The sequence below is a fragment of the Oncorhynchus gorbuscha genome, linkage group LG08 (genome assembly GCF_021184085.1).
Source record: "Oncorhynchus gorbuscha isolate QuinsamMale2020 ecotype Even-year linkage group LG08, OgorEven_v1.0, whole genome shotgun sequence".
Classification (NCBI taxonomy): domain Eukaryota; kingdom Metazoa; phylum Chordata; class Actinopteri; order Salmoniformes; family Salmonidae; genus Oncorhynchus; species Oncorhynchus gorbuscha.
Genome location: NC_060180.1, coordinates 26,541,215 through 26,613,303, shown reverse-complemented (window position 1 = coordinate 26,613,303; position 72,089 = coordinate 26,541,215). Strand labels below are relative to the sequence as shown.

The following is a 72,089-nucleotide window of genomic DNA, read 5'->3' as shown; positions in this document are numbered from 1 at the left end:
CACAAAACAACACTGGATTCAAAACAAATAATTTAAATAGAGTTTTTCTATTTCAAATTTCATTAGTCACATGCGCCGATCGGTATAAGGTCTACATAACATAGACCTTACATTGAAATGCTTACTTACGAGCCCCTAACTGACAGCGCAGTTTAAAAAAAATACGGATAAGAATAAGAGATGTAACAAGTAATTAAAGAGGAGCAGTAAAAAACAACAATATATACAGGGGGGTGCCGGTACAGACTCAATGTGCAGGGACACCGGTTAGTTGAGCTAGTATGTACATGTAGGTAGAGTTAATTAAAGTCACTATGCATAGATGACAACAGAGATTGGCAGTGGTGAGGGGAAGGGGGGGGGGCAATGTGAATAGTCTGGGTAGCCATTTGACTAGATGATCAGGAGTCGTATCGTGTGGTAGCAGAGAGAACAGTCTATGACTGGGGTGGCTGGAGTCTTTGACGATTTTCAGGGCATTCCTCTGACATCGCCTGGTATAGAGGTCCTGGATGGGCAGGAAGCTTGGCCCCAGTGATGTACTGGGCCGTTCACACTACCCTCTGTAGTGCCTTGCGGTCGGAGGCCGAGCAGCTGCCATACCAGGCAGTGATGCAACCAGTCAGGATGCTCTCGATGGTGCAGCTGTAGAATCTTTTAAGAATCTGAGGACCCATGCCAAATCTTTTCAGTCTCCTGAGGGTGAATAGGTTTTGTCCTGCCCGCTTCATGACTGTCATGGTGTGCTTGGACCACGATAGTTTGTTGGTGATGTGGACACCAAGGAACTTGAAGCTCTCAACCTGTTCCACTACAGCTCCGTCGATGAGAATGGGGGCATGCTCGGTCCTCTTTTTCCTGTAGTCCACAACCATCTCCTTTGTCTTGATCATGTTGAGGGAGAGGTTGTTGTCCTGGCACCACACGGCCAGGTCTCTGACCTCCTCCCTATAGGCTGTCTCATTGTTGTCAGTGATCAGGCCTACCACTGTGTCATCTGCAAATTTAGTGATGGTGTTGGAGTCGTGCATTGCCATGCAGTCAAGAGTAAACAGGAAGTACAGTAGGGGGCTGAGCACACACCCCTGAGGGGTTGCTGTGTTGAGGATCAGCGTGGTGGATGCATTGTTTCCTATCCTTACCACCTGGGGGCGGCCCGTCAGGAAGTCCAGGATCCAGTTGCAGAGGGAGGTGTTTAGTCCCAGGGTCCTTAGCTTAACTCTCTCGGTAGGTAATGTGGTCTGCCGCTTATCATGAGAAACTCTACCTCTGGCGAGCAATGGCTCGAGACTTCCTTAGATATCGTGCACCAGCTGTTTACAAAATACATTGACCGCCGCCCCTTGTCTTACCAGACGTCGCTGTTCTATCCTGCCTGTACATTGTATAACCAGCCTGCTCTATGTTGATATTGTCGTCGTTCAGCCACGACTCCATGAAGCATAAGATGTTAGTTTTTAAATGTCCCGTTAGTAGTTTAATCTTCCCAATAACTCCTCCATTTTATTGTCCAAAGATTGCATGTTTGCGTGCAGAATTGAGGAAGTGGGGGTTTACTTGATCGCCCCCTACTCCTCAGAAGGCAGCCCGCCCTCCGGCCTCTCTTTCTCCGCCTCTTCACGCAGATCACTGAGGTCGGGGCCTGTTCCCGAGGGAGCCGTATAGCCTCTGCCTCGGGCTCGTCAGAGTCGTGAAAGAAGAAAAAGGATTCTGCTAGTCCGTGGTGAGTAATCGCAGTCCTGATGTCTAGAAGTTATTTTTGTAGAGATGGTAGCGGCAACATTATGTACAAAAATAGTTTCAAAAACAAGTTACAAACAACACAGATAAACGAACAAAAAAAACACACTCGGTTGTGGGCACATAAAATGTCTGCCTTCTGTTCCAGCGCCATTTTAACTATTTAAATGATTATACAAAATTCTTGCAACCAATACTGTATATGGGGGATACAACCATCCCTGCTCTGCAGATTTTGCTGTGAAGAGACAATCATTAGATCATTTGTTTTGGTACTGTACATATATGTAGCTTGTTTTTGGTCTGAGGTTCAGGAATGGCTGAAAGATTTGAACATTTACCTGGAGCTAAATCTACAAATAGCACTGCTGGGTGATTTAAAAAGTCATAGTCAATTGATCAATAATATAATAATACCCTTAGCAATAATGTGTATTTTTAAATTAGAATCTGTAGAAATGATGAGAATAGAAAGGTTCAAAATGTTTGTGAACCATCACAGCACAGTTGAAAAATATATGGCAAATAGATATAGAAAACTGGATGTTCTTCAGAGATAGATGAGAGGGGTTGAGGGTAGCTGAAGGATAGGACTAAAAACAAACAAAAGAGAACCATTGTAAAAAATATACTGTGTCTGTAAAATGTATATAGTAAGTGTTGTCCATTAGTCTACTCCAATTAGGGGAGGGGTGGTGGGGTCAGGGGAACATAATTAAGGAAAATGTATTTAAAAGAATGGGAGATTGGAAATGATGCAGACAATTACATTGATGGAAGCTACAATCTATCTGTAATATTAAAGCTGATCTACCTCCCCTCCCAATTTAAAAAATAAAATCAAGAATAAAGTATATAGAAAACATGACAACCATTGCTACAGGCTTGTACATATATTGATGACTGTCAGTAAACACAGTCGACTGCTGTTACGTGACTTTCACATGTTAACTTTTTGTTCGGGAGAGCAAGGATCGACGATATAAGCCTGTTATACGACATGCACTAGTCTACTAAAACAATGAGTATAGAGCTTCTTGTCTGCGCATGTCAACAACATTTTAGTACTGTGTGTAGGCTGGTGACACAATCTCAACCTGATCCATTTTAAATTCCGGCTGAACCACAACAAAATGTGGAAAAGGTCAAGGGGTAAAAAATACATTCTGAAGGCACTGTTAGTGGAAAGACACAATGTCTATATTTAACCTAAAACTTTACAAAGTTTTTAGACATTACTTTTTACAAGTACATAAGATAAGATCAACTTTTCTTCATCTTAATCATCTATCTTCGAAATGGCAGATGGACATACAGGTAGACAATACAAGATTAACCTATTTCCCATTCAAGATGAGTGGATAAGAACACAGCTTTTCAATAAGTACATGCAATATTGAGGCTCTGACATGCTCTCCAGGACTCATGGGAATAAGGAATTTCATTCTCCTACCTGACAACAGTTCTTTGTTGAGGTTGGCTCTGTCGAGAGACAGGATGTACTGAAAGGAGATCAGGATGTTACTGTAACTCTAAACTAGGCCTACACAGAATAATGTGACACGTTTACACTGACACTACCACTTTTAATACAAAAAGAGTGCATACTTCAGTCAACAAGACATTTCAAATACATTTTTGGAGGCGATGCTCGGGAGTCTAAAAACAGTCAGTGATGGAAATGTGAGCAGGATTTGGGAGTTTGACTATTGTCTAGTAAGAAGAACTGAGATCATAGCATGAGTAAGCCTTTGATTAAAATCACCTTTTGAAGTGTTGCATGCATGGGATAATTGATTTAGTGGAACATCTATCGGAAGTGCCCTTTTTCATCTTGTCCTTACTACTTGAACAACTGGGCAGGATAAAATCCCTCTCTTCCCCCCCCCCCCCCTCCACCCACCACCATTCACTACCAAGCTGGCCTCCCATGATTATTTTCCATCCCTTTGTTCTATGTCTGACTGTGCCTTTTCTCTTTTGTTTCTCACTTCTCTCATCTGCGTTGCCCCCCGACATCCTGTCTTCACCACTTCTCTTAATGAGAGAGGGATTACTGATCGTAGTTTTTTCCTCTTTAAAAGGCAGAAGAAGACAGAGGATAAAACCCTAGACAACATCAGACACATCACAGCTATGTGTACACAATAGGGATTTCCTCCCACCGTCCTCACATTGCAGCGTACCTGTCCTGACCTGCGCATAACCTTTATACTATGGGGCGGAATTACAGCTCATGTCATCAATCATGGATACAGAACTGATCGTGTGACAGTGTTGGGACATTTCAACAACACTGGATCAGACCTGGGGTCAAATACCATCATTTTAAATACTTTAGCTGTGCTTCATTAAGCTTGCTTGTTGAAATTCCCCCCAACTTTGCTAACGCCACCCACCTGGAACTCCGGGCAGGCTAAAGCAAATGCTCAAAGTATTCTAAAGAGTACATAGTATTTGAACCCATGTCTGTACTGGTCACGGTGGGCTTCTGAGGTCAAGGGAGGTGCCATGTACATTGGGGGGACATTATGGGGTATATGGAATTGTTTTAAGAAGGTTATACCAAGGATCATTTTGCTGTTTGATTTTTAATTTTGAAGTATAAAATATATATAAAACAATTATTTGATGAAACCTTAATTTTGTCCTTATTGCTATTAGCCCCTACAAACACATTGAATAACACATTCACTACATGGAACAACAGATAGTCCCCCTCCCCAAAAAAAGAAATGTAAAGGAAGTTTGTTCTGAAGAGAGATGTAAGAAAGATCAGGAAACATTTGTTATTTATTTTTTTCATCTATTTAACTCCTTATTTTTGGCACTAAACTGTATCCATATATGCTTCCATTAATCTTTTCAACTGGTACCAGGGGACATTCAGACAAGTCTTCTGAGGCTTGTCGACATCCTAGAGCAAAACAACCGACATGTATGTGTTTGTAAGAGCCTCGCTTTTCAACAGGGGGGGTCAAATCAGTGTGTAGCCCAAACTGTTCAGACACTCGACCTTAGGTTAAACTATTTATGTGACCAATACAATTTTATTCGATTTATTTGTTTAACTGACTATTCACACTCTTAAGAACCTAAGACAGATGTTCAGTTGAAATATCAAGAATTCTGGGATTGAAATAAAGGCCTGCTTCATTTCAGGCATTTTCAAGATGAAACACACAACTCCCATTCCATTTTCTCCCTGTTGCAAACAAGCGTAATGATTTTCCGAGTACCGTTGGGATGGAAGAGGTCCTGTTGATTCAGATAGTAAATCCGAGGCCAGCGACCCATGCTTGTGTCTCTGTGCATTTTCTATGATGAAAGAGTGCTAAAGTGGCCTGTCTGTCTCTCGAACAACAACGTTTCTGGAATCTGTGCTGAGCGCTGTTATAATTACTGTTGATTATCAGTCATTCTCGAATTTGGGATTGTGGGATTTGCTTCATTGCCTTTTTTCCCAAAATGCCATGCCACAATTCAATAATGAGCCTTATGCTACAGCGACAAAGTGATAACTAAGGGAGAGTGGGAGTGACAAATGTAGCCTCTCATCAAGTCTGCATTTAAGGTACTGTAATTATACATCAGTAATACAAAACGCTGACAGACTGCTGCTTTACAAGATAATGGCCATCCTTTGTCTTGCTTGTCAAATGTATTAATAATCTATCTAATGGGATTTGCATTGTGATGTGTGTAGGCAGTGCAGCAGCAGAATTACCTGGCCTTTCTTGCCATAAGGAATGGGAGACTGTGTCCCATTCAAAGTGTGGATCATTCTGGAATGCATGGGAATTCCTTTGGAGACAACCTGGAGAAGAAATCAAAACGGGTCAGATTTTCCTCGTGAACAGGGACCAAGGTCACTTTTACAGCTGAGGTCCTGAATTACAGATTTGACAGAAAATACAAAATACAAAATGCACATTATTGGTGTATCGACAACAATAACGTGGTGAAGACAAAACCTAGCGAAAAAGGAGTACATCGCTCAGTTTTCTAACAATGATTGGCAAAATGTTCAAAACACATCTTTCTGTTCGGCCATAGTTCAGGAGAGTGTATATTCTTTGCTCTAAATATGGCCTACCTAAGTTCGTTCTGTCCCTCATGACTGGCCTTGAAGTTTTATTTAAAAAGTTGGCGAAGCAAACCTGACCCTGTCATGCTGAAAAGTAATTGAAGTGTAAAACAACCTTCTGACGCAGTGCCTGCTGAGCCATACATAACACCCTAGGTGCACTAAATGCGTGCCCACTAAAATAATATAATAGCTTACTTCAGTTGCCAGAATATAATACTTTAGAGAACTGTAAGTACAGTGGCCCAGCCCAGATGTACCCATGGGGCTTGGGTACAGGCACTTGAAATATTTCATCATTATGAACACATCAAAATAAAATCAAAGAGTGGTTGCCTGCTTCCGTTTTCATCTCTTATATGGTCTTGAGACTAGGAATTCAAATCAAACACATTCATAAAGCCCTTTTAACATCAGCAGATGTCACAAAGTGCTTACACAGAAACAGCCTAAAACCCTAAACAGCAACCAATACAGACGTAGAAGCACGGTGGCCAGGAAAAGGCAGGAGTGGAGAGAGACGGGGAACTGCGCTCTACTCCACCCCTACAGCTGCGCAGAGAGAGAAAGAGAGAAAGAGAGAAAGAGAGAGAGAGAGAGAGACTGTCTTCCATTCCCACGTGCTTCAAAGCCTGACGACCCCTGTGAGACAGAACTAGATTGATGCTTCTTCCTTTGACTAGTTTGGCTTGGCGGATATCTGGTCAGGATCATAGATAGAAAGCAATTAAAGACATTAAAGAATTATGAGACTCAAATCTAACATACACAAGCACCTTCTAATCAGAGTTTATTTGCACGTGCACAGGATGTAAATGGTATAGTGAAATTCTTACTCACAAGCTCTCCTCAAAAGTACAGTACACTTCATCAAAAATGTTCACAAATAAGTCATAAAAATAGTGATGTTGGAAATACATACACAATAAAAATATACAGTATAAACTATAAATTGTGCTAAAGTGAATAGTGACCTGGTTGAGCTGCTTGTCAATCCAAATGTAATATGTCTGCATCTGGTGACTGCTTGTGAAACCAGTGTCATATATATCAAATGGTAATAACTTATTTTGAAACTAAAATGTATGTTTAGATTGCTGTGTGATAGCTACCAAGACAAAGCCATTGTGCTTTGTTGTTAGGAATATTGTAGTGACTGATGACTGCACGCAGTGCATACTTCCCGAAATAAATGCAGACTGCTTTGTAGCTATTCAATATCAGAGAAAGCGCTTAATATGTGGCATAATCAAGTGTTTACCTTCTCGAGATTCAAAGACTTCTACTTGAAAACCTCTTTTTGCAAAGTAGCAGGCATTCAAGTTGCCGACCTGAGAGAAAGAGTTGAATGAGTCTGTTAAAGGCTTACATATTTTTGCATTAGTTCATGGTGGAGGCAGCATCTATTTAAATGGTTACCTCTTGTGATTAAAAATGGAAATTGATTAAAAAATATATAGATATATGGTTACTGCAAAGCGATATCTGAGAAAGAGATCAAGAGTGAAAGATCAAAATTGTCAATTACTGGTAGGATTTACTCCTCTTTACAGGATGTTTGTCTACTGGCCTACTAGGAAAAGTATAACCAGTGATACTACTGGTTGTTAACAACCTCAATTCTGTTAGCCATGTTATTCAGCCATGCATTTTACACCATCTATTAGGAGCGAATCTGCAGTGTAGCAAATTGACAAAGCCAAAAGTTGTCCTATAACCCCAAGAAATGAACGGTCCTGAATGAGTATCACGAAATATAAATAAATAGATTTATTTTAGAAATAGATACATAGTTTGTTGTGCTAAGCTTTTCATAACCGCATATATCAGCAGACTGACAGACCCTTTTGATTTACATTTACATTATCCACTTAAACGTTTACTTCTTACCAAACGACCTCCACTTTTTTCTTGCTGGTTGATTTGCTGTCATTGGTTGAATAATCCATTGTAGTTTACGTCGTTGTGCTGGAGTCTTGCAGAGTCCGTTTAGTCTTTTAGTGTTCTGAAGTGAATTTGTGCATTAGCCAATGAAATTAAAACATTTTTTTTATCGGGGACGGTCAAGGTTTTGAGTGAGGAGCGACCCCGGAACTCGTTGTGGCTTCTCTTTTCCTCACGATGCAAACAAAACACAGAGATAGTTCAGAGTTGAGGAATTTCCCATAAACAGAGAAACAGCTGTCATGTTCTGACCTTTTTATTTCCTTTGTTTTGTCATTATTTAGTATGGTCAGGGCGTGAGTTGGGATGGGCAGTCTGTTTGTTTTTCTACGATTTGGGGATTTCTATGTTTCGGCCTAGTATGGTTCTCAATCAGAGGCAGGTGTCATTAGTTGTCTCTGATTGAGAATCATACTTAGGTAGCCTGGGTTTCACTGTGTGTTTGTTTCCGTGTCTGTGTTTTTCACCACACTGTACTGTTTTGGGTTTTGTTCATTCCACATTTATTGTTTTTGTATTCAGTTGTTCATGTGTACTATTTCTTATTAAAAATAACCAGGGACACTTACCACGCTGCATATTGGTCCTCCGATCCTTTTCGCCTCTCCTCTTCGGAAGAAGAGGAGGAAATCCCTTACAACAGCAAGATAACAAGAGCTGCCGGATTACATACATTTGACTAACGGCTGTGTGAATGATCTGATAGGGGATTATGTTGTCATAAAATCACTTAAATGTAAAAAAAATGACTGTGCTCCAGAATCGCTAATCAAAGTTGTGCAAAAAAAAGTATAGGTCCATACCGATGCCTACGGACATCGGAGGAAATTACACATTTACTCTGAAATTCAACAATTGGATGCTGGTTTACTTTAAATTGCTCATACTGTACCGCTGGGATTGATCAACATGGGTCTCTTGTTCCCTCGACTGGCCATGTAAGCATAAAGCCCCCACCCACACATTTCAAGCAAACATAAGAACAATTTTTTTTTAAACTTCAGGATAAATAAAAATAAAAAACATAATTTACAATAGGCTAGTGGTTTTCAAACCTCTCCTCAGGGACCCTTAGAGCAGGGATGGGCAACTCCAGTCCTAAGGGGCCTGAATGTTGGACAACAACCACCAGAGCCACTGCCTGTTCACACCACTACCATCCAGAAGGCAAGGTTCATCAAAGCTGGGACAGAGAGAACGCTAAACAGCTTCTATCTCAAGGCCATAAGACATAAGGCTGGTAAAACCCTGGATCATTGTTATTCTAACTTCCGCAACGCATATAAGGCCCTTCCCCGCCCTCCTTTTGGAAAAGCTGACCACGACTCCATTTTTTGGCTTCCAGCCTATAGACAGAGACTAAAACAAGAAGCTCCCGCGCTCAAGTCTATTCAACGCTGGCCTGACCAATCTGATTCCACGCTTCAAGACTGCTTTGATCACGTGGATTGGGATATGTTCCTACAACAACATTGACGAATACGCTGATTCGGTGAGCGAGTTCATTAGAAAGTGCATTGATGATGTTATACCCACAGCAACGATTAAAACATTCCCAAACCAGAATCAGTGGATTGATGGCAGTGTTCGCCGAAACTGAAAGCGCAAACCACTGCTTTTAACCAGGGCAAGGTGACCGGAAACATGACCGAATACAAACAGTGTAGCTATTCCCTCCGCAGCAATCAAACAAGCTAAGCGTCAGTTTAGAGACAAAGTATAGTCACAATTCAATGGCTCAGAAACAAGAGGTATGTGGCAGGGTCTACAGTCAATCATGGATTACAAAATGAAAACCAGCTCCGCCGCGGACCAGGATGTCTTGCTCCCAGACAGACTAAATAACTTCTTTGCTCACTTTGAGGACAATACAGTGCCATTGACACGGCACGCTACCAAAACCTGCGACTCTCCTTCACTGCAGCCAACGTGAGTAAAACATTTAAACGTGTTAAACCTCGCAAGGCTGCAGGCCCAGACGGCAACCCCAGCCGCGTCCTCAGAGCATGCGCAGACCAGCTTGCTGGTGTGTTTACGGACATATTCAATCCATCCTTATCCCAGTCTGCTGTTCCCACATGCTTCAAGAGGGACACCATTGTTCCTGTTCCCAAGAAAGCTATGGTAACTGAGCTAAACGACTACCTAACTGAGTAGCACTCACTTCCGTCATCATGAAGTGCTTTGAGAGACTAGTCAAGGACCATATCACCTCCACCCTACCTGACACCCTAGACCCACTTCAATTTGCTTACTGCCCAAATAGGTCCACAGACGACGCAATCGCAACCACACTGCACACTGCCCTAACCCATCTGTGTGAGAATGCTGTTCATCGATTACAGCTCAGCATTTAACACCATAGTACCCTCCAAACTCGTCATCAAGCTCGAGACCCTGGGTCTCGACCCCGCCCTGTGTAACTGGGTACTGGACTTCCTTACGGGCCGCCCCCAGGTGGTGAGGGTAGGTAACAACATCATCATTTATTTTCTACCAGAATTTGCAAGTAAATTCATTAAAATCCTACAATGTGATTTTTCTGGATTTTTTTTCTCCTAATTTTGTCTGTCATAGTTGAAGTGTACCTATGATGAAAATTACGGGGCTCATCTTTTTAAGTGGGAGAACTTGCACAATTGGTGGCTGACTAAATACTTTTTTGCCCCACTGTATATACTGTACTCTATCATTTTCTGCATCTTTATGTAATACATGTATCACTAGCCACTTTAAACTATGCCACTTTGTTTACATACCCTACATTACTCATCTCATATGTATACACTGTACTCGATACCATTACTGCATCTTGCCTATGCCGTTCTGTACCATCACTCATTCATATCTCTATGTACACATTCTTTATCCCTTTACACTAGTGTGTATAAGGTAGTAGTTGTGGAATTGTTAGGTTAGATTACTCGTTGGTTATTACTGCATTGTCGGAACTAGAAGCACAAGCATTTCGCTACACTCGCATTAACATCTGCTAACCATGTGTATGTGACATAAAATTTGATTTGAATGGTGTCACTTTCTCCCCAGCCCCAGCTAAGACGCCTGATTCCAATAATAAACTATTTATGATCTTCCATTTTCAATGCAATTAGTGTAGTTTAATCGGCTGTGCTAGGAATGGGGAAAAAGTGTGACACCACTCTGGCCCTACAGAACGACTTAATTTAGCTTTATTCCACAGTAGGTTTTTCAGACCACTAAACTGAAATGAGATTCTATTTCTATGATTCAGACTTACAGTAGTAGCCTAGCCTACTGACTTCACTGGAAAAGATTACCTGGCTGCTCTACTGTTAAATTCTACTATAGCCTATTTTTTTAAACCTCAATCCGGGTTAAATCACATAGCCCAAAATCCTTTAAATAGCTTTTGTATTTACTTAAAACTGCTTCCTGAAATAGCTTATCAAAATACGTGAAATGATCTATTTACTAATGTGGTACAGTCTGCGGCCATTTAGTAAGGTGGCTACCAATGCCCCCAGGGACCAAATCTAGCTGCCGGTTTTCAAAGAGCGGTACACTAACCCAGACGCTTATAATAAATCCCGCTATGCGCTCAGGCGAAACACAAAACAGGCAAAACGTCAGTACAGGACTAAGATTGAATCCTACTACATCTGCTTTGACGTTTGTCGGATGTGGCTGGGCTTTCAAACTATCAAGGATTACAAAGGGAAACCCAGTCATGAGCTTCCCAGTGACGCAAGCCTACCAGACGAGCTAAATGCCTGCTATGCTCGCTTCGAGGCAAGCAACACTGAACCATGCGTAAGACCACCAGCTTTTCCAGATGGCTGTGATCATGCTCTCCATAACTGATGTAAGTAATGCCTTTAAGCAGGTTAACATTCACAAGGCCACAGCGCCAGATGGACTACCAGGACACGTACTTGGAGCATGCGCCGACCAGCTGGCAAGTGTCTTCACTGACATTTTCGACCTCCCTGACCTGTAATACCTACATGCTTCAAGCAGACCACCATAGTCCATGTGCCCAAGAAAGCCAAGGTAACCTGTGTATATGAGTAGCGTCCCGTAGCACTCACATCTGTAGCCATGAAATGCTTTGAAAGGCTGGTCATGGCTTACATCAACATCATCATCCCAGACACAGTTGACCCACTCCAATTCGCATGCCGCCCCAATAGATCCACAGATGACGCAATCCCTATTATTCCACACTACCCTTTCCCACTTGGACAAAAGGAACACCTACGTGAGAATGCTGTTCATTGACTATTTGTCAGGACCGACGCTGGAGAAGAGAAGCAGGTACTGGAGTCACACATTTAATTGGAACAGACATGGAACAAGACAGGAACAGCGTCAGCGGGTATACACAGACATAAGACAATCAATGCTGATGCGGGGAACAGAGTAGGGGGAACAGACAGATATAGGGTAGGTAATGACAGGTGATTGAGTCCAATAATCGCTGATAAGCGTGACGGGGGAAGGCAGGTCTGCGTAATGATGGTGGCAGGAGTTTGTAATGCTGGGGACCATCATTGCGTGCACCTGGCATTCATCATTACACGCACCTGCGCTTCATCATTAAGCACACCTGGACTCCATTACCTCACTCATTACCTCCCCTTTATCTGGCACTCCCTTAGAAACAATACTGCCTGGGGAAAGAACCTGTTTGTCATGTCTAGACGCTACTCCTATGTTGTATTGAAATGGAATTTTAATACTTGTGTTTTTTTATGACTAATTTCTTTGTTCTATTCATTTGCTGTTCTATAAACCAATTTCCGTGTTCGTGCAAGTGGCTGGCTGTACAAATCCTCACTATCAGTAGCTGCAACTTGGCAGTACGCCCAGACCTTGTTTTGAAAACGAACAAAAGATATCTCAGTTTCAAGGTCTCAGCTCAAAGAGAAGAAGCCTTGCGAGGTGTTGATCTGTCACATGCTATGAAACCGTATTGGTTGATGACATGAATAAAACAAAACAGTAAGGATTAATGAATTATGCTAAATCATGCAAATATAACTTGTCTGTGTTGTAGCCATATATAAGGCAACTACTGGGTCTGCTCAAGCAGAGCTCCTGATTGACATGTGCACTATGGTGCATTGAGTTTGTTGGAACCTCTCGAGCGTGCTGACAATGAACAATGATTTATTTAAGATTGTCTTTGAGTGTCACCGTGTAAGAATTTCCATGACAGTGTCGTTCCATGTTATTTATTATATTAAACAAACCACCTGCACCTGCTTATCGACTCCCAGCGTCTACGTTATATGATTAATCATATTTTATTATATTTTAAATCTGTGGGGCTACATATCTAAATCTTTTCAGGGTACCTAACTCCACCTTAATGCTACATTTGGTGTGCTCATCTCTAAAAGGTTTGACCCTCAAGGAACCAGAGGGCAATCAGACCCGGCCTGAATGGCCCAGATCTTTACAAACAGTGGTTCCCAAACTTTTTATAGTCCCGTACCCTTTCAAACATTCAACTTCCAGCTGCGTACCGCTCTAGCACCAGGGTAAGCATACTCTCAAATATTGTTTTTTACCATCATTGTAAGCCTGCCACACACACACTATACGATAAACATAAGAATGAGTGTGAGTTCTTGTCACAACCTGGCTCATGGGAAGTGACAAAGAGCTCTTATAGGACCAGGGCATAAATAATAACATAACCAGTAACCAATTTTGCTCTTTATTTAGCCATCTTACATATAAACACCTCCATCTGCAACTGGATCCTGGACTTCCTGATGGGCCGCCCCCAGGTGGTGAGGGTAGGTAGCAACACATCTGGAGCCCTCCAGGGGTGCGTGCTCAGTCCCCTCCTGTACTCTCTGTTCACCCACGACTGCATGGCCAGGCACCATCATTAAGTTTGCAGACGACACAACAGTGGTAGGCCTGATCACCGTCAATGATGAGACAGCCTATAGGGAGGAAGTCAGAGACCTGGCCGGGTGGTGCCAGAATAACAACCTATCCCTCAATGTAACCAAGACTAAGGAGATTATTGTGGACTACAGGAAAAGTAGGACTGAGCACGCCCCCATTCTGTTCCAAATTCTAAAGTGACAGTTCAGTGTGCTAAGGATATTGAAAATTCATCAATAACTGCATTGGGAATGACTTAGCTAGTCTCTTTGCATACAAGCACAACTGCTCCACTGAATGGAGAGTCTTTACTCTAGCTACCACTGTATACCGGTATATGTAATATTTATTATTTGTTTTAGTGTCATTTATGTGTGATGAACTGATGGTAGATGGGCACATTTGGAAAGAAGTGGATTCATCCAAACAGGCTGATTAATCGACTTTCTGATCTAAACATGACACATCCATGAAAACCATACTTGTCCACATGTTGTATGTGTTGACCTTTAAATTAATAGTGTTGCATTTTAGTAAATACCCCTGATATTAAATAAATGACACAATTCATTACCGATTACGTTAATCTCTGGCGTCGATGGCATTTGTCAAAACAACATGCTGCCGTGACGGCAAAGACAGTACAGTAGGAACACAGAACAATGAGACAGATATTTCACCGGGTTTATAAATGTGAAGCATCCACGTAGCGTTTCCCCTCACTACCAAATATGGTAGTGAGAGGAAGCCCACTGCCCGGCAGTGGGAGAAGATGGAACTAGATGGATTTTGGTCAACATTCTGCAATTTTTCTCATCGATGAAACATTTGATCTCAATACCGTTTTCTCTTCCCAAAACTAAAATCTTTTATGAACCGAGTGGATTACATTTTGTAGACTTTACCCTTTGCAAACGTTTTGAAATGTGCGTTTCTTACGTACTTACTCACTTCACAGAGGAGGTGTTCTCTAACGGAAATATGCAGACGCATGCTGGAACACGCCAATAGGATCTCGCTAGCTCGTGCTTGGCTCTGCCCACCACCTTGCTTGTTCTGCCCACTATGACTCATTTGTTCCCATTGGCAACGACAGGCTGTGGTCTATCTTGGTTTAGTTGTACAAATCATTGGTAGAAAGACACTAAAACAGCTTCTCCAATAGAAATCCCCGATTACCCCTGTAGGCAATATCATGGCGATGTTGGCTAGCAAAGCTTATGCGTAGAAACCAGACAAAGTGATATTAGGATATATAAGTTATCCTGTACGAGCTTTGTGCTGAATACATTACATTGTTGCAGGTGTCAAGCTTATAGGCATGTGGCAGCAGTGTGTATGAGTGAGGTTCCGAGATGTGAGAAGTGTGCAGAAGGGCATGAGACAAAGGAATGTGTAGCATTGGGGAAAGTTGTGGTATGTGTTAATTGTTGGGGTGCCCAAGTGGCAGGGGATCAGAAATGTCCAGTGCGAGAGAGGCAGGTTGTGGTTTCCAGGGTTAGAGTAGTGCAGAAGTTCTCATGTGTTGAGTTAGTGAAGAAAGTAGAGGAAGATGGGTCAAGGGGGAATGATCCTGCGAGGAGTGGTGTGAGTAGCAGATCTGTACCAGTACAGAGGGATAGGCCAACAAGTGATATGTTTTAGTAAGATTGGAGTTTTAGCATTTATAGCAAACTGTACTGCAGGGAAGTAATGTAAGTAGCATAAAATGTAGGTTGTGGTGGCAGCTGCAGAGAGGTATTTGTGTGTGGGAGACTTGACATCAGAAGGGTTACATTGTCTTAAGTGGCAATGTCCCTTCCTTTCAGGTTGTTGGCCTGAGGCAGGACTAAATAGATTTAAATAATGGAGGAGGGTGCTGTTATTTTAGATTTTTTTGTGAGTGTTGTGTTAGATTATGGTAGTGTATTTGTTTATTTATGGGTTATCTTTCAAGCAAAGTACTCCAGTCTAGTAGGTGGCAGTAATGAAACATTTCTTGGATGCCAACCACCGTTAAAACCTATAGAAGAAGTTCTCTCTGATTTTGTCTATCTGAAGTATGCCGCAATGTTTTAGCCGACCGGCCCAGTTATTAACGAGACAGCTTCTGGTTGCGGGGAATAGTTTGTACTTTAATCAACATTTTAAGTGAGTGTTAAATGTCAGATACTATTCACTTTAAAATCTCTCATGAAATTAGCAAATAATGAACCAGCTAACCGTAACGTTACTTAGCCACACAATGACAGGAGTAGCTAGCTTTGGTACCTAGCTAGCGCGGGCTGACTAAGCATTAGTAGGATAGCATTTATAGCTAGCTCCGTAACACAAGGCAGCAAATTCTCTTTAATAGCTAGCTAACCAATGACATATATATTTATAACCAGCCAGTGTAGCTACCTCGCCTGGGTGTACCAGATACGCACAAATTCTAGCTTGCCTAGGAATCATGCTAGCCAGTTGATGAGATTAATCTCTGCTGGCGTCACCCGGCTATCCCAGTGCGGCTAATTTGCAAACTCAAGCCAGCCTAGGAAAAATACACTCGTGCTTTGAACAAAGTGTTTGAGCTTGTAGTAAACCAGTAGCTAGCTATTATAACTCATATGAGTTGTTTACTTGGTGTACAGAGCTGTTTAACGGTAAATTGTTAATGTGTTGAGGAGTGTGGTTAGTAACGTTAATCCATGTGTTTGCTGTTGTTTTCATAGTGGACTGGTTGATACCCAGATATTTTAAAACTTATTTCCAGGTCAACCTAGTCAATTCTGCATATCTGCCTGTTGAATTAATTGTTTATTTTCAATGTATTTGTGAAAATCACCGACGCGCTCGTGTGCACAGTACTATCGGTCCGCTGTTGACTGAATGCTGGCGCCTGCTCAGCCTATGAAGGGCAGTCAATCCTCCACCTTGATTCTTGATTGAGGGCACTGCCAATTTGGGATTTAAATATGGCACTTAAGTTTGGGAAGTCCATCCACATTGCTTCACTCAGAATGCTCGCCAATATACCCCCCCCCCCATGTTAAAAAATAAAAATCATTGTAATGTCCACCTGTCTCTAGATTGCTTGTATAGTCAAATTCTAAATAGTGGGTAGAATAAGATTATACCCTGTGCTGTACAGGCTTGTCTCTGCCCCTCAGAATGACAGACCCTGCCATGAAGAGGGTGGTCAGTGAGATCGTCCGCTCTCCAGAAGACAAACGGGTCTACAGGGGTCTAGAGTTCAACAATGGCCTGAAGGCCGTGCTCATCAGTGACCCCACCACAGATAAGTCCTCAGCAGGGCTGGACGTCAACATAGGTGCAGTATTCACCACCTCTAGCCTAGCCTTCAGGCAGTCTCCCAGCCATATTCTTACTGGTCTCCCTCTTTCATTAGTTTTCTACAGGTGTCTCCACCCCTCTATACTCCTCCCATAGCAAACCCAATCTCTACTTAAATGCTACCTCTCTTTCTGTGTCTTTATTTATTTGTTTCAACCACTGTTAACATTGTCACCTCAACTTTTGGCTCGTGTGCTACTTTCAGAACTACTGGTTAAAAATTATACAAAAGTACCACAATCTCTTTAACAGGATTTGAACTATGCCAGCCTGAAAGCTTGAAGGTTCTTTGTCGGACCCAGGGAACATATCAGGCATTGCCCACTTCTGCGAACACATGCTGTTCTTGGGCACAGAGAAGTACCCCAAGGAGAATGAGTACAGCCAGTTTCTCAGTGAGCATGCTGGCAGCTCCAATGCCTTCACCAGCGGCGAGCACACCAACTACTACTTTGACGTATCCCATGAGCACCTGGAGGGAGCACTAGACAGGTGGGTTCATTAGGGCACAATGTAGACATGGACTTTTTGCAACATGGACTTTACTTATTGGACAACAAGCGTTTCTTATTGGAGAAGTTCAGTTAGCCCTTCCCCTTTTGTTTCCTTTCTTCCGTCAGGTGCTTTTTGAATATGACCCAGGTTATGGCATAGAAATTCTCCCATGACTCCCATTTTGACAACTTGGATGTGCCACTGTAACCCGATTAGGCTGTCTGTGTGAAATATTATGCTTTTCCTTATGACTATAACAATTTATGTTGCTGTAAAATCCCTCCCAAACTGGACTGGCCTCTAGTTGGCAGAGAAGTGTTATAAAATAAGTTCTTTACATACTCAACTGAGCCGTCTGATGTTTTTCGATGTTGAATAATGAACTACTCAGGTTCTATAGAGCCACATGATGTGTGTAGACTAAGTGGGTGTTCTCTAAATATTAATATGGGATCCATCCCCTGGGTCTACCTGAGGTGCGTTCAGTTTTTTTGAACTTGTGCAATGTTACGCAACAGTTTGTACCGAACAACACGTTTCCCCAATAACGTTCTTGAACCGACTTTGAGGTATGTTTGCGTGTGTGGCGAGGTGTGGCTGTAGCAACGAGTGACAACGTATTTAAATGTCCGAGGTAATGCTGTCAGCGTTCTACAACCCAACCCCCTCCCAGTTTTTCAATTGGTTGTTCAGTGCAGCACCGTTTCCGTTCAATTGAACGTTCCAGAACGTTTAAAAAACGTACTGAACACAGCACAGGCGTTAATCCCAGAGAGCCACCAGGATACGAGTCTCCAGTTACCAGTGTCAATTTCACCCCTACCAGTACCTGAGACCTCAAGGGTGGAATTGGTTTCTTTAGCTCTCACATCTTAACTAGGTGTTGGTAAGTTGGAAGGGTTACTGTCAGAATACAAACCATTGGATGGGGAAGCTTCAGGTTTACTAAGGGTCCCCGTCTTGAATGATGAGGCCTTTTTTAGAACACGCGCCTTTCCTCAGTCCATAAAGACAACTGTGTTACCTAAATTATGTGTTTTGGATAGAGTACTAGTGTATCCTCTAGCTGTCGATTTGGGTTAAGCTTACCCACTTTGTAATAATATTGCTTAGGAAGCACCTGTTAAAGCCTCATAGTTTCTCATCCTAATAGTTCCACAGTGCTGCTGGTAATGCATGAAAACCATCTGGACAGCAATTCATTTTATTATTTATTAGGCTTTCTCTTTTCAAACGCTCATGAACGTAATGGAACACTGGAGTCTGTGATCTGGGTTTTTGAAGCCATTTTTCAATCCATATCATGAACCTTCAGAGAATAGTGCTACAAATGAAGGATGGTTGTTGAAAATGCGTGTATGGGGCTACCATAATAGTTTTTACAGGTGGAGGATGCCATTTGAATATATAATTGGACAACTTGCTTGTGTGACATCTCAGATTTATGCTTCATCCAGCTACGTATGTTGACGATCTGTAGCTGCAGGCTGTACAAAGCCTAGCTGCGGATGGCATTTACTTTGGCCAATTCACTTAATTGCAGTCATTCTGATCTGCATGGCAGTTGATCTTGCTCAGTGGCATTCAAATAGCTTTGCATACAGGTCTGTCAAATGTCACTGCTGTCTATTGAGTCTGCAGACGAAAGTATACATCTGAATTCAGACAGTGGGATTTTCCACATTTTACTGTAGTCAAAAACTTCTGGTCTGGAACCATAAATAGCGCACACACACACCTAATACACCTTTTGCACAGTCATCACCTGAAGGCCTTCACCAGAACAATCAAGTTCATTTTCAAAAGAAATTAATCCAATGACCCCAATGTTCTAATCTAAATAGCCTATTCTGTTTTTGCTTAGTATACATGTTAACTTGTTAAATTAATGTATTGTCCTGTATGTATCTAGGTTTGCTCAGTTCTTCCTGTGCCCGTTGTTTGACGAGAGCTGTAAGGACCGTGAGGTAAACGCTGTGGACTCCGAGCATGAGAAGAACCTGATGAATGATGCCTGGAGGCTGTTCCAGCTGGAGAAGGCCACTGGCAACCCCAACCACCCGTTCAGCAAATTTGGGACCGGTAAAAACTTCACGCCACCTTACATACTGTAGACAGGGTTCAACCCAACCCAGCTAGTATCAACCCACGGTCATGTTCGTTAGGCACAAAATGGAATACAACAAACTGAAACAGGACTGAAAATGGAGGAACTACCAGGACTTTCTCTTCCGTTGCAAAACATTTCGGTACAGTTTTCCCGTTATGAACATGACCCGGCAGTCCTGATTAAAACAACTAAATTCCTCTCTGCCTTTAATGTGCTGACTCTTTCTCTCTCTGATTGTGTTCTCATATGATTAGACTTAGAGTTGCTCCCAGGCAAGAAGAGCCAGCTGGTGGCAGTGTTGAGTTATATAAGCTTTATTTTCAGCTTATAACGGAAACTGGACCAGCTCGGGCCAAAACACTCAATAATAAGCGAATGTCGGAGACAAACACAGCCATGACAGCCTTCACAAAAACATCAATTTCTTAGAAATGCCTAAAGGGACACTTCAACACAAATACATTTTCACATGTATAAACCATGGTGCTGGAGATTATTAATATTTTGACCATGAAGTGGTGAAGGATCCCTTTCACAGTTTCAATCTCTCCAGATGTTCTAGATGTTGTGTGGCTCTGTTATTTGTTTTAGCATAGGGAAATGCCCACCAGCTAGCCTTCCACAGATGAAGTGCTAGATTTGGGCTGTGGTTGTGTAGGCTAATTAGTAAAGTGCTAGCCCATAGAGGACAGAAAAGTGGTCAGTCTGTCACTGAGGGCCTTACTCAAAATTGAAATTTCATCACTGTTGGGATTCATTTCGTTCACTCATTGGTTTTCTTAGAACAAGCTGGTTTTCCTTATAAGTGGATGTATTCTCCCTCCCACTGTGGACTGTTTCATAAAGTCCTCTTTGATGATGACATTCTGGCATTTTACAAATTGATTTGATGCTTTGATGTCCTCATTTTTGCCACTGACCTTTTTCTTTTTTTCTTCCATACATCATATGACAATAAAGACCCTAGTCTTTTGTCCAGTTAGATCAAGCACTCACTGCATTGTACATATATTACAAAAACATTAATGGATGCATTGACTAGCTGTTTAAGAATTATATCTGGTTGATTCTTCAGGTAACAAGTTGACTCTGGAGACCAGGCCATCCAAGGATGGGATCAACATCCGCCAGGAGCTCCTGAAGTTCCATTCCACCTACTACTCCTCCAATCTCATGGGACTGTGTGTGCTCGGAAGAGGTAAGGGTGTGTTGTGTGTATGGTGTTAGCCGGTGTGTTCGTGTACGCGCCAACGTCCACATATGTAACAAAGTACTTTGGTAAAAATACTTGAATGTACTACTTAAGTGTTTTTTGGGGTGGGGTATCTGTACTTTACTTTACTATTTATATTTTTGACAACTTTTACTTTTACTTCACTACATTCCTAAAGAAAATGTACTTTCTACTCCATACTTTTCCCCTGACACCCAAAAGTACTCGTTACATTTTGAATGCTTAGCAGGACAGGTAAATTGTTCAATTCACACATATATCAAGAGAATATCCCTAGTCATCCCTACTACCTCTGATCTGGCGGACTCACTAAACACATGCTTAATTTGTAAATTATGTTTGCGTGTTGGAGCGTACACCTAGCTATCCGTAAATAGAAAATGGTGCCGTCTGGTTTGCTTAATATAAGGAATTTGAAACTTAACTTTCGATACTTAAGTTTATTTTTGAAATTATATTTACTTTTCTTAACCTGTTGCGACGAGCAATCCCGTATCCGGGATCCTATTTATAGCCTCATGCTCATTACCATAACGCAACGTTAACTATTCATGAAAATCGCAAATGAAATGAAATAAATATATTTGCTCTCAAGCTTAGCCTTTTAACAACACTGTCATCTCAGATTTTCAAAATATGCTTTTGAACCATAGCTAAACAAGCATTTGTGTAAGAGTATTGATAGCCTAGCATAGCATTAAGCCTGGCATTCAGCATGCAACATTTTCACAAAAACAAGAAAAGCATTCAAATAAAATAATTTACCTTGGAAGAACTTCAGATGTTTTCAATGAGGAGACTCTCAGTTAGATAGCAAATGTTCAGTTTTTCCAAAAATATTATTTGTGTAGGACAAATCGCTCCGTTTTGTTCATCACGTTTGGCTACGAAAAAACCTGTATCCAGGAGTGTAATAATCTCCGCAAGCTCATTAGCAAATCAAATCAAATCAAATTTTATTTGTCACATACACATGGTTAGCAGATGTTAATGCGAGTGTAGCGAAATGCTTGTGCTTCTAGTTCCGACAATGCAGTGATAACCAACAAGTAATCTAACTAACAATTCCAAAACTACTGTCTTATACACAGTGTAAGGGGATAAGGAACATGTACATAAGGATATATGAATGAGTGATGGTACAGAGCAGCATACAGTAGATGGTATCGAGTACAGTATATACATATGAGATGAGTGTGTAGACAAAGTAAACAAAGTGGCATAGTTAAAGTGGCTAGTGATACATGTGTTACATAAGGATGCAGTCGATGATGTAGAGTACAGTATATACATATGCATATGAGATGAATAATGTAGGGTAAGTAACATTATATAAGGTAGCATTGTTTAAAGTGGCTAGTGATATATTTACATCATTTCCCATCAATTCCCATTATTAGCATAACGCAACGTTAACTATTAATGAAAATCGCAAATGAAATAAATATATTAGCTCTCAAGCTTAGCCTTTTGTTAACAACACTGTCATCTCAGATTTTCAAAATATCCTTTTGAACCATAGCTAAACAAGCATTTGTGTAAGAGTATTGATAGCCTAGCATAGCATTAAGCCTGGCATTCAGCATGCAACATTTTCACAAACAAGAAAAGCATTCAAATAAAATCATTTACCTTTGAAGATCTTCAGATGTTTTCAATGAGGAGACTCTCAGTTAGATAGCAAATGTTCAGTTTTTCCAAAAAGATTATTTGTGAAGGACAAATCGCTCCGTTTTGTTCATCACGTTTAGGTAAGAAAACCCGAAAATTAAGTCATTACAACGCAAACTTTTTTCCAAATTAACTCCATAATATCGACAGAAACATGGCAAACGTGGTTTAGAATCAATCCTCAAGGTGTTTTTCACATCTATCGATGATAAATCATTCGTGGCAGTTTGGTTTCCCCTCTGAAGAAATGGAACGCTCATGGACCTGGAGATTACGCAATAATTTTGAAGCAGGACACCGGGCGGACACCTGGTAAATGTAGGCTCTTATGGTCAATCTTCCAATGATATGCCTACAAATACGTCACAATGCTGCAGACACCTTGGGGAAATGACAGAAAGTGCAGGCTCATTCCTGGCGCATTCACAGCCATATAAGGAGACATTGGAACACAGCACCTTCAGAATCTGGGGCATTTCCTGTATGAAATTTCATCTTGGTTTCGCCTGTAGCATTAGTTCTGGGGCACTCACAGATAATATCTTCGCAGTTTTGGAAACGTCAGTTTTTTCTTTCCAAAGCTGTCAATTACATGCATAGTCGAGCATCTTTTCGTTATAAAATATATCTTGTTTAAAATAGGAACGTTTTTTATCCAAAAATTAAGAGCGCCCCCTATCTCGAAGAAGTTAAGTATATTTAAAACCAAATACTTTTAGACTTACTCAAGTAGAATTTTACTGGATGACTTTTACTTGAGTCCTTTTCTATTAGGGTATCTTTAATTTTACTCAAGTATTACAATTGTCAGTGGTGGAAAAAGTATCCAATCAGAGTTGCTGCTTGGATCAGAGATCTTAAGCTGGTTTATATGGAGGAAATAACCTGTCAGCTATACAGAGCTAAAAGCTCTCACATCCTCTTTTAGGTCACACTAAAGGCTAGGAAGTGCTTTTCTAAACACTCCTCTCCTGTAACTGTCTGGGACTGAGCCCCAAAACATTCAGCCAAGTCCTGCAGTCATCTGTTTGCTCAGCTGTTTGAACTAAAACTCCCAACTAAAAGTATGGGTCTTATATCAAATATTATTGTGGGGGCTATAGTGCCTACCTAGCTCAAAATCTAGATGTATGATTAAAACGAGACTATAGTAAAGGCAGTATTGTACGAATATTATTTATTTTATTTCACCTTTAATTAACCAGGTAGGCTAGTTGTTCTCATTTACAACTGCGACCTGGCCAAGAATAAATGTAACAGTATAGCTTCCGTCCCTCTCCTCGCCCCTACCTGGGCTCGAACCAGGGACCCTCTGCACACATCGACAACGGCAACCCTCGAAGCATCGTTGCCCATCGCTCCACAAAAGCCGCGGCCCTTGCAGAGCAAGGGGAACAACTACTTCAAGGTCTGTGTGAGTGATGTCACCGATTTGAAATGCTATTAGCGCACACACCGCTAACTAGCTAGCCATTTCACATCGGTTACATAAAGCAAAGCAGTTCGACACATACAACACAGAGTTACACATGGAATAAACAGTCAATAATACAGTAGAAAAAAATCAATATACAGTGTGTGCAAATGAGGTAAGATAAGGGAGGTAAGGCAATAAATAGGCCATGGTGGCGAAGTAATTACAATATACAAATTAAACACTGGAGTGATTGATGGGCAGAAACTGCTTCTCCAATGGAAATCCCAGATCATGCTTGTAGGCAATGTCATGGTGATGTTGGCTAGCTAAGCTCATGGGCAGAAACACCTCATCGGATCTTAGTCTTCTCGCAGCGAACTGTGCATGTGCCACCGTCAAATCAAAAGCACTCCTTCGATATGAAGTTGGTTTTGTCAAATGAAAACGTCTCTTTCAGAAGGATGTAGAAATAACATGTTAATTTACTTAAGTCATTGGCTCGACTCTAGGTTGTGTCTTTACATTTGAAGAAAATTAACTCAGGAAGAGTGTTTCACTTCTCATTCCGGACCAGACCAAATCTGAACCACTTATAGGCTGGACCGGAGTTAGCTGTTCTACGAGTGGTCTGAGGCAGCCCGTAAATCTTTTTTTTTTTCAAGTGCAACTTTAGCTTAGTAACAATGGTTTTGTGGAAACGGCTCTGAGATTTAACGAAGCACCTATGAAGGTTCTAACGATGAACTTAGCCTTAAGATGATTTTGGGAAACCAGGCCCTGGACAATAAATTGTGACAAAACACATCCATTTAAAAAAATATATATTTTTAAGTGAAAATAAAAATTTGAGGACACTTTTTGCATGTGGAAATGTTGTATAATCACCTTCCGGTGAGAGGTAGGCATTGGTCTGAAACCGGAAAGCATTCAAACAGCCTAATTTATATTCTTTAGAGGAATAATGGACTTTACAGTGTCCTGCTATTAAAATAATGTGTTTGTATGTGTGTGTGTATATATATATATTACTGCTCAAAAAATAAAGGGAACACTAAAATAACACATCCTAGATCTGAACGAATGAAATATTCTTATTAAATACTTTTTTTCTTTACATAGTTGAATGTGCTGACCACAAAATCACACATTATCAATGGAAATCAAATTTATCAACCCATGGTGGTCTGGATTTGGAGTCACACTCAAAGTTAAAGTGGAAACCACACTCTACAGGCTGATCCAACTTTGATGTAATGTCCTTAAACAAGTCAAAATGAAGCTCAGTAGTGTGTGTGGCCTCCACGTGCCTGTATGACCTCCCTACAACGCCTGGGCATGCTCCTGATGAGGTGGTGGATGGTCTCCTGAGGCATATCCTCTCAGACCTGGACTAAAGCATCCACCAACTCCTAGCGGTCCTCCTGCTGGGTTGTTGCCCTCCTACGGCCTCCTCCACGTCTCCTGATGTACTGGCCTGTCTCCTGGTAGCGCCTCCATGCTCTGGACACTACGCTGACAGACACAGCAAACCTTCTTGCCACAGCTCGCATTGATGTGCCATCCTGGATGCTCATGCTACCACTTGAGTGAAAGCACCGCCAGCATTCAAGTGACCAAAACATCAGTCAGGAAGCATAGGAACTGAGAAGTAGTCTGTGGTTACCACCTGCAGAACCACTCCTTTATTGGGGGTGTCTTGTTAATTGCATATAATTTCCACCTGTTGTCTATTCCATTTGCACAACAGCATGTGAAATTTGTCAGTGTTGCTTCCTAAGTGGACAGTTTGATTTCACAGAAGTGTGATTGACTTGGAGTAACATTGTGTTGTTTAAGTGTTCCCTTTATTTTTTTGAGCAGTGTATTTGTTTTTAGATATAGGTCAATTGTAAATGTGTATTGTAGCGTCACCTTTATTGCAAAAATAATTAGAAATACACACAACTTAAGCTACATATTCATTTGAGTGAGGTAATGAACTGCCCATTGATCAGCACAGCAATTGATAAAACAGGATCATGTTTGCAAAACGTGTTTCTGAGCTTGTGTCAATATTATACAGGTTAGCTAACGATTACAGAAATGAGGAATGGAGGGAGACAGGCTCTATATATGTGTGACTGTCCAACACACCACCACCTGTTATTATGTTGGGCACCTACTGACCCAAAAAATATGTTATGAAATAGTTTTTTCTCAATGACATGGATTGCTAAAAAGATTTAAGTACAGGCAGGCACCACATTACAACAAGACAAAATGCCTCAATCATTCATGATGGTCTTATAAAGTATAAAAGCAAAGCTTGCTTTCATATCATTTAAAAACAGCTTGAAAAAGGTAGTCGAATGGGACTAGTGTGGCATTTGTGTGAGGAATCCAATACTTTAACTTGTATGCTGTACAAATCACATTTATTGTGGAAGCACCTCTAAGAATATGAATTAGGTTGTTTGAGAAGGTTTAAATCCTAAGCAACCTGCCTACACATTGTTTCAAGTACAATACCAACATAGCTACTGTAGTAGGTCAACGCTGTGTGCTGGAAAACCTTGGTAGAGCATGGGTGGAGTAGGCGTTGTGGAGCTCATGTTAATTTCCTTTATTGTTCGGCATCAGACCACTGCCTACTTCTTCCAAACAAAAATCTTTGGTTCCCCCTGGGTGCACTTTTAGTTTTTCTCCCCTAGTACTACACATCTGATTCAAATAATCAAAGCTTGGTGATTTGAATCAGCTGTGTAGTGCTAGGCCAAAAAACAAAATGAGTTTGAGTTTCAGTCGAAGCAGGGATCAGGACCAAAGAGAATAATTGAAATAAGATGTCTACTTTCACAGTTGCAGTTATTTCCCCTTTAATACTGTGTCCCCACCAGCCCCAGTAAAAAAATCCAGAATAACCCTTGTTCACCTTTCCAATTCTGTGAGCCACAGACGAGCCATGATCCAACGAGTCACTGGGGATACAGTAGGCTGTGTCACTGGTGTGTCCATTACCAGTTGAAATGGTCCATTTAGTGACACCATGTCCTCTATAGTGAAATTAAATGGGCTTGCACTTGGCAGCTGGGTTTACAATGGCATGACTTCATTAATGGCTTTCACAGCTACACGGTTGATAGTGCCTGGGCACATTTTGCTAGCATTATTGACCGCTCTTGTTACTGTACAAAATTCCAAACCTAACTTACAGGATGGAAACAGCGCTTCATCTACATGCAATTAAATGCTACATAACAGTTACAGTATACTGTTGAAGTCGGAAGTTTACATGCACTTAGGTTGGCGTTATTAACTCGTTTTTCAACTACTCCAAAAATGTCTTGTTAACAAACTATAGTTTTGGCAAGTTGATTAGGACATCTATTTTGTGCGTGACACAAGGAATTTTTCCCAACAATTGTTTACAGACAGATTATTTCACTTATTCACTGTATCACAATTCCAGTGGGTCAGAAGTTTACATACACTAAGTTGACTGTGCATTTAAACAGCTTGGAAAATTCCAGAAAATGATAGGCTTCTGATAGGCTAATTGACATAATTTGAGTCAATTGGAAGTGTACCTGTGGATGTATTTTTTAAATTTATTTGACCCCCTTTTTCTCCCCAATTACGTGGTATCCAATTGTTAGTCGTTATTGTCTTGTCTCATCGCTACAACTCCTGTACGGGCTCAGGAGAGACTAAGGTCGAGAGCCATACGTCCTCCGAAACACAACCCAAGACCTCAGAAAAACAAATCTAGGCCTCCACAAGTCTGGTTCATCCTTGGGAGCAATTTCCTAACGCCTGAAAGTACCACCTTCATCTGTACAAACAATAGTACGCAAGTATAAACACCATGGGTGTCACGCCCTGACCGTAGTCATCTATGTTTTCTGTATTATTTTGGTCAGGTCGGTGTGACGAGGGTGGGTATATGTGTTTTTGTTCTGTCTAGGGTTTTTGTATGTTTTTTTTTCTATTCTAGGGGTTTATATGTCTATGGTTGCCAAGATTGGTTCTCAATCAGAGGCAGCTGTTTATCGTCGTCTCTGATTGGGGACCATATATCGGGAGCCATATTCATTGGGTATTTTGTGGGATATTGTCTGTGTAGTTGCCTGTGTCTAGACTTGGTTTATACAGCGTCACATTCGTTTTGTTATTTTGTAAGTTTGTTTAGTGTTTCTTCGTTTAATTAAAGAGTATGTATTCGTATCACGCTGCGCCTTGGTCTCCTCCTTACGTTGAACGTGACAGTGGGATCACACAGCAGTCATACCGCTCAGGAAGGAGACGCGTTCTGTCTCCTAGAGATGAACGTACTTTGGTGCGAAAAGTGTAAATCAATCCCAAGACAACAGCAAAGGACCTGGGGAAGATGCTGGAGGAAACGGGTACAAATGTATCTATATACACAGTAAAACGAGTCCTATATCGACATAATCTGAAAGGCCGCTCAGCAAGGAAGAAGCCACTGCTCCAAAACCGCCATTCGAAAAAGCCACACTGGTTTGCAACAGCACATGGGGATAAAGATCATACTTTTTGGAGAAATGTCCTCTGGTCTGATGAAACAAAAATAGAACTGTTTGGCCATAATGACCATCGTTATGTTTGGAGGAAAAAGGGGGAGGCTTGCTAGCCGAAGAACATCATCCCAACCGTGAAGCACTGGGGTGGAGCATTATGTTGTGGGGGTGCTTTGCTGCAGGAGGGACTAGTGCACTTCACAAAATAGATGGCATCATGAGGAAGGAAAATGATGTGGATATATTGAAGCAACATCTCAAGACATCAGTTTGGAAGTTAAAGCTTGGTCGCAAATGGGTCTTCCAAATAGACAATGACCCCAAGCATACTTCCAAAGTTGTGGCAAAACGGCTTAAGGACAACAAAGTCAAGGTCAATGGCCGTCACAAAGCCCTGACCTCAATCCTATAGAAAATTTGTGGGCAGAACTGAAAATGCGTGTGCGAGCAAGGAGGACTACAAACCTGACTCAGTTACACCAGCTCTGTCAGGAGGAATGGGCCAAAATTCACCCAACTTATTGTGGGAAGCTTGTGGAAGGCTACCTGTAACGTTTGACCCAAGCTAAACAATTTAAAGGCAATGCTACCAAATACTAATTTAGTGTATGTAATCTTCTGACCCATTGGGAATGTGACGAAATAATGAAAAGCTGAAATAAATCCTTCTCTTATTCTGACATTTCACATTCTTAAAATAAAGTGGTAATCCTATGTAGTGGTCGACCGATTATGATTTTTCAACGCCGATACCGATTATTGGAAGACCTAAAAAAAAGTCAATGCTGACTAATCGGCCAATTGTATTTTTTATTTATTTAAAAATGTACATTTATTTGTAATAATGACAATTACAACAATACTGAATGAACACTTTAACTTAGTATTATACATCAATAAAATCAATTTAGCCTCAAGTAAATAATGAAACATGTTCAATTTGGTTTAAATAATGCAAAAACAAAGTGTTGCGGTAGAAAGTAGAAGTGCAACTGTAGCTCAGTTGGTAGAGCATGGCGCTTGTAACGCCAGGGTCAGTGGGTTCGATCCCGGGAACATGAGAAATGTATGCACACATGACTGTGGTTCCTTTGGATAAAATGCGTTTTCAAATGGCATATATTATTATTATTATTATTATTATTATTATTATATTATATTATTATTATTATTATTATTATTATTATTATTATTATTATTATTATATTATTATTATTATTATATTATATTATTATTATATTATTATTATTATTATTATTATATTATTATTATATTATTATATTATTATTATTAAGTGCAATATATGCCATGTAAGAAAGCTAACGTTTTTAAGTTCCTTGCTCAGAACATGAGAACATATGAAAGCTGGTGGTTCCTTTTAACATGAGTTTTCAATATTCCCAGGTAAGAAGTTTTAGGTTGTAGGACTATTTCTCTCTCTACCGCTTTGTATTTCATATAACTTTGACTTTTGGATGTTCTTATAGGTACTTTAGTATTGCCAGTGTAACAGTATAGCTTCCGTCCCTCTCCTCGACCCTACCTGGGCTCGAACCAGGAACACATCTACAACAGCCACCCTCGAAGCAGCTAGCCATTTCACATCGGTTACACAAGCCTAATCTCGGGAGTAGATAGGCTTGAAGTCATAAACAGCGCAATGCTTGACGCACAATGAAGAGCTGCTGGCAAAACGCACGAAAGTGCTGTTTGAATGAATGTTTACACGCCTGCTTCTGCCCACCACCACTGCTCTATCAAATCATAGACTTAGTTATAACATGATAACACACAGAAATACAAGCCTTAGGTCATTAATATGGTCGAATCAGGAAACTATCATCTTGAAAACTCCCCCTTATTACTTCAGTGAAATACGGAACCGTTCCGTATTTTATCTAACAGGTGGCATCCATAAGTCTAAATATTCCTGTTACATTGGACAACCTTCAATGTTATGTCATAATTACGTTAAATTCTGGCACATTAGGCAGGCCAAACTGTTGCATATAGACAGACTCTGCGTGCAATGAACACAAGACAATTTCACCTGGTTAATATTGCCTGCTAACCTGGATTTCTTTTAGCTAAATATGCAGGTTTAAAAATATATACTTCTGTGTGTTGATTTTAAGAAAGGCATTGATGTTCATGGTTAGGTACACATTGGAGCAACGATACGCACCGCATCGATTATATGCAACGCAGGACACGCTAGATAAACTAGTAATATCATCAACCGTGTGTAGTTAACTAGTGATTATGATTGATTGTTTTTTATAAGATAAGTTTAATGCTAGCTAGCAACTTACCTTGGCTTACTGCATTCGCGTAACAGCCAGTCTCCTCGTGGAGTGCAATGAGCGGCAGGTGGTTAGAGCGTTGAACTAGTTAACTGTAGTGTTGTCAGCTCGGGGGATTCAATCTTGCAAGGTAAAAATATGTTGTTCTGCCCCTGAACAAGGCAGTTAACCTACCGTTCCTAGGCAGTCATTGAAAATAAGAATGTGTTCTTAACGGACTTGCCTAGTTAAATAAAGATGAAATAAAGGTGTAAAAAAAAAAATAATAATATCTGCCAAATCAGTGTCCAAAAATACAGATTTCCGATTGTTATGAAAACTTGAAATCGGCCCTAATTAATCGGCCATTCCGATTAATCAGTCAACCTGTAATTCTAACTGACCTAAGACAGGGAATTGTGAAAAACTGAGTTTAAATGTGTTTGGCTAAGGTGTATGTAAACTTCCGACTTCAATTGTATTTGAAGTGTTTTGTCATTTGAATTGTTTGAGTATGAATCCAGGAAGATTGAGTATCTTAATAAATTAAACTAATCTCGCCCTTTTTCTCATTCACAGAGTCATTAGATGAGCTCACCACCATGGTGGTCAAGCTGTTTGGCGAAGTGGAGAACAAGAATGTGCCTATCCCCGAGTTCCCCAACCACCCCTTCCAGGAGGAGCATCTCAAGGTGAGGTCCTTAGTTTCTCCCTCCAAGACACAAATAATTATATGGATACACAATCAAATACATCATCCCATGGAAAAGTATTGCTTCTGAGGTACTTTTTGTTTTCTCAATTCAAATATCTCATCCCTAATTTTCCTTCATAGCAATTCTACAAAGTGGTGCCTATCAAGGACATTAGGAACCTGTATGTGACGTTCCCTATCCCAGACCTGCAGAAGTACTACAAGTCCAACCCAGGCCACTATCTGGGCCACCTGATAGGCCATGAGGGCCCAGGGAGCCTGCTGTCTGAGCTCAAATCCAAAGGTAGGCCAGAGGGCTATGATTAAGAGAATCTCCGTTTTAATATTTAGGGCTTGATAGAATGGTAGAAACTCTTCTGCAAACTGAGTACTCAGTTCTGCCATCTCTGGTCTCTTGGACCTCCCACTACGGGAGGGTAGCTCCCGCTCAGCCCAGTCAAAGCTCTTCTCGGTCCTGGAACCCAATGTTGGAACCAGCTTCCTTCTGAAGCAAGGACAGAAGAGTCCCTTCCTATCTTCTGAAAATGGTTGAAACCTTACTTTTTCTTAAATAATCCCACAGCAACCCCCCCTTTTTGTGAACTATACTCCAACTTGATTTTTATTAGAACATGTGTACTTGTTCTGACTTGGCTGATAGGTACTATTTTTTTTGGGGGGGGGGGGTTGTACTTACTATGACAGATATGTGGTTGTTGCACTTAGAGATCTTAAGATGAATGCAGTAACTATTAAGTTGCTATGGATAAGACTCTTTGCTAAATGAATAAAATGTAGAAATATGTAAGTCTTAATTATTCAAGGGTTTATACTGGCCGTACATGCTGTAGAAGTGTTTGTATTTGAATTGATCATGAGAGCTTTGCCCTTTATTCTTGTGCAGGCTGGGTAAACACGCTGGTCGGAGGCCAGAAAGAGGGAGCTAAAGGCTTCATGTTCTTCATCATCAATGTGGACCTGACAGAGGAGGGACTCTGTAAGCATTAGGATCTCAGGGATTGTGTTTTGTTCATGTGTTTGTGCCCACACCCTGATGTCATAAAGCTGTCTGTGTGTGGCATATAGTGCATTCGGAAAGTATTCAGATCTCTTGACCTTTTCCACATTTTGCTACATTACAGCCTTATTCTGAAATGGATTAAATAAATGAATCTACACACAATACCCCATAATGACAAAGCGAAAACAGGTTTTTAGACATTTATGCAAACCTTATTTACATATGTATTCAGACCCTTTGCTATGAGACTCGAAATTGAGCTCAGGTGCATCCTTTTCTATTGATCATCTTTGAGATGTTTCTACAATTTGATTGGAGTCCACCTGTGGTAAATTTGATTTATTGGACATGATTTGGAAAGGCACACGCCTGTCCCACAGGTCCCACAGTTGACAGTGCATATCAGAGCAGAAGAGATGAGATTGAAGGAATTGTCGGTAGAGATCTGAGATGACAGGATTGTCGAGGCACAACTGTGTTCCCAAGAACACAGTTTGGAACCACCAAGACGCTTCCTAGAGCTGGCTGCTTGGCCAAACTGAGCAGTCGGGGGAGAAGGGTCTTGGTCATCATCTCTACGGTGAAGCATGGTGGTGGCAACATCAGGTTGTGGGAATGTTTTTCAGCGGCAGGTACTGGGAGACTAGTCAGGATCGAGGGAAAGCTGAACGGAGGAAAGTACGGAGATCCTCAAAGAAAACCTGCCCCTGATCACTCAGGACCTCAGACTGGGGCAAAGTTTCAACTTCCAACAGGACAATGACCCTATGCACAGAGCCAAGACAGCGCAGGAGTGGCTTCAGAACAAGTCTCAATGTCCTCGAGTGGCTCAGCCGGTGCCTGGACTTGAACCCGATAGAACATTTCTGAAGAGACCTGAAAATAGCTGTGCAACAACATTCCTGTCCAACCTGACAGAGCTTGAGAGTATCTGCAGAGAAGAATGGGAGAAACTCCCCAAATACAAGTATGTTGCGTCATACCCACGAAGACTCGGCTGTAATCACTGCCAAAGGCGCTTCAACAAAGTACTGAGTAAAGGGTCTGAATACTTATGTGATATTTCATTTGTTTATTTTTTAGACATTTGCTAAAATTTCTAAACCTGTTTTTGCTTTGTCATTATGGGGTATTGTGTGTAGATTGAGGGAATTTTTTTGTATATTTTAGAAAAATTAATGTAACAATATGGGAAAGGTCGAGGGGTCGAGGGGTCTGAATACTTTCCGAATGCACTGTATGTCCAACCTTGTGCGCTGAAGTGTAATTTATTTCTGTAGTGCACGTGGATGACATCATCTTCCACATGTTCCAGTACATCCAGAAGCTGCGCATGAAGGGGCCTCAGGAGTGGGTCTTCCAGGAGTGCAAGGTAAGTACAGCACCGAAGTACCACTCACTTTGAGTTTCTGAGCTCTGGCTAGTTTCAGAGTGGCAGGTAGCGTAGGGGTTAAGAGCTTTGTGCCATAACCTTAATTGCTCCTGTAAGTCACTCTGGATAAGAGCATCTGCTAAAATGACTAACATCTTCTCACTGTTTTAGGATTGAGGGTTGTGCTGTCAGAAAACAATCAGTCAACTATTTATGCATAGTCCTTTTCACAAAACCAAAATTAAGTCAGGACCAAGACTGAGAAACAGACTAAAATCGTCTTTGTGGTGGCCTCATAGTTAAACCTCTGGTGTATTTAACAGTACACATGGATTACATCTGAATTGTTTCATTGTGTTGCTCAATTCTCTGTTGTATGTAATATGCTTTATTTTCATGTGATTGACATGTGACTTGTCTCTCCACCGCAGGACCTAAACACAGTGGCCTTCAGGTTCAAGGACAAGGAGCGGCCCCGTGGCTACACCTCCAAAGTGTCTGGATTACTGCACGTAGGTGGTGCTCTCTCCATTTCTTAAGGTCATCTCCACGGTGATGCACTGCAGCTCCGTGGCTCTTTTTGATGATGATGTCATCAGACTGCCTTGTCTACCAGCCTCTTATTTTGTGGGTAAAGACTCAGCAGACTCAGCCCCAGTCTAAATTAAACTGACATTCCTGCTAAAGTCAAAATATTACTGTTAGCAAGGCAGTCATAGAGGGTAGGATGTCCAGTGTATTTTGGTCTGTTGATTTTCTTTACCTGTGTGTGCGTATCTTTTGAATTTTTGTGAACTAAGCAGAGCACCAGTTCTTTATTACTGTGTTCCAGTGAACCGTGTTCCCCTGCAAGTGATACAGTAAAATGCATCCCCCATTGTTAGCACCTAAACCTGTTTTTCTTTTGTCCTTTGTTTTGCAGTACTACCCTCTGGAGGAGATCCTAGCAGCAGAGTACCTACTGGAGGACTTCAGGCCAGACCTGATAGAGATGGTGCTGGACAAGCTGAGGCCAGAATACGTCAGGTTAGTTCGGCTTGTTTTATTCTGTTTTCACATTAGTCTTTCCAGCATGGTTTCAGCGACTGTGGCGAATGCATTATCAAACCAGCGCAGTCCAGATTGGTTCAGCTCAGTTAGTTTGGCTCAGCTCGGTCAGTTTTGCTCAGTAGTGTTGCAAGGATACCAGCGCTCCACTCAACTAAGAGTACACGCCTATGACACTTCTGTTTTGAAGTGCATTTTGATAAACATATTTGTAATGTCCTATATAATTTTTTTACCTTTTAATTATTTAACCTGGCAGGTCAGTTAAGAAGAAATTCTTATTTACAATGATGGCCTACACCGGCCAAACCCGGATTACGCTGGGCCAATTGTGCGCCGCCCTATGGGCCGGCTGTGATTCAGCCTGAAATCGAACCATGGGGTTTATAGTGACACCTATAGCAATGAGATGCAGTGCCTTAGGGTCTCCCGAGTGGCACAGCAGTCCATCTCCACTATATATGCAAAAGTATGTGGACAACCCTTCAAATGATTGGATTAGGCAATTTCAGCCACACCCGTTGCTGACAGGTATATAAAATTGAGCACACAGCCATTCAATCTCCATAGGCTAATCTGGGTTTGGTTACATTTACATGCCGAATGCACAGTGCCAACAGTGAAGTTTGGTAGAGGAGGTATAATGGTCATGGGCTGTTTTTCATGGTTCGGTCTAGGCCCCTTAGTTCCTGTTAAGGGAAATCTTAATCGTACAGCATACAATGAGATTCTAGACCAGGGGTCCACAAACTTTTTCCTGTGAGGGCCACATAACTTTTCCCTTCTCTGATGGGGGGCCGGTGTCAGTTTGTAACAGAAAAAGTGTGACGATCGTAGGGGAGCTTAATAAATTTATTGTTTTCCAGAAAGCCACACATAACCAAATAACCCTTTCCAGGTTCTTTACAGAAAAAAAGTCAGGAAACAAATAATAACACTATTAATGAAATAAATAATAACTAAATAACCCTCTCTGAGTTCTTCACAGATAAAACAGGAAATAAATAATAACTAAATAACTCTCTCTGGGTTCTTCATAGAAAAAAAAGCCATGGAACATTAACTTTCTGTCGTGCCATGCACAATCTTAACAGATAAAAGTTCAGCTCAGTTGTCAGAGCAGAATCTCTCTGACACATATGAGCAGTCTCTTAAAGTTCTTGTGTTCCTTCCTTATAATCGTTTTGTGGGTTCCAGTAGGCTTGTAGACACCGCTGTTTGCAGCTCTCTCTCATCAACTTCCCTGTGAAAACCACAAAAGAAGCAGGTTGAGAAACTGAACTAAGTGATACAGCACCTACACAGCACAATACATTTCACTACCAGTATGGTTGTAAAGATGGATTTTATCCCAGTAGATTTTATTATGATTATATTTGTTTATGCTCAGAATGACTCATTCAAGTCAGAAAAGTGAGCTTACCTATGTATGTTCATCAGTGTGAACTGTGGGCCTGCATCTGGCTGGTGAGAAGTTGAATATCAGGTTCCATTCTAGTTACAGCCAGTCTCAAGCACTGATGCAAATGTTCATCTGTCAATCTTGATCTCATCGGGGTTTTCAGCAGTTTCATGCGAGAAAAGGTTTTCTCGCAGATATACGTGCTGCCAAAAACTGTGGACATTTTCATTGCGTGTTTTTTGATGTTTGGATATGTGTCGTTTGGGAGGGCGGCATAGAAGTCAATGAGACTGTTGGGCTTGAATGCGTCTTTCAGAACATCACAGTTCTGTAACTCAGCCAACTCAAACTGATATGAAGGCTGGGCTTCATCAATGTCGGCAACAAAGGGGTTCTGAAAAAGATGGATTTCTTTTGCATGAACATGTAGTTCACTGAATCGCACACCGAACTCCGCCTTCAGCATTTCCAGTGCTTCCACGCACTTTTCAGCTGGGAACGGGACCGCTGGGTTCTCTGTCAACAGGTTTTGGGTAGCAGGAAGATGGACGAAGTTGCGCTTTTCACTTGTTCCAAAAGCAGCGCTAATTTCACCTCAAATGCTTTTATGTGTGAATACATGTCGCAAATGAGTTTCCCCTCGCCTTGTAGCTGCAAGTTAAGGCTGTTAAGTATTTCTGTCACGTCTGTTAAAATTGCGAGGTGCCATTTCCATTCTGGGTCGATCAGCTCTGGGACCGTTTTGTCTTTTAAATGAAGAAATGCATTAATTTCGTGTAGCAGCTCGTAAAAACGCCTCAAAACTCTGCCCTGGCTCAGCCATCGGACCTCTGTGTAGTACAGCACATCTCCGTGCGTAGACTCCAGTTCAGACAGGAATTCTTGGAACTGCCTGTGTTTAAGTCCCTTTGCTCTGATGAAGTTTATGCACGACACCACAACCTTCATTACAGAATCCCACGTCAACACTTTGCAGCACAGTGCTTGCTGGTGAATTAGGCAGTGGACTCGTAGCGGGGCGGTGAGACCCCTTTTTCCAACTCCCGGTTCATGCGTCCTATTAGACCGCGAGTTTCGCCCACCATGCTAGGAGCCCCGTCAGTCGTGATGCTAGCTAGCTTTGACCAGTCCAGGTCCAACTTCTCCATGGTTTGGTACACTTTGTCAAAAATATCCTCTCCCGTTGTAGTCCCTTTGAGACTTTGGAGGGCTGCCAGCTCCTCGCATATCTCAAAGTTTGCGCTAACTCCACGAATAAAAATGAGCAGTTGCGCTGTGTCTTGCACGTCCGTGCTCTCATCCAGTGCTAATGAAAAAAAGTCAAATTCTTTCGTCTTCTGCTGCAGCTGGGCATATACATTACTCCCGATTTCTTCAACGCGTCTGGTGATTGTACTCGCCGACAGACTTACGGCATTAAATGCATCTTTCTTCTCGGGACACACCTCCTCCGCGACAGCATCCATACATTTCTTAACAAACTCTCCGTCAGTGAAAGGCTTACCGCTTCTTGCTATCAGTTTAGCAACCCGAAAGCTGGCCCGAACGGATGCCTGGTTCAGCTGAGCTTGGCGTACAAATGTATTCTGCTGAGATAGTAGTCCACTTTTTAGCTTTGAGAGTTTGTCTGCTCGTATTTGGCCTTGCAAGCTATCGTACTTGTCTTTGTGACGGGATTCATAGTGTCGGCGAAGATTGTATTCTTTGAATACCGCCACCGTCTCTTGACAGATGAGACAAACAGCCTTTTCTTTGCACTGAACAAAAAAATAATCGTTTGTCCACTGCAGGTGGACCCTGCATTCTGAATCAATTTTTCTCTTACCTAACCTTTTCGCCATTATTCCGTTCTCTCTTTGACAGGGCCGGGCCTAGGATTTTTTTTCTGGAGGCCAAATAGGAAAAGAATTCGATAGCGTCTCTGGTATTGTTCAGAGGGCCGGGCCAAATGTGCTGACGGGCCGTATCCGGCCCGCGGGCCGTAGTTTGGTGACCACTGTTCTAGACGATTCTTTGCTTCCAACTTTGTGGCAACAGTTTGGGGAAGGCCCTTTCCTGTTTCAGCATTACAATGCCCTCGTGCACATAGCGAGGTCCATACAGAAATGGTTTGTCGATCAGTATGGAAGAACTTGACTGGCCTGCACAGAGCCCCGACCTCGACCCCATCGAACACCTTTGGGATGAATTGGAACGCCTACTACGAGTCAGGCCTAATTGCCCAAAATCAGTGCCCAACCTCACTAGTGCTCATGTGGCTGAATGGAAGTCCCCACAGAAATGGTCCAACATTGCATTCGGAAAGTATTCAGACCACTTGACTTTTTCCACATTTTGTTACGGTACAGCCTTATTTTTAAAAAGTGTCTCAATCTACACACAATACCCCATAATGACAAAGGAAAAATGTATTTAAAAAAAGATCTCTACTCAGCCCACTCCCAGACAGTCTAAGCTAAATTCTTGCTTGAGAAATTGCTCTTTGCTAAGATTTTTATTTATTTTTGACCATTGTTAAATCAAAATCACAGTAAGGTACTTAATTGTTACCCTGTAATGATTTAATATTGAGAATGAAATCGCTGCATTGGACTTTTAACATTCACTTAAACCTCGCACTGTTTAATTAAGAGAACTTCAAGAAACTGTTGAACCTGAATCAATAGGGAGCTCAATAATAATATATTAATAATAATAATATATATGCCATTTAGCAGACGCTTTTATCCAAAGCGACTTACAGTCATGTGTGCATACATTCTACGTATGGGTGGTCCTGGGGATCGAACCCACTACCCTGGCGTTACAATCGCCATGCTCTAGCAACTGAGCTACAGAACCCACAGTATTACTACCACTACAGTCACTACTACTCTACTTCAGTCACTACTATTGGCATCCTACAAATAGAACACTGCTATGGAAGGCACTCGAGCTGATGTCATAAGGGCGAAACAAATCTTCCGTAGGCAGCTCAGGGAAAATGGAGTATGTCTGACTCTAAAACGATCTGACAAGGGGGTTTATAAATGCTAATAATGAGACCTGTTTCTGTCCGTCCTCTCACTGCAGAGTCGCAGTTGTCTCAAAGTCGTTTGAAGGGCAGACAGACAAGACTGAGGAATGGTATGGGACCCACTACAAACAGGAGCCCATCTCTGAGGAAGTCATCAAGGTGAGACTGAAATGCGTTCAAACTCGACAGATTTTCCATATTCTCATCACACTATGGGTGAATCTCAGAAATATTTGACTCCTCACGTCCTCTCCTTGCCTTATCCTCAAAACATATTGTAGAAGATTGGATTTTATTCTTCTGACATTTTCATTCAATGCATTTTCAGTAAGAGGAGCGGAAACAAGGACACAAGGAATAGAGGGCCGATTTGAGATTCACCCTGATCTGACTGGGTGTCTTTTTAAATCGTCAATTGGCAATGCTTAAATTGGCACTCTGCAATTACTACACCAATTTTTTTATTAATAATATACAGTACCAGTCAAAAGATTGGACATATCTACTCATTTAAGGATTTTTCTTTATTTTTACTCTTTTCTACATTGTAGAACTATGAAATAACATATGGAATCATGTAGTAATCAAAATATATTTTAGGTTCTTCAAAATAGCCTTGATGACAGCTTTGCACACTCTTGGCATTCTCAACTAGCTTCATGAGGAATTATTTTCCAACAGTCTTGAAGGAGTTCCCACATATGCTGAGCACTTGTTGGCTGCTTTTCCTTCACTCTGCGGTCCGACTCATCCCAAAACATCTCAATTGGGTTGAGTAAGGCTGATTGTGAAGGCCAGGTCATCTGATGCAGCACTCATCACTCCTTCTTGGTCAAATAGCCCTTACACAGCCTGGAGGTGTGTTGGGTCATTGAACTGTTGAAAAAACAAATGATAGTCCCACTAAGTGCAAACCACATGGGATGGTGTGTCGCTGCAGAATGCTGTGGTAGCCATGCTGGTTAAGTGTCACCAGCAAAGCACCATCACACCACCACCTCCGTGCTTCACGGTGGGAACCACACATGCGGAGATCATCCGTTCACTTACTCTGCGTCTCAAAGACACGGCGGTTGGAACCAAAAATTACACTTTTGGACTCATCAGACACATGGACAGATTTCCACCAGTCTAATGTCCATTGCTTGTGTTTCTTGGCCCAAACAAGTCTCTTCTTATTGGTGGGTTTTAGTAGTGGTTCATCTGCAGCAATTCAACCATGAAGGCCTGATTCACGCAGTCTCCTCTGAACAGTTGATGTTGAAATTTGTCTGTTACTTGATACTGTGAAGCATTTATTTGGGCTGCAATCTGAGGCTGGTAACTCTAATGAACTTATCCTCTGCAGTAGAGGGAACTCTTGCTCTTCCTTTCCAGTGGCGGTCCTCATGATAGCCAGTTTCATCATACAGCTTGATGGTTTTTGCAACTGCACTTGAAGCAACTTTCAAAGTTATTGATATTTTCCAGATTGACTGACTTTCATGTCTTAAAGTAATGATGGACTGTGGTTTCTTTTTGCTTTTTTGAGCTGTTCTTGCAATAATATGGACTTGGGCTTTTAGCCCTATTTGATATCTTCAGAATACCACCCCTACCTTGTCACAACACAACTGATTGGCTCAAACGCATTAAGGAAATAAATTGTTAATTGAAATGAATTTCAGGTGACTACCTCATAAAGCTGGTTGAGAGAATGCCAAGAGTGTGTCCAAACTTTTGACTGCTACTGTATACCCACTGATTCTTGATGAACATCTTATAAATGCCTTGTGAGCTTAATTCAACTTGTGTTCCCCTTCAGAAACCAACAAATAAGCCTGTTTTACTCCATTGTTTGTAAACAATGTAATTGTGAATGCACTCTGTATAGTTTTGAGGCTATGTTGATATTATGGATTGTCAGTCCTTGCATCCATAGCTCTGTATAAATTTGAGTGGTTACATTTTTCCAGCCACATACCGAAACAATTGGCGTTGTCTGCTTCTTTGTTGTTTGAACGGCAGATTCTCCAGGAATAGTCAGTCTATCCAATTGCTGTCACACATTCCCTAAATGATCTAAGGTTTATCATACCATTACCCACAAGCCATTTATTTTATTAGTAAGGCACTGATGATCCGCTGTCAACACCCCAGTAGTGAATGATGTGTAAAGCCACAGGTTGCTCAATAATGTGCAGACTTTTTTTCTATTCAGTGTAGAATCGGGGTTCAAATGTGTGACGGTTTAGCAATAGTGAAGTTTTGATAGTAATTTTGCAGTAAGACTGACACTAGCAATGTGAATGTTCTCAATTCACCTTTCTGAAATAAAGCCTTGGGCCACTAACTCGACAGAGCTTATGATGTTAAAAAAGCTTTTGTGGAAGGCTTTAATAGGTCCTGGGCACTCTGGAGCGGGTTTTCATTATGATCTCTCTGTACTTTGCTCTTCATCTTTCCGGCGCCGACAGAGATGGCCGCCTCGCTTCGCGTTTCTAGGAAACGATGCAGTTTTTTTTTTTATGTGGGTTTTTTCTTACATTGGTACCCCAGGTCATCTTAGGTTTCATTACATACAGTCGAGAAGAACTACTGAATATAAGAGCAGCGTCAACTCACCATCAGTACGACCAAGAATATGACTTTCGCGAAGCGGATCCTGTGTTCTGCCTTTCACCCAGGACAACGGAATGGATACCAGCCGGCGACCCCAAAAAGCGACTTCGTAAAAGAGGGAAAAGAAGCGGTCTTCTGGTCAGACTCCGGAGACGGGCACATCGCTCACCACTCCCTAGCATACTTCTCGCCAATGTCCAGTCTCTTGACAACAAGGTTGATGAAATCCGAGCAAGGGTAGCATTCCAGAGGGACATCAGAGACTGTAACGTTCTTTGCTTCACGGAAACATGGCTCACTCGAGAGTATCGGAGTTGGTGCAGCCAGCTGGTTTCTCCACGCATCGTGCCGGCAGAAACAAACATCATTCTGGTAAGGAGAGGGGCAGGGGGACATATGCGTTATGGTTAACGAGACGTGGTGTGGTCACACTAACTTTATTTGACTCTTTGCAAACTGGAATCCACATATCCTGAGGCTGCATTCATTGTAGCTGGGGATTTTAACATGGCTAATCTGAAAACAAGACTCCCTAAATTATATCAGCATATCGATTGCGCAACCAGGGCTGGCAAAATCTTGGATCATTGCTATTCTAACTTCCGCGATGCATATAAGGCCCTCCCCCGCTCTCCTTTCGGAAAAGCTGAACACGACTCCATTTTGTTGCTCCCTGCCTACAGACAGAAGCTAAAACAAGAAGCTCTGTTCAATGCTGGTCCGACCAATCTGATTCCACGCTCCAAGACTGCTTCCATCACATGGACTGGGATATGTTTCGTATTGCGTCAAACAACAACATTGACGAATACGCTGATTCGGTGAGCGAGTTCGTGTGTTGAACGTGTGTTGAAGATGTCGTTCCCATAGCAACGATTAAAACATTCCCAAACCAGAAACCGTGGATTGATGGCAGCATTTTAGTGAAACTGAAAGTGCGAACCACTGCTTTTAATCAGGGCAAGGTGACCAGAAACATGACCGAATACAAACAGTGTAGCTATTCCCTCCGCAAGGCAATCAAACAAGCTAAGCGTCAGTATAGAGACAAAGTAGAGTCGCAATTCAATGGCTCAGACACGAGGTATGTGGCAGGGTCTACAGTCAATCACGGATTACAAAAAGAAAACCAGCCCAGTCACGGACCAGGATGTCTTGCTCCCAGGCAGACTAAATAAGGCTGTAACGTAACAAAATGTGAAAAATGTCAAAGGGTCTGAATACGTTCTGAGGGCACTGTATCTACAGCCAACAACAGTCTGTGTATGTTTTAATAAAATAAAATAAAAAATAATAATCTGGATTTCTTTTTTTAAAGAATCAGCCTTGTTATTGAGATTTCCATGCCTTTTCAGGATCAAAAAAGGGCTTATGTGGTGGTTATGGCAGGGGTTGTGGCAATGGATGTGGTCGTCCCTTCGGCACGGCTGAATTTTAAAGGCCCCCATCTTGACATTGTGGACACATTTTTGCGTTTTTCAGCTAATTTCCTTTAATTCTACAGTTTGCCATTGAGCTGAGATTTTGCATTTTCAAAGCTAATTTCCTGAATTTTTCCCATGGCTAATGCAGTGCTCGTTTGCTCAAACATAATGACAAAATCAATACTGATAAATTCCAAAACAATGAATTTTCAATTCTCCATGACTGTCTTATCTTTTATTTTGGTGATTGTTATTTCTCAAAGATTATATTATAAAACAAATATAAAGGCCCATTGTCTCTTCTACATACTTTATATCTGGTTTTAGCCATAAAGTTTACACTGATTGTTTTTCCATCCTTGAATATATATATATATATAACATTTTATTTTTGTATATATTTTTTTACACTTTGGACATGGGTGACCCGGAAAGAATTTCAATGGCAGAAAAATCCCCGCTTTTATACCGCCCTTGTACCGTATCACGGTAGACTGCATTAATTGCATAGCACACAGAGGGGTGCTATTTTTTTATACCCCTAAAAGCCCAATGTGTGTCTTACCAAAATACTAACAAAGTACTAGAGAATTCCTAAAGCGGATTCTAGCTAAATGCTGAAGACCGCAAGCGAACAAGCTAATAATAAAGACAAGACAATCCAGCTCATTTTAAGTTAGTTATACAAGTATCTCAGAAGGCTACTCAGTTTGCTGCACATACAAAACAAATATTACATTTTGAGTATTAGACATGCACAAAACAAATTCTGATTCAGGACAGATAATATTCTCTGCTGTTCAAATCTATTGATCTTGATATCTAGCCAACCAAATGCACAGCTGTAGAGTATGTAGCACATTTTAGAACAGGGATAATGAACTAGATTCAGCCTCGGGATGATTTTATCTAATGTCTAAAATGTCCATGTATTACATTTTTTTGCTTAACATTTAGTAGTGAATTATATAACTTGATCACCTCATGTATGCTGTACAACAGTGAATCATGAAAGTTGCTCCATTTGTGCTCTTTGTAAACAAAACATGTGACTGGGTCAATCCAATGTTTCAGCAAGCTTTATTAATCCATTTTGAATTCAATCACTTTTTGAATGCACCCCTTTTGATTTGAACAAAACCTTCAATACATTTTTTTTCTCCCATTGTAGAGGTTCTCAGAAAGTGACTTCTTGGACCAGAATGCCAAACTATTCAAGATATAAAATGTATAAAAGATTCTCAAAGTTGACCTGTATTTTGCACACCATACCATGACACATCCATGTCTTCATCACTGGTGAAGTTAAACAGTTGAAATATAATTTAAAAGCTTACAAACAGGGTTGTCAAACTATTTTGTTTACACCTTAAACGGAAATGATCAAAAATCACGTCAAGTCAAGATTTTTTTTCTCCATATTTGCATGTTGTAGTTTAGACCCTGTTCAACATCATGAGGTTTTTGTTGTGCCCGACCATCAGTTGAGACACATGCTCTTGAATACAGGGTGGGTGTCATGTTTTGGCTGATTAAATGTACTCTAATTGAAATTTCAACTTTCAAATGGTACCACAAAGATGGTTGAAGGTCCACACATCATTGGATGTTGACTTAAATGGGAATACGTTTGAAATTGGTGTCAATCCTCCATAGGAAACCTATTGAAATAATATAGACAAAATACACATGTACACCATCTTTGTGTTAGTAATTAGAAGTTAAAATGTCAATTTCAATGGTATACCAGCTAAACTGAAGTTGTCTGAAGGGATAGGTCCATTCTATACGTTCTATTTCTATGATTTGAAATGACACCCCCACCCTGTATTCAAGAGCATGTTGTTTCTCAACCGATAGCGGGCATAACACACAACCCTGTAAGCTTTTTAAAGATATCGAACTCAACCTAACTATTTTCAAGTGATGAAGATGTGGATGTCTCATGGTATAGTGGGGTATCCAAAATGGGTCAACTTTGAGCACTTTTATCACCTGAATGTTTTGGTATTCAGGTTAAAAAATATCACTTTCTGAACACTTCTTCCATGGCCAGACATGTATGAACATGTCTATTTAAATCAAAGGGGATGCTGTCAAAAACGGATTAAATTCAAACAGATTTACCCTACAATGAAAAATAATGTGACTTTTTAAATGAAGAATGCAATCTGCTTTCTTGTAACCTGTAGCTATTCACTTAAAAGTAGCTAAGTAAAAAAAGTTTCATAAATGGTTTTGACAGTATTGAAAATCATGCTATGGGTATTTCAAAATCTGGTATACTGCCAAACCCTAGTGTGTAGTTGGTTGCCACTGGACATAGTTGATCCTGCGTCATGTAGAATCTGCCTGGGACAGTTCGTCTGAGTTGCATCATCTATAGTTTATTGGCTATAGTTGGATAGATGTGTAGAAGCCTTTAGTCATGCTTCAATAAATTCCCAACCCTTAACTTAGCAAGGAGGACTAGCTAAATTGTCTGTGTTTCAGAAATGGGGAAACGCTGACCTCAATGGCAAGTTCAAGCTGCCCATGAAGAACGAGTTCATTCCCACCAGCTTTGAGATCTACCCTCTGGAGAAGGACTCTCCCTCCGCTCCCACTCTAATCAAGGTAAGCCTCGCTCTGGATAAGAGCATCTGCTAATTGACTAAAATGTGAAATGTCAGGGTGTTGCATTTATCAAACTATTTTTACTTCATTCACCAAGCAGCTAGACTGAACTGAAAGCGTAGCTGCATGTTTCAGGTGTCTGAATTTGTTCATAAACTTTCATATGATAATGAGGAAATGGTGTCAGGATTGAGAAGTATTTAGTACTGTTGTTGTCAAGGTGTTCTGATCAGAGGATGTATGTGGTAACTACTGCTGACAGGTTGGAATCTCTTTTGAGCTATTAGCTTCAGTATTACAGTACATTGTTGACTGCGGTTCACAACCCAACAAAGTTCAAAAGCAGTTGTAGAGATTTGATCTACCTCCTTAAAAACAAGTACTACAGGCTGATATCTTCATATACTTTTTGCATGCCCTTTTACCCTCGTTGGAATCTGTTGCTAATGTAATCATGCTTTTTCTCCCTCTTTTTCCTAGGACACCGCTATGAGCAAGGTGTGGTTCAAGCAGGATGACAAGTTTTTCCTACCAAAGGCATGCCTGAACTTTGAGTTCTTCAGGTTGGTAGACAAACCACAGCCCATGTATCACATCGTCATCTTAGAAACTTGGAACATCTTTTGTATTTTCCTCATACAAACAATTGTAGTTATAGGACTCAAATACTGCTATTTGAAATCGTATTAGGAAGGACCACATGGAATACCACGTGTCCTGCTGATCCCTTCCCTTGAATTAATCAATGAATGTATAAGCAACATGGCTACTTTTTGTTTTTCAGTGACAGTGATTTAGAGAGAGATGTCTAGCTGTGTTGTAGCTAAGAGTTGATTCATCACTGCCATTTTTTTCTACAGCCCGTTTGCGTATGTGGACCCAATACATTGTAACATGGCCTATTTGTACCTGGAGCTCCTCAAGGACTCCCTCAACGAGTATGCATATGCAGCCGAGCTCGCCGGCTTGAACTATGACCTCCAAAATACCATCTATGGGATGTATGTAAGTATTCAAATTCCCCATCGCCCTCACGCCACCGTGATCCCAAACCCATCTGTTCCTCCCTCATGCATTCTCAACCTGGGCCTTCATATCAGCCCTGGCTGCATCCTCCTCTTCATCCTTTCTTCTTCTTTGAAACCGCCTCGTCAGAAATGCTAGACTTGACAGTTGTTCGTTTCCCATTCGTGGTGGCACTGTTTGGGTATGAACTTTAAAAAGTAATTTGGTACAGTCCTCTGTCAGAGACAGTTATTATTATTTTTTAATCTGATACAAAGGAATGGGAGATAGACACTAAGTAGTAGTGGTTGTAGCCATAGCATTAACCTACCATTTAGTGGCAAAGTACTCCATCCCTCGTTGGTGGACAGAAAAGCCGGTTGCGAGGCTGCATATACATACTCTTCTTAATCAATCTTCTCACGCTGCTCTGTCTTTTTGACCACGTTATCCCACCTCCCCTACCAACAATCATGTTTATTACATTTTTTGGGGTCACTACCTATACTCAGACCCCCTGCACTGCAACATGACTGATCTGTTTCTCAGGTTATTGAAGGATGATTGCAGAGTATACATATGCAGCCAGCCTTGCCGGGCTGGTCTATGGCAGCCTCAGGGAAGAATGCCATCCCCGTAAGTACAGTGTCCGTCTGACAGTCCCCCTAATAGCTAGGGGAAAAGAGGGACGGCCCATCTTTTTGAAATGTTTATTTAACTTGGTGCAAGTCCAGTTATTACAAATTCTTATTTATCCATCTTAAGGTTCTGAGTGTGGAAGACTGTCTTCCGTCTATCTACGCTATTTGTTTCTGTGTGTTAGTCTGTCTGTAGGAAGATGGGGAGGTCCTAGAAGGTCCCCTTTCCTATGTTCTCTCCGTTTATGTAGGGACTTGTGGTTTCACTGCAAGGATGGCCAAATGTAGTCTTCAAGGAATGCCGTTTAAGTGATATGAAGTTGAACATCAACTATGAATTTATCCAATACTTATCTGACAACAGAGTAAGTTCAACTGATCAGTTCTGGGTCAAAATATGAACTATAATATCAGCAGACTGCCTGTCTTGAAGGATACGTTTGGCCCCGTTGATTTCACTGAATCACTCCGAAAACACATCCCATCTAATACACCTAGATAGAACTTCATACATTCTCTCAAATTTTGTTGTTTTAATTTATCTTTGGCATCCATTTCAAAATTCTCTGTGCGGTCAATGTCAGCCAGATAGTAGAACAGTAAGTGTCTCCTTCATATGTCCTAAAGGAATAAAGCTGAAAATACTGCTTATCCTCTGAAAAATGTGTAGGTACTATAAGTTCTGCAGACTCATGATTCCAATAGCAGGTTCCAGACTGGAGCTGGCATTGTACATATAGCTAATAGTGTTTGCAAGCTCCTTTGAATTGGTCCTTGAAACTATCTTCATATATCGCTTAGTATTGGAATGAGGTTTTTCTATGTTTTTGCTTAAATGGAGAATCGAGATGCCCATTTGCCCAATGATGCTCGTCTTCTCTCTCACACTCTCTGCTCCTTTCGAACTTTGGTTTGTGGTGGTTTGGCTTCACTCTTTAAATGGACCTCCTCTCACATTTGGTTAACATCCAAACTAGGCCTACCTCTGTGAAACAGTAGCTTGTTGTGTACAGAAGGAAGCATAGTACTAGTCATGAGGATATTTTGCCTGTTTGTTATTTACCACTTATGTGATACCAAGGTCAAAAATAAGAGACTACCTAAGACATGGATTATACATTTTAAAGGCTAATCCCTCATGGGTTGATGCTCATGTGGAAATGATGCTTTGGTTTCTCTAGTCCGGTCAATCACACATACCGAGCTAACTTTATGATGGGGTGTTTATCTTTGTATTAAGGTTTTCAGAGCTTCACCAGTAATACAGTTGCGTCGGCACAAACTAACTGGGGACTCATCAAGGGTAATGATGTTGGAAGAGATTTACAGTTAACTGGTGTCAGTATGTGTGTGTCAGCGAGAACGAGAAAGGGGAGGTAGAGGGTGATTGCAAGAGCGAAACGCTGTAGCCTGAGGGTATTTCAGATTCATGAAGGGGCCTGAATGTTTGGATGATATTGTAAAGCAGAGCTTCATATAACCTTGACCGGGCTCTGCCTATGCATGGTGGTGTTGGTTTGGTAAATTTACACGCATACACACCACTCACTGCATCACTTATTGTTAGTTGGTCACAGAACTCGATGAATAAGGGGAATGCATTTGCAGTTGATGGTAATGAGCAATGCTTGCTTTGTAGAGTTGAGTAGTTGGCTACAGACCCATAATATGGTCATTGCAGTGGCAGCAATGCAGGGTTGGAACTCTGTGCTTACGGGCTAGTGTGTGATGCCACAGTCATTAGCGTGGATGCTAGCGCGGTCAGTGAAAGTCACAGCAGAGGAACCTTCATGGCCCAGCCTGCCTCCCTCTGCTGTGTGTGTGAGGGGCCATTTCACAGACTGTACTCAGGACTCAGCCAGCACTCCGTGTCCTCTGACAGATAGTGGTTGGCATTATGCTGAGTGGAGTCATTGTCCTAGAGGAAGGGCCAGTGCAGGAGGAGAGGTTTGAGAGGTTGGTCTAAAACACTACTACCTTTAGTTTCCCTAACCGATAGGGCTGTTTATTCATCTGTACACAAATTTTACTGTTCTTTCCTACAGGCTCTATGCCATATCGTTATGCTCACCCTTTTTTCTTTTCCTCTTCCTTCCATCTCCTTCCCACAGCTCTCAGTGAAGGGCTACAATGACAAGCAGCACATCCTGCTGAAGAAGATCATTGAGAAGATGGCCGCGTTTGAGATTGATGAGAAACGCTTTGACATCATCAAGGAAGCGGTAAGCTGAGCCCCGCCGCCCAGTTTAAAACTACTCTGGCTATGAAATCATAACGGATCGAAGCTGATGTTGGTTTTTGACTGTTTGATTCTGCTATTGTGTTTGACCCCATGGCACACACAAACTACCCTTGTATTGTGTTTAACTCCTGATATGATTTGGCTGAACGTTGACCCCTATTGCCCTTTGACCGCTCTTCCAGTATATGAGGTCACTGAACAACTTCAGAGCAGAGCAACCCCATCAACATGCCATGTACTACCTGCGTCTGCTGATGACAGAGGTGGCCTGGACCAAAGACGAGCTCAAGGAGGCTCTAGACGGTGAGCCGTTCTCACTCATCTCCACACACCCACCCACACACACACGGGCACGTGTACATACGCACATACTCTTCTCTCCCTATCTCTCCCCTGCTCTCATTTGAATGCTGAGCCAGTTTGAGCTCCTCCATGAGCTGCAGTCATTTCTCTGCAGTGAAAATCTCACTGTAGGAAGAGGAGCAGATGTATTGTCTGTACGTTCAGTACATTATGCGTTCGCAATGTCCTGTGTAACACTTGAGACCGAGTTCACCTTGGGGAAAAGACTGCATTTCTGTCTTTTCATTATTACCTCAAACTTGCCCCTATTTCACCTGCCTAGTGCTAGGGCTGTGACAATATCAGTATCGCTATATAATTTCCAAAAATAAATACACGAAGCAGACCAAACTCTTTGCTTCTTTAAAAAAAAACCTGCCCTAGGTAGAATATTGTGTGTGCTGGATGGCTTGGAAAATGTGACTCTGGGTGACAAAATAACTGGTCACTTTAATAATGGAACACTGGTCACTTTAATAATGTTTACATACTGTTTTACCCATTTCATATGTATATACTGTATTGTAGCCACGTCCATCCTACTCAACTATTGCTGTACATGTACTATTCTATCCATGTATTCTTCAGATATACTATATATTCAATCCACATACTGTCCATGGTGTCTATACATCACATATAATACCAATCAAAAGTTTGGAAATACCTACTCTTCAAGGGTTTTTCTTTATTTTTACTATTTTCTACATTGTAGAATAATAGTGAAGACATCGCAACTATGAAATAACACATATGGAATTATGTAGTAACCAAAAGATTGTTAAACAAATCAAAATATATTTTATATTCTTGAAAGTAGCCACCGTTGATAACAGCTTTGCACACTCCTGGCATTCTCTCAACCAGCTTCATGAGGAATTATTTTCCACATAGTTCCCACATATGCTGAGCACTTGTTGGCTGTTTTTCCTAAACTCTGCGGTCCAACTCATCCCAAACCATCCCAATTGGGTTGAGGTTGGGTGACTGTGGAGGCCAGGTCATCTGATGCAGCACTCATCACTCCTTCTTGGTCAAATAGCCCTTACACAGCCTGGAGGTGTGATGGGTGATTGTCCTGTTGAAAAACAAATGACAGTTCCACTAAGCGCAAACCAGATTATTTATCTTTTGCCAAGATCATCAAGTTTTGAGGGAGCGCACAATTGGCATTCTGACTGCAGGAATGCCCACCAGAGCTGTTGCCAGAGAATGTAATGTTCATTTCTCTGCCATAGAATTTGGCAGTACGTCCAACCGGCTTCACAACCGCAGACCATATGTAACCACACCAGACCAGGACCTCCATATCTGGCTTCGGGATTGTCTGAAACCAGCCACCCGGACAGCTGATGAAACTGAGGATTATTTCTGTCTGTAATAAAGCCCTTTTGTGGGGGAAAACTCTCAGCCGTTCTGATTGGCTGGGCCTGGCTCCCCAGTGAGTGGGCCATTGCCCACCCATGGCTGTACCCCTGCCCAGTCATGTGAAATCCATAGATTAGGGCCTAAAGCATTTATTTTAATTGACAGATTTCCTTTATATGAACAATAACGCTGTAAATTATTGCATGTTGCGTTTATACACTGCTCAAAAAAATAAAGGGAACACTTAAACAACACAACGTAACTCCAAGTCAATCACACTGTCTGTCCACTTAGGAAGCAACACTGATTGACAATCAATTTCACATGCTGTTGTGCAAATGGAATAGACAACAGGTGGAAATTATAGGCAATTAGCAAGACACCCCCAATAAAGGAGTGGTTCTGCAGGTGATAACCACAGACCACTTCTCAGTTCCTATGCTTCCTGGCTGATGTTTTGGTCACTTTTGAATTCTGGTGGTACTTTCACTCTAGTGGTAGCATGAGACGGAGTCTACAACCCACACAAGTGGCTCAGGTAGTGCAGCTCATCCAGGATGGCACATCAATGCGAGCTGTGGCAAGAAGGTTTTCTGTGTCTGTCAGCGTAGTGTCCAGAGCATGGAGGCGCTACCAGGAGACAGGCCAGTACATCAGGAGACGTGGAGGAGGCCGTAGGAGGGCAACAACCCAGCAGCAGGACCGCTACCTCTGCCTTTGTGCAAGGAGGAGCAGGTTGAGCACTGCCAGAGCCCTGCAAAATTACATCCAGCAGGCCACAAATGTGCATGTGTCTGCTCAAACGGTTGTGCTTACAGCCCAACACCGTGCAGAGAACACCAAGATTGGCAAATTCGCCACTGGCGCCCTGTGTTCTTCACAGATGAAAGCAGGTTCACACTGAGCACATGTGACAGTCTGGAGACAGCGTGGAGAACGTTCTGCTGCCTGCAACATCCTCCATCATGACCGGTTTGGCGGTGGGTCAGTCATGGTGTGGGAATTCTTTGGGGGGCCGCACAGCCCTCCATGTGCTTGCCAGAGGTAGCCTGACTGCCATTAGGTACTGAGATGAGATCCTCAGACCCCTTGTGAGACCATATGCTGGTGTGGTTGGCCCTGGGTTCCTCCTAATGCAAGACCATGCTAGACCTCATGTGGCTGGAGTGTGTCAGCAGTTCCTGCAAGAGGAAGGCATTGATGCTATGGACTGGCCCGCCCGTTCCCCAGACCTAAATCGAATTGAGCACATCTGGGACATCATGTCTCGCTCCATCCACCAACGCCACGTTGCACCACAGACTGTCCAGGAGTTGGCGGATGCTTTAGTACAGGTCTGGGAGGAGATCCCTCAGGAGACCATCCGCCACCTCATCAGGAGCATGCCCAGGCGTTGTAGGGAGGTCATACAGGCATGTGGAGGCCACACACACTACTGAGCCTCATTTTGACTTGTTTTAAGGACATTACATCAAATTTGATTTCCATTGATAATTTTTGTGTGATTTTGTTGTCAGCACATTCAACTATGTAAAGAAAAAAGTAGTTAATAAGAATATTTCATTCATTCAGATCTAGGATGTGTTATTTTAGTGTTCCCTTTATTTTTTTGCGCAGTGTATTTTTGGTCACTATGTATTTATATTCTGGACTTGGCTATTATTTCTATATTTCGTATTTTTAATTTATTTTTACTTTTTAAATTTGTGTGTATTAGATATTATGGCACTGTTGGAGCAAGGAACACAAGGATTTCGCTACACCCACAATATCTGCTGAACATGTGTATGTGACAAATAAAATCTGATGTTTGTTTCTAACATTAGGGCTGTTTTCCTAAAGAAGTTAAATCCGCGTAGTGTTTTGTTTCCCAACCACGATACTAACAAGTATCGCGGTACTGTTATCTTCCCAGCTCTACCTAGTGCCTATGTGTTTAGTTTAGTGCCCTTGTTGCCCTTCTCTGGGTCTCCAGTCTTTCACAGATCTCTGTACCTGGTTTTTACAGACCAGATACTGCTGTGTGTACCCCCTTCCCTACTATTCTCCCATCCTTCCCAGTCACTCATCCCTGGCTGCTCATCCACCACCTCTCACCACTATCTGAATGAATCTGGGTCAGACACTGTGAATTCAGATTGACCAACCTACGCGAAGTGGAAATGTGTTGTGTTTGTATCTGCATGTCTCCACGTTTGGGCGAGTGTGTTTGTGTACGTACATTTCTGCCCGCGCTGGCGACAGGAATGATATGCGGTGGCAGCAACAGCCTGCATGACTGATGCTTTTGCTTCTGTCCCGATTTGTATAGATTTAGAATGATAGCTCTGTGATTGATTCCTCCAGTCTGAATCTGTCTTCCAGATGTCACTCTCCCCCGCCTCAAGGCCTTCATACCTCAACTATTGTCACGGTTACACATCGAGACCCTTCTCCATGGCAACATCACCAAGGAGGTGAGTTTGAAGTTACCTTCCAGTGGACTGACTTCATTTGTAAATGGCAGACACACACACACACAGCAAGACGTTTGATGTATGGAATGTGGATATGTTCTATAACTGCTTATACGGTTAGCCGCTCCTCTCCCATATAGGTTTTAAGTGGAATGCTTTTCTGTCCACTAGCAGTGTCACAGAAGGTGAACACACTGTCGAACTCTGATAAGATCCTCCGATCAAATGACACTTTATAAAAGATCCCAGCCATCGACGAACAGTCTCCCTTATGTCTGGTAATGACGCCCAGTAGAGGGATGTCAGTCTAGTGGAGAGGGAATTAGATGCACCAGCGGGGGCAATGGTCCATTTCATCACCATAGAGACTCACCGTTCACTGCAGGACTCCTATTACCTTAGATGGAGCTTTTACTGCGTGGACAGAATTATTATAGCAGTGTTCCGATTCAGTCGAACGAACCTATAGATATGTATCTGCTATGGAAAGGAGGTATATTGACACATTTTAAAAGGTGGATTACAACACTGATCTATGTCATTTGCACCTCTCACTTTGCTCTCTCGATCTCTCTTTCTCCAGTCTGCTCTAGACATGATGCAGATGGTCGAGGACACGCTTATGAATCAAGCCCACACCAAGCCCCTCCTACCAAGCCAGTTGATTCGCTACAGGGAGGTGCAGGTGCCAGATGGTAGGCCAAGTGCACTGCCTATCATTCCCTTCACCTCCATGTAACTTCGTCATGCCTGTCCCCATTGTGACCATGCTGAAGGTTTCTTACCCAAGTCTGGCCTGTGCTTGTGTAACACCTCAGTGTTAATACCCCTCCAATGTCCAAGGGAGAAAGTCTCACCTACAAAGGGGAAACAGACATCACTAGGCAATACAATACACACACTTTTCCTTAACCACTTACACAAACTCACACAGCACCACAGCACAACAATACACATACACACACACACACACACAGTGCCTGTGCACTTTTTAAGTAACTTGAGCACATTAAGTAACTTGAGCACATTAAGTAACTTGAGGACATTAAGTAACTTGAGGACATTAAGTAACTTGAGGACATTAAGTAACTTGAGGACAGAGAAGAGGAAAATCATGGCTGTCTGGGCCTCCTGGAAACATCCTGGATCCAGTCGGCCAGCCAGCCTCAAACTGAACAAACACAAACACAAACTGAACTAACCTTTGAACGGAGCAGGATTTGGAGATGGCGGTGTCTGAGGGTAGGGCTGCCGTCTTATCGGCTCTTCATCAACGATGCTAGTTTGTTTTTTCATGTTGTTCGTAACTTGTTTTGTACATAATGTTGCTGCTACTGTCTCTTATGACTGAAAAGAGCTTCTGGACATCAGAACTGAGATTACTCACCTCAAACTGGACGAGGAGTTCGTCTTCAATGAGTCGGACACGAGGGATATACTATCTACACCTGACCAGGTCCGGATCCCCGTGATTCGCTGGAAAATGAAACGTAGGTTTCGCGGAAAGAGATCAGGATATCTTGCGAGGATCAGGCGACGAGTGGCCAATCTGCCCTTGCCTTCCGTTCTGCTAGCTAACGTTCAATCACTGGAAAATAAATGGGACGAACTGAAAGCACTTATATCCTACCAACGGAACATTAAAAACTGTAATATCTAATGTTTCACGAGTCGTGGCAGAATGATGACATTAAGAACATACAGCTGGCGGGTACACACTATCGGCAGGACAGAACAGGACAGAACAGCAGCCTCTGGTAAGACACGGGCCGATGCATTTATGTAAACAACAGCTGGTGCACGATATCTAAGGAAGTCTCAAGGTTTAGCTCACCTTAAATCGGTTTTTACCACATTTCTATCGGCATGTTAAATGTGCAACCAAAGGGAAAACATTTCTAGACCACCTTTAATCCACACACAGAGATGTGTACAAAGTTCTCCCTTGCCCTCCATTTGGCAAATCTGATTCCTGCTTATAAGCAAAAAATAATGCAGGAAGCACCAGTGACTCGGTCTATAAGAAAGTGGTCAGTTAAAGCAGATGCTAAGCTACAGGACTGTTTTGCTAGGACAGACTGGAATATGTTCCGGGATTCTTCCGTTGGCATTGAGGAGTACACCACATCAGTCACTGGCTTTATCAATAAGTGCATCGAGGACGTCGTCCCCACAGTGACTGTATGTACATACCCCAACCAGAAGCCATGGATTACAGGCAACATACGCACTGAGCTAAAGGGTAGAGCTGCCACTTTCAAGGAGTGGAACTCTAACCCGGAAGCTAATAAGAAATCTCGCTATGCCCTCCGAAGCATCAAACAGGCAAAGCGTCAATACAAGACAGAATTGTACTACACCGGCTCTGATGCTCGTCGGATGTGGCAGGGCTTGCAAACTATTACAGACTACAAAGGGAAGCACAGCTGAGAGCTGCCCAGTGACACAAGCCTACCAGACAAGCTAAATAAATTATATGCTGGCTTCGGGGCAAGTAACACTGAAACATGCATGAGAGCATCAGCTGTTCCGGACGACTGTGTGATCACGCTCTCCACAGCCGATGTTAGGACGTGTACTCCGAGCATGCACTGACCAACTGGCAAGTGTCTTTACTGACATTTTCAACCTCTTCCTGTCTGAATCTGTAATACCAACATATTTCAAGCAGAACACCATAGTCCCTGTGCCCAAGAACACTAGGGTATCCTGCCTAAATGACTACCGACCCATAGCACTCACGTTTGTAGCCATGAAGTGCTTTGAAAGGCTGCTCATGGCTCACATCAAATCAAAATGTATTTATATAGCCCTTCGTACATCAGCTGATATCTCAAAGTGCTGTACAGAAACCCAGCATAAAACCCCAAACAGCAAGCAATGCAGGTGTAGAAGCACTGGCTAGGAAAAACTCCCTAGAAATGCCAAAACCTAGGAAGAAACCTAGAGAGGAACCAGGCTATGTGCGGTGGCCAGTCCTCTTCTGGCTCTGCCGGGTGGAGATTGTAACAGAACATGGCCAAGATGTTCAAATGTTCATAAATGACCAGCATGGTCAAATAATAATAATCACAGGCAGAACAGTTCAAACTGGAGCAGCAGCACGGCTAGGTGGATTGGGGACAGCAATCATGTCGTCATGTCAGGAAGTCCTGAGGCATGGTCCTTGGGCTCAGGTCCTCCGAAAGAGAAAATTAGAGAGAGCATACTTAAATTCACACAGGACACCGGATAGGACAGGAGAAGTACTCCAGATATAACGAGCTGAACAAACATCAACATCCCAGAAACGCTAGACCTACTCCAATTTGCATACCACCCCAACAGATCCACAGACGATGCAATCTCTATTGCACTCTACACTGCCCTTTCCCACCTGGACAAAAGGAACACCTATCTGAGAACACTATTCACAACAGCTCAGCGTTTAACACCATTGTTCCCTCAAAGCTCATCACTAAGCTAAGGACCCTGGGATTAAGCACCTCTCTCTACAACTGGATCTTGGACGTCTTGATGGGCCTCCCCCATGTGGTAAGGGTAGGCGACAACACATCCGCCACGCTAATCCTCAATACGGGGGCCCCCCCAGGGGTAGGTGCTCAGTCCCCTCCTGTACTCCCTGTTCACTCAGGACTGCTCGGCCAGGCACGACTCCAACACCATCATTATGTTGGCCGATGACACAACAGTGGTAGGCCTGATCACCGACAACGATGAGACAGCCTATAGGGAGGAGGTCGGAGACCTGACCGTGTGGTTCAAGGACAACAACCTCTCCCTCAATGTGATCAAGACAAAGGAGATGAATGTGGACTACAGGAAAGGAGGACCAAGCACGCCCCCATTCTCATCGAGTGGGGCTGTAGTGGAGCACGTTGAGAGCTTCCAAGTTCCTTGGCGTCCACATCACCAACAACTAACATGGTCCAAGCACACCAAGACAGTCGTGAGGCAGGCACAACAAAACCTATTCCCCCTCAGGAGACTGAAAATATTTGTCATGAGTACTCAGATCCTCAAAAGGTTCTACAGCTGCACCGTCGACAGCATCCTGACGGGTTGCAATCACTGCCTGGTATGGCAACTGCTCGGCCTCCGACTGCAAGACACTACAGAGGGTAGTGCATATTGCCCAGTACATCACCGGGGCCAAGCTTCCTGCCATCCAGGACCTCTATACCAGGCGGTGTCAGAGGAAGGCCCTAAAAAGACTCCAGCCACCCTAGTCATAGACGGTTCTCTCTGCTACTGCACGGCAAGCGGTACCGGAGCGCCAAGTCTAGGTCCAAGAGGCTTCTAAACGGCTTCTATCCCCAAGTCATAAGACTCCTGAACAGCTAGTCAAATGGCTACCCAAACTTTTGCATTGCCCCCCCCGTCCCTTTTGCAATTCACTGTCTAATACACCTGTTGTATTCAGCGCATGTGACAAATCAATTTGGTTTGATTTATAGCTTCCCAACAAAAAAGCTTATAACATACACTTTTACAAACACATACTTAAACGGCTTACTTCCATTCATCTTCACTCGCACACTTTTTGCATTCTGAGGAGAACTGTTGACACATCATTCATCATTGAAAAGGATATGCATAAGTAACCTGCTGCATCTTTCCTCATTCAAAGTCTACTTGATCATTTAGGACTCAAATATAGGTGAGTCGATATCCAAATGAACTCAGCACATCCCGGGGGGTTTTTACGCATCCTCCCCCAAAAAATGAAAGTTCCAATGAAAAGCTTTTAACATGCCTATTCACAGCCACTCAGCAAAAAGTGTGATGTTTGCGTGTCTGGAGACTGGAGAGTGTCACCACTGTCCTCTAGCTGAACTCTATATATAACGGTCCTGTATTATGCTTTTTAAATCTATTCAAACACGTTCTTTAGTAATTGTATATTTACAGTTAAGCCGGGGGTGCATCAACTGGCTAGGTTGTTTAGGGCTTGTTACCTATTCCTAAATTCATTTTTTAAGTCTCAATGTTTGCGGAGTTGCGCCTGCAGCATTATACAGTATTTGGATAAGCTGTATTGCATGGTTAGTACATGTGTGTGTGTGTTGAAGATTGTGATGCTACAGTATGTGAATAAACCCTGGGACATGTACACTGTGGCCAGTTTATTTGGTACACCAATCTGTACCGGGTCTGACACCCCACCCCCCTCCATGCCTCCATAACAGTCTGAATTCTTCGGGGCACGGCCACATTGCTCAATTGGCCTGACGTGTGCCAGGAAAACATTCCCTACACCATTACGCCACCAGCCTGTACAGTTGACACCAGGCAGGATGGGCCATGGACTCATGCTGTTTATGCCAAATTCTGACTGCCATCAGCATAACTCGAGGAACTGGGATTTGTTCGCCTAGGCGACACTCAGTTAATTGTGTTGGTGATTGCATGCCTGCTGGACCCACTTCCTCTTGTTTTTAGCTGATAGGAGTGGAACCTGGTGTGGTCGTCTGCTGCAATAGCCCATCCGTGACAAGGACGGATTAGTTATACATTCCGAGATGCCGTGCTGCACACCACTGTTGTACTGCATCTTAATTAGTCTGTGGTCGCTGACTGAATGTTTTTTTGTTTGACGCACCATTCTTGGTAAACCCTAGACTGTCATGCGTGAAAAGCCCAGGAAGGAGGCCGGTCGTTTCTGAGATACTGGACCCGGCGCGCCTGGCACCGTCAACCATACCACGCTCAAAGTCTCTTAGATCACATGTTTTTCCCATTCTAACATTCAATCATACAGTAACTGGATGCCTGTCTGCATGCTTTATATAGCACGCCATGGTCACGTGACTTACTCTCCGCAGGAGAACTATTTTCGTGAACGGGGTGGTGTACCTAATGAACTGTCCACTGAGTGTTTGTTAGGCACAAAATGGACTGAAACAGGGATGTACTACCTGGACTTGTCCAATAAGAAACTCTTGTTCCCCCCCACTTGCAAAACATTTTGAAACCTTTTCCATTATGTGCCCTAATGACTATGACCCTGCTGTCTGTGCCTTCCAGGTGGCTGGTATGTGTACCAGCAGAGGAACGAAGTGCACAACAACTGTGGCATAGAGATCTACTACCAGACAGACATGCAGACAACCCACGACAACATGCTGCTGGAGCTCTTCTGCCAGATCATCTCTGAGCCTTGCTTCAACACACTGCGCACCAAGGAACAGTTGGGTAAGACCACGCACACACACTCAAGTGGAGACTGGTATCTTGTAAAGTACTCAAATACAGTTGAACTCAACACCCTGCAGTGAAAAGGGGACAGTAGACTGTGTGCAGTTAAACATAAACACTTTCCAGAATTTACAGTGAATTGTTTGACTTTCACTCTCCTCAGGGTACATAGTGTTTAGCGGTCCGCGGCGCGCTAACGGGGTCCAGGGCCTGCGCTTCATCATCCAGTCGGAGAAGGCCCCCCACTACCTGGAGAGCCGGGTGGAGGCGTTCCTAAAAGCCATGGAGATGTCTGTGGAGGAAATGAACGACGAGGCCTTCCAGAAACACATCCAGGCCCTGGCAATCCGCCGCCTTGACAAGCCCAAGAAGCTGGCCGCTGAGTGCGCCAAGTACTGGGGGGAGATCATCTCTCAGCAGTACAACTTCGACAGGGGTGAGCATGTGCAGACACAATGAGCAACACGCACATACACACCCCTTCCTTTACCTGGTCTGGAGGCATAAGAGCTTTTTCCATGTGATATCTGTGGGGAGTTTGCGTAGTTAGTGTCGACTAAATGGTTATTCCTCCTGATCCTCATATTATAACTGCTAGGAGGCCTTTTTATATGGATAGGTGTTTTGAATGAAATATGCATTTATTTATATTGACATTTTTATATTGACATTCTGGAGGATCCCCGAGGGAAAGGAAGGTTGTTTTCTCAGCAGAAATTGGCAACAATTAGGCCCCAGAATAAACTCCTGGAGGACACCTCGCCCAAGCAGCATCTCATGCATCTCCTGAGTGCTATTATGGATTGTAATGGGCTGATTTGCTGGTAATCTGCCGTAAACCTCGATCCAGAACTCTTAGTAGGGAGAAGTGATGAAAACCATGTTCTCATTGTTAGAGGGAAGGAGGATGGGAGAAGACAGGGCAGCAACTGTCACCACTAATGTCATGATAGAAAGTGGAGCCTTGCCAATAAAGGGACATTGTACAGTAGGGGTGGCTGGTGACCCTGTAGGGCCTTGGTCACCAACCGGTCGATCACTGTCAACTGGTCAATCTTCAAGGCATTTCTAGTCACAACATGTCTGTAGAAAAGCCAACGATAAATGCTTGCGCTCCTTTTGTAAAAAATAACAAAATTGTGTTGCGCAGTTGGCGGTAGGTGCACTTGATTCAGAAGCCCTGCGCACCAGTAGGTATTTTTAACCTTTTTATTTGTCTGAAAAGACAAACTCCTACCCGGTGAATCGGAAGATCTGTGGCTAAATCGAGTGCTTCTACTGCTCAAATCACTGTGCCTATAGCGTCCAGCAAGGTTTGATACTAGCCTACATGTAGAAGGTGGAAGACGGTGTCCCCTCTCTCTGGTCAGTCCCACTGGATGAAAGGAAAGAGAGAGCAGGGACCATGAGAGGCTTGACCCTCTGCTGCTCTTTCCCTCCCTCGCTGAGACTAAATGCCGTGTTGAAAACAACTGCTAACTTTAGACATCTGACTTCAGTGCATGCAAGACAACTGGGAACTCTGCGGGGGAAAAATGAGATCCGACTGGGGAATTTTTTTGGGAACGGTCATCCAACTCACGTCATTCCAAGTCTGAAACTCATCTTTCGAGAGCTCCGACTTGAAGATCACTGACGTCACGATTTTACCTTGTTTGTTTCCGAGTTCCCAGTTGTCTTGAAAGCACAATGACCATCAGATGCAGGAAACATCAGTCCAGTAAAATAAAAAAGCAAATTATTATAAAATTATTTCAATTTATGAGTTAGTTTATATCAGGAAATCAGTCAACTGAAATAAATGCATTAGGCCCTAATCAATTGTTTCCTCTTGACTGGGAAAACAGATATGCATCTGTTGGTCATACCAGTCAGTATCCGGTGTGACCACCATTTGTATCATGCAGCGTGACATCTCTTTCGCGTAGAGTTTGTTCATTATAAAATGGTTTGAGAAGAACAATATTGCCAGGCATATAGCCAATATGCATTAGGCCTACTGCACAAACCTCATTCCTGCAGAACTGTTTTAATTTGGTTAAATTTAAAGTAGAGCGGTAGATCTGTCTTTTTGACTACGAAAGTGAAATTACTACGGACCTCATTATCACAATACTTAGGTGACGATACGATATGTATTGCAATTCAATACTGTGATTTTAGTGCGATTTCGATGTTCCAAACATATTGCTCACTATATGTCTGCTGCAGAGTGACGAGAGAGCCATGAGAAAATAAAAGTCCTGAAAACAAATTAGCTGCCCACTTATAAAGATGGAGAACAAGCTATGAAGGAAAAATACTGGAATTTTGATGCAGGTACAGCCAACTAGCGCAAGAAATATTGAGGGATATCTCAAATCATCAACCTTTAGTCCAAAGTGTTTCCTGTTATTTTCTAGATAACATTGAAGTGGCCTATCTGAAGACGTTGACGAAAGAAAACATCATGCAGTTCTACCGGGTGAGTATAGTAGCTGCTCATCCATCTTCTGCATTCCGGTGTGTTGTTCAATCTGTCCTCACTGAAAGATGGCACCTTGTTTCATTTAGAACCCTCCACCACTCTTATCCACTTCCTGGATCTATTCATAGCTGTGGAGGTTACACTGACACGGTATGCTGTGCTCACAGAATATCCACAACAGTGGATGCTCCTTAGAGGAGGAAGGGGAGGACCATCCTCTGTGAATTTCATACAAAAAAAAACATTTGAAAAGTTATCCTTTTTAGATCAAACTATACTAAATCTATTCACTCCACCAAATAATTGATTAAGACACACTGATTTGCAATGAAGGTCTACAGTAGCCTCAACAGCACTCTGTAGGACAGCATCATGCCATGGTGTAGCCAGAGGACAGCTAGCTTCCGTCGTCCTCTGGGTACATTGACTTCATTACAAAACCTAAAAGGCGCATGGTTCTCACCCCCTTCTATAGACTTACACAGTAATTACGAGAAATTCTGGAGGATGTCCTCCGACCTATCAGAGCTCTTGCAGCATGAACTGACATGTTGTCCACCCAATCGAAGAATCGGATACTGAATCTAGTACTGAAAGCATAAGCTACAGCTAGCTAGCACTGCGTTAGTTGACTCAGAGAGACAATAGTAGAAATGTTTTGAACTAATTTCTTCCAAAATGAACGAGAAGCAAGAGCTATATTTCTCTTTCACTTAACTAAGCAAATGCAGTTAGCCTACTAAAACACCCTGCTCAAACAGAGGGATACTATGTTAGCGAGCTGGCTATGACTATCCAACACAACACTGGAACTCTTCCAAGTCAAGGTAAGCTTTTGGTTTTACTTATTTATTGCCACTGGGGCCCGCCGGTGTAAGTTCTAAACTTCTTACTTGACTGTACATTGTATCAGGGTGGCAGGTAGCCTAGTGGTTAGAGCGTTGGGCCAGTAACTGAAAGATTGCTGGATGGAATCGCCGAGCTGACAAGGTAAAAATCTGTCGTTCTGACCCTGAGCAAGGCCGTTAACCCACTGTTCCCCGGGCGCCGAAGACGTGGGTGTCAATTAAGGCAGCTCTCCGCACCTCTCTGATTCAGAGGGGTTGGGTTAAATGCGGAAGACACATTTCAGTTGAAGGCATTTAGTTGTACAATTGACTAGGTATTCCCCTTTTCCATAACGTTGCTGCATGATCGTAACGGGTTTACTAATGCGTTAGTTCTATTAGCTATGTTGACTATGACATCACTTTAGCTAATATGGTGACAACAATGTAATTTCTTTAACTAGGCAAGTCAGTTAACTTTTTATGGCTGCAGGGGCAGTATTGAGTAGCTTGGATGAAAAGGTGCCCATAGTAAACGGCCAGCTCCTCAGTTTCAGTTGCTAATATATGCATATTATTATTAGTATTGGATAGAAAACACTAAAGTTTCAAACTGTCAAAATATTGTCTGTGAGTTTAACAGAACTGATATTGCAGGAGAAACCCTGAGGAAAATCAAACCAGGAAGTGGCTTCTATTTTGAAAACGCCATGTTTCATAGCCTCCCTTTGCTCCATTGAAAGGGATATAAACCAGATTCCTTTTCCTATCGCTTCCTCAAGGTGTCAAGTCTTCAGACAGTTTCAGGCCTTTATTTTGAAAAATGAGCCAGAACGATAACATCGCGTCAAGTGGTCACATGAGTTTTGCTCGCACAACTGAGTTTGGATAGGTATTGCTTTTCTCTCTCCTACTGTGAAAGACATTTGCGGTTGATATATTATTGATTGTATATTTTAAAAACAACCTGAGGATTGATTATAAAAAACGTTTGACATGTTTCTGTGGACATTATGGAAAATATTTGGAATTTTCGCCTGCGTTGTCTTGACCGCTCTTTCCTGTGGAATTCCTTAACACAACGCGGCAAACAAACTGAGGTATTTTGGATATAAAAATAATATTTTTGGAACAAAAAGGAACATTTGTTGTGTAACTGGGAGTCTCGTGAGTGAAAATATCCAAAGATCATGAAAGGTAAACGATTAATTTGATTGCTTTTCTGATTTTCGTGACCAAGCTACCTGATGCTAAGTGTACTTAATGTTTTGTCGTGCGATCAATAAATTTACACAAACGCCTGGATTTCGCTGTAAAGCATAATTTCAAAATCTGACACGACAGGTGGATTAACAAAAGGCTAAGCTGTGTTTTCCTATATTGCACTTGTGATTTCATGAATATAAATATTTATAGTAATATTTATTGAATGTAGCGCTATGCTATTCAGCGGTTGTTGATGACACTTGTCCCGTTAGTGGGATTGCAGCCATAACAAGTAAAGGACAAGTTCTTATTTACACTCACAGCCTACCCCAACCAAACCCGGACGACGCTGTGCCAATTATACGCCGCCCCACGGGACTCCCAATCACGGCCAGATGTGATACAGCCTGGAATCGAACCAGGGTCTGTAGTGATGCCTTTTGCACTGCGATGCAGTGCCGTAGACTGCTGCGCTCCTCGGGGAGCCCAAAACTGTGGGTAGCGGTTATGATATGGTTTGGCTTGGAAAGTTTTTTTTTCGTCTGGTCACATACAGCTGTTGCATTAAAGTCCACAAGTAAAAGGAACAGGTGAGAGGAGAGCGCATAGATATGAGAAGGAATGCAACCTTGGCTGCTATGAAAGTGAACTGTGTTTATGTGTGATCAGGGGTATATTCATTCTGCCGATTCTGTGGGGAAAAGTTTCTTAAATGGAAGCAAATGGAACGAAACGGGGATAAACATGCATGAATTTGTCCAATAGAAACTCTTGTTTGCAACTGTTGAACTAATGATTACACCCTAGATCAGCTAGATGCAGGCAAGAGTGTGCAAAATGGTATTGAATGTGTCACATCTGTTACCTCTTTTTTTTTTTTTTTTTCTCTCGACCTCTTGAAATGTTGTAGCAACCTGATGGGTATAGGGAAATTGAGTATCATGTAGTAGCCTAAACCTATCACTTTTACATTGAACTGGGTGAATGAAATATGAATGACAGTCATCCAATATGCTGTAATAGAAATAAGGCCATGCTCATGAAAAAAAAATTGTCCTCCCTAATCTTAAACTGCACTGACTGCCACTGATCAACAACCATAACAAGGGGGTGCGTCACTGTCAGGGTGTTGTTTCAAGAGGATAAGGGGACCAAGGATAGCGAAGCAATGAAAGACTTCCCATATTTCTACCTCAGCAGAAGCAACACAGGCCCCATGCAGAATATTTTAATTGTGTAATAAATTTCACCATATCCCCCCCCTCCACAGATTTATGACTGTTGAATCCACTTTGTTCCGATGTAGGAGCCTGGAAACTTTCTTCACCCTATTATAATACATTTTTCACAGACAGTGACTTCAATTAAATTCTGTCTCTTCTCTGTGTCTCTATCTAACTCTTATCTCTCTCTCTGTAGGATCTGTTGGCTGTGGATGCACCCAAAAGGCACAAGGTGTCTGTGCATGTCCTGTCTAGGGAGATGGACTCCTGTGAGTACTGTACAAGTGATTGAGAGTTTTTTGGGGGATAGAAGTTCAGTTTGTCAGTGTGAATGTGTTGCTTTGACTGTTTTTAACAGTTGTTTAAATGTCTCTGTCCTTTTGTTTAGGCCCAGTCGTGGGCGAGTTCCCTGCCCAGAATGACGTCAACCTGGTCCCTGCCCCCTCCTTGCCACAGGTAATGTAGTCATCCTTTTATAATACAGGAGGAGTGTGTGTCTGTGATAGAGGACTGGAAGAATTATGTAACTTTTTGGGTGATGTGTTAACGTGTGTAATACACTGACCTGTCCATCTGTGTACAGCCTACTTTGGTCCAGGACATGACCGAGTTCAAGAGGAGCCTTCCCCTCTTTCCCCTGGCCAAGCCCCACATCAACTTCATGGCTGCCAAACTGTGAGGACCGGGCAGCCCTGCCCCCAGAGCAGCATGGGAGCACTGTGGTGGGGGGTGCCCTGCTTTGTCTCCCCCCCCTGTCCCCCCGAGGCAACAGGAGTCAGGAACACACTCATCTGACTAAGCCTGCATGTGTGTATGTTTGTGTATCTGTGTGTGGTAGGCTGGAGGCTACTAGAGGCACTTGGAAATGTGTTTGATTCCCACAACTTGGCTGTGGATCTCATCATAGCTCCGTGTAAGAGTAGAGGTCACACAATTTTAGTCTCATGGAAAACCCCACCAACACACATTCCCAATAATGTATAGAATGTTGAAGCAGGGCTCCTATTATAGAGGAATAGTAATAACTTAAACAACCACAAGGCCGGGAACCCTGTAAACCAGTACAAGTACCCCTTGACACTTTATCATGGAAGTGTTTTTAGTTGATTTAGCCACAAGGACATGCTGCTGTGGTGAGAGTAAAATGTTGGTTAATGATGATTATGTGAAGCTTTTGAGGTGTAGGAGGATAGCTCTGCAAAGGGTGTACATAATATCGTTTTAGACACGCCGGACACGTACTTATGTACTCGTGCGACGCATCAAGGCACAGTGACAACTCCCTGAATTGATATCACAAAGACTGTGTTTAAATAAGATGAATGTGCAACACACTATTTTGGACACCATTTCAGTTGATCAGCCTTATGGAAACAATTCTGTTTTAATCCATGATGTACAGGTTTTGAGATCTGACTCTATTTATTTTTTAAACTGGTAAAATGTCAGGGCCCATTTGGTGGAGAGGTGTCCCATGAAGCTTTTCTTTTAAACTAGTGCTCTATAGGGTTGTATTATCCAAGCATCATCTCAGGGTCCCTCTAATCGTTTGCTTTTATTTGAGATTGAAGAAAAATAAACATATTTAAATGTCTGTCATTTATGTTAATTACTTGTTTGGAGTTATACATTTTTCTTTTTATAGCTTTTATGCTTGTTAATATTTTAATCTGAATTGTGTTCGACTAGTGATTTATTGCATAGGTGTCCCCCCCCCATCTTTCTCCATTTGAGACAAAGGTTGTACCTTTTTAAAAGGGGGTGGGGGATGGTCTACCACCAATCTGGACCAATAGATGCACAACTGTGGCTGGAGCAGTCAGCTGGATACACATATCACAGCAGTGTCTGGACTTTGACAGTCAGCCAACTGCACTTTGCCTCTGTTGGTCAGACTTGGGGTCATTGCAATCTTAAAGATGCTATCCTTCAGAAAAACAAAGGACTGCTATAGAATGTCTGATGGGTTAAACAGATTTAGTATTTTCTCAGGACACCCTTTAAAATAATCATATTTTTTCTGAAGGGTTTCAATAGAGGCCTATGTATGGAGGGTGAAGGTGTAGTCGGGCCTGTGTTTCTCAATATGCACTTCTCACTAAGCAATAAACTGGGGAACCTGAGAGTGGTGTGGCTTTAAACACACTAATTGACTCTGTACTGTTACGTAGAAGTGGGGGACACTGCATTCTTGAGTCCTTGCTCTCATCCAGCCTAATGGACACACTGGCATGTGATGCATGGATAGTACTCATGTCAGTGCCATGTCTGTCTCTATACCATGGCCTAGTCTCTCAGGTGTTAACAAGCCTTGCCAAGTCAAACCACTGGTGGCGTCAACCACTCTTTGATACAGCAAATGTCTCCCATATGTTCTCAGGCCTATATATCAACTAAGGTTAACGTAATGTGTTTTACCACAAGGTAGAAACTGACATTTCTTATGGATTTATGTTCAAACTTTTTTCTAAAGGAAGTACAGCTGTATACTGACATATACCGAACATTCCATTGAATTCCACTGGTTTGTTCAGTGCTTACCTTACAATGGTAGGGACCAATAACTGACCTGCAGGCTGTGTTCCTTTGGTAGGAATAAGTCTCTTGCAACTAGTAGTCATTGCTTGCTAATGTATTTAGGGGGAAACCAAGCTGTTTTTCCTCAATAGTTTCCATAAGTAATCTGTATACACTCGAAAATGGGAATAACTGTGCAGGTTCATTTTGCGATACTGGGTTGCATTCATTAGGCACCAAACAGAGGGACTACCTGAACTTGTCTGATAAATGCTTGTTTTGATTTTGTTGCAAAATGTCTTGCTACACTGTGCCCTACTGAATACCAGCCTGATGGAAGATGGAAGGTGTGGTTCAGTGAGACGGTCAGTGGACACTGCTGTAAATTGGCTGGTTGAGTTACTGCAGACATGTTCAGGGCTCAGTAATGCAGGAGTGCTTAAGTCTTACATTTTCTCCTGTGTTTATCTAATAAATCACTGTATACTGGAACAAATAGTTGTCTGTTATTGAAATATGTCAACGCAGGATTTGTATCCCAGATATAGCTGCCTCCTAAGAGCACACTATACATCAACCGAAAGTGTAATCTTTCAGTAATATGCTATGAAATGTGGTTCATTCAAGCTGTTTTACAGCCATAGTTCATAGACATGAACAAGGGAACTAAGGAATTTGGATTGAATCTGTCCTACAGTGTGCATCTGGACCTTAGAATAGACTCAACACATCCACTTCAAGGTTAAAAATACATTTATAATCTACCATGAAACTAAATTCAATTTAAGTCACAATACATTTTCTTTACAGTGAATGTAAAAGCTGAGCTTGACCAGAGATTACATCCATCTACCATGCTAAATTAATATTCTAGTGGTTGGTTTATAGCATGCCTTTTTCACACCATTAGATTTAAGGAGTGGGGCAGTTCCACTCACATTTTATGTTTATTGGACAAGATAGATTCTGTATACTTCCGGCCCGTCCTTGGACACTGTGCTATCTAACCTCCAATCGAGCTTCAATGCCATACAACACTCCTTCCGTGGCCTCCAACTGCTCTTAAACGCTAGTAAAACCAAATGCATGCTTTTCAACCGTTCGTTGCCTGCATCCGCACGCCTGACTAGCATCACCACCCTGGATGGTTCCGACCTAGAATATGTGGACATCTATAAGTACCTAGGTGTCTGGCTAGACTGTAAACTCTCCTTCCAGACTCATATCAAACATCTCCAATTTAAAATCAAATCTAGAATCGGCTTTCTATTCCGCAACAAAGCCTCCTTCACTCACGCCGCCAAACTTACCTTAGTAAAACTGACTATCCTAACGATCCTCGACGATGTCATCTACAAAATAGCTTCCAATACTCTACTCAGCAAACTGGATGCAGTTTATCAAAGTGCCATCCGTTTTGTTACAAACCACCTTATACCACCCACCACTGCGACCTGTATGCTCTAGTCGGCTGGCCCTCGCTACATATTCATCGCCAGACCCACTGGCTCCAGGTCATCTACAAGTCCATGCTAGGTAAAGCTCCACCTTATCTCAGTTCACTGGTCACGATGGCAACACCCACCCGTAGCATCTCACTGATCATCCCTAAAGCCAACAGTTCCCTGCTGCCTGTGACTGGAACGAATTGCAAAAATCGCTGAAGTTGGAGACTTATCTCCCTCACCAACTTCAAACATCTGCTATCTGAGCAGCTAACCGATCGCTGCAGCTGTACATAGTCTATAGGTAAATAGACCACCCAATTTTACCTACCTCATCCCCATACTGTTTATATTTGCTCTTTTGCAAACCAATATCTCTACCTGTACATGACCATCTGATCATGTCAGTATTAATCTGCAAAATTGTAATTATTTGCCTACCTCATGCCTTTTGCACATAATGTATATAGACTTGTGTCAATGACTTGTTAATTGTTTACTCCATGTGTAAGTGTCTGTTCACACTGCTATGCTTTATCTTGGCCAGGTCGCAGTTGCAAATGAGAACTTGTTCTCAACTAGCCTACCTGGTTAAATAAAAAATAAATAACTAAAGATGGAGAGTTGCTACAAATAGCAGTGGACCAGATTCAAACCCATGGTGTATGTGTTCCTGAGGCAGCAGCTTAGACCACCTGTATACTGGTTCTACAACTATAGTTGTAATTTTAACCCATTCTGTGACTGCCTTGAGGCAAATGCACACCAATAAACAAATCTGGTTTTAGCAAGGAATTGTGGCGTATTGTGATTTGGGTTAAAAGATGAGTCAATCACGTCTTCATTCAGTAGACAGCATGCGTCAGGTCTATATGAGCCGCTTGCACATTGAATTCGCTCTCATCCCATGAGTAGAAGACATCTGTGCACTGACTGGGTATTTCTTAAGAAAAAAAATATAGAAGTGACCTGTAGGGTTATAGATGCTTTGGGGAAAAAAATCCCTAACAAATAACTAAAAATATAATTAATGGGAACACTTGAGACATGCGAGTAAAAAACACCCTCAAAGGTTTAATCCGATACAGCAACTGCAGAATAAATGAAATATGTACAGACAATCACACTTTCATGAGGTACTATGCTGCTAAAATAGATGAATGATGACTATGCATTTCCACCAATGGAAACATGAGTGGCAATGTCTGAAGAGAGCAGCAGGCAAGATGTTCCTTCAAATAATAATCTCTTAGTGATAAAGATACTTTATTCTTATTTCTCTGAAAACACAGGAAAGAAATATTCCTCATTAAACCCTTCACATTGGCAAATTATTTCTAAAACTTTCCTGCCTAATAATTACACCTGTCCCAGATTTCTTAAAATAAGCAAGCACTGGTTATGTAAAAAAGAAAACTCAACTCGCTACTGCAGTGCGGCAGTCACAAAAACAAGTCACATTCGTGTGTGTGTCTGCGTCCGCGCATGTCTGTATTAGTCTGTGTGTTTTAAAAACGCAATAGATCATGGCGATAGTCATACAGCACAAATGTCAGCAGCATAGGACAATGACTCCGCAGAGAGCAGAAATTGAATGTGAGGCGAGGCTGCTCGGAGGGGTACAAGAGGTAGGGGGCAGCAATGATCCCTGTGTCTGTCTGACAGTGTTCCTGCTCAGAGTTCACTGTTCCGCTCCACCCACTCCCCCTTTGTGTCAGTGTGTCTGTCTGTCTGTCCAGGCTTCCTCTGCCTCGGGGAAGTTGAGGATCTTGCGGTGGGCTTGCCTCTGGTACTGCTGCTGTTTGAAGTACACCTTAAACGCTCCCTTGACGGCCACAAACGCAATCCCACCCTGCAGACAGGACACAAAGAACAAAAGGTCAGGGTGAGGGATGGAGTCTTGAGGTCTGACAAACACGGCTCTAGCTCTCACCTTTCACCACAGATGCGGAAGTGCGACATAGGCGGATTGAGATACATCTCTAGCTTAAACTGTCATTTTTGTTGTTGAATTTATGCTAATTAGATTTCTGCGGGGGTGCAGACATCGACCTTAGGGGGTTAAAGGGAACCTGATTGTGAGGGTCTGTGTGGGGCAGAGGAGACAGAAAGTCCAGAAGGGGAAGCGCCACTCATAACAGACAAGCCCCGACACTTTGGTTACCTGGCTGGAAGCGCACTCTCGGGTGTGTGTCTAAAACAAGGGTATTCAACTGGGGGTGCTGCAGAGGGTCCGCAAAAATATAACACATCATTCAGGGAGCGGC

The 72,089-nt window shown here is 42.3% G+C and overlaps 2 protein-coding genes and 1 long non-coding RNA gene across 7 annotated transcripts in view; 1 reads left to right on the top strand and 2 right to left on the bottom strand.

Annotated features, from left to right (window-relative positions):
- LOC124040813 overlaps window positions 1–8,069 on the bottom strand; it is a 15,823-nt gene extending 7,754 nt beyond the window's left edge. For all 3 annotated transcript variants that reach the window (XR_006839798.1, XR_006839797.1, XR_006839799.1), the window contains exons 1-4: window positions 7,718–8,069; window positions 7,089–7,158; window positions 5,468–5,557; window positions 3,194–3,242 (exon numbers count right to left, since the gene is read on the bottom strand). This is a non-coding gene — a long non-coding RNA (uncharacterized LOC124040813). The remainder of the gene's footprint in view (window positions 1–3,193; window positions 3,243–5,467; window positions 5,558–7,088; window positions 7,159–7,717) is intronic.
- A 7,582-nt stretch (window positions 8,070–15,651) lies between these two features.
- Window positions 15,652–68,873, top strand: LOC124041415 (insulin-degrading enzyme). Of its 2 annotated transcripts, none has more exons than XM_046358961.1 (25): window positions 15,652–15,784; window positions 16,767–16,946; window positions 17,254–17,461; window positions 19,377–19,546; window positions 20,650–20,772; window positions 31,275–31,387; window positions 31,531–31,693; window positions 32,294–32,386; window positions 33,691–33,782; window positions 34,214–34,294; window positions 34,705–34,808; window positions 39,304–39,406; window positions 45,766–45,888; window positions 46,369–46,451; window positions 46,749–46,893; window positions 49,643–49,753; window positions 49,956–50,076; window positions 53,848–53,939; window positions 54,523–54,634; window positions 59,967–60,134; window positions 60,301–60,573; window positions 62,540–62,601; window positions 66,057–66,129; window positions 66,249–66,316; window positions 66,444–68,873. In XM_046358961.1, exons 2-25 carry the CDS (start codon window positions 16,787–16,789, stop codon window positions 66,537–66,539), a joined length of 2,937 nt encoding a protein of 978 aa, XP_046214917.1. In that variant the 5' UTR covers window positions 15,652–15,784; window positions 16,767–16,786; the 3' UTR covers window positions 66,540–68,873. The 2 variants fall into 2 exon arrangements, with proteins under 2 accessions (XP_046214917.1, XP_046214916.1); XM_046358960.1 differs by having other exon boundaries at window positions 15,658–15,784; window positions 16,786–16,946.
- Window positions 68,874–70,873: 2,000 nt separating this feature from the next.
- The window catches only part of LOC124041414 (E3 ubiquitin-protein ligase MARCHF5), a 48,156-nt gene continuing 46,940 nt past the window's right edge, over window positions 70,874–72,089 (bottom strand). For both annotated transcript variants that reach the window (XM_046358957.1, XM_046358958.1), the window contains exon 6: window positions 70,874–71,674. In XM_046358957.1, the coding sequence (XP_046214913.1) occupies window positions 71,537–71,674 (138 nt within the window). In that variant the 3' untranslated portion in view covers window positions 70,874–71,536. The remainder of the gene's footprint in view (window positions 71,675–72,089) is intronic.

What these genes read in the sequence shown, in the direction of transcription:
- LOC124041415 (XM_046358960.1), top strand. Translation starts at nt 15,696, where the DNA reads ATGCCGCAATGTTTTAGCCGACCGGCCCAGTTATTAACGAGACAGCTT. An exon ending in CTGAGGCCAGAATACGTCAG is followed by an intron (nt 34,809 to 39,303) that starts GTTAGTTCGGCT and finishes CTCTCACTGCAG; the next exon opens with AGTCGCAGTTGTCTCAAAGT. An exon ending in GTCTAGGGAGATGGACTCCT is followed by an intron (nt 66,130 to 66,248) that starts GTGAGTACTGTA and finishes CCTTTTGTTTAG; the next exon opens with GCCCAGTCGTGGGCGAGTTC.